Raw genomic sequence first — 72,089 nt, forward strand, 5'->3', positions numbered from 1 at the left:
TATTGAAAGCATTTTGACTCAGACAAAAATTATAGTGATATAAGCAAGGGACTCACAAGGAGCTGCAGGGAGCATCTTACCTTCCCCTGCCCAACTATTTAATCTTTCCCTTCCCTGATAGCACCCATAGCCAGTCCTTTTTTTCTACTTCCTTCTCACCTTCCTAACTGCCACTCAATCTTCATCTTTTCCCTCCCCCTGGCAGCCTCCACTGAGTGGCATGGTGCCAGTTGGTGGGCTGGTCAAAGTTGGGTGATGCCAGCCACCAAGCTGGGCCCTATCGGTGAGGGCCAGGTTTCATGCACCCTTGTGCCTTCCACTCTGAACTTGCAGAGAATATCAGGTTTTCCTTTTTACACCATTTCCCCTCCTCCTGGCAGTCCCTGTATCCTTACTCTTCCCTACCCCATTCTCTCCTTCTCACCCACCTCTTTTCATCTGAACCCCATCTTCTGCTATATTTATTATTTATTTGCTTCATTTATACCATATATACCACAACAAGAACTCAAAGCAACTTATAGCATTCTCCTCTCCTTCAGTTTATCTTCTGTGAGGTAGGTAAGGTTAAGAGTGTGTGACTGGACCAAGGCCCCCAGTAAGCTTCCATTAGAGAGCAGTGATTCAGATCAGGATCTCTCAGAACTTATTTCAAAACTCTAGCCACTAGATCACACTGACTTTTGTGTGGTGGTTTAGCCTAAGAGTTTGGTCAGACATGCAGGTTACCATCAGTGTTCCCTCTAAGCTGAGTTAGCATGAGCTAGCTCACAGATTTTTTTCTGTCTTAGCTCAGGAAGGAAGGATGATCCCAGAGCACATTAATTTAAGCTAGCTCACAACTTTAATGCCTGTAGCTCACAAAGTAGTATTTTTGCTCACAAGACTCTGCAGCTTAGAAGGAACACTGGTTGCTATGGTAATATCTCAGCTTTAAATAAACAGCTTGAGTTAGGGGCAGTTTATGCCCATCAGACAGTGCCATGTAAGCCAGTATCGTAGTGCCGCAGGCCCATGGTTGGTTGTCCACATTACTAATGTGCCACAACCATGGACCATGGTGAGATTGTTGGGGGGGGGGGGGTTCCAAATTCCCACTGTGTGTGCACAGAAGCAGACAAGTGCACATATGCTCCTGGCTGTGTTCTATGGGGGTGCTGAAGCACACATCAAAGTAGGGTTGGGTAAAAAAGGAAATGTCAGGAACAGAATGGAATGATCACACCACTCATGTGTTTCCATGGTGCACCTGGCTGATTGGAAAACTGCCATGGAATTGCTTTGCTGAGGTACCCACTGGAATTTGCCAGTGGTTATTTAAACTGTGGGGGAGTCATTTTAGCATCAGGTAAAGATGAGTGGGGTACAGAAGCCAGATGTGCCTGTTTGATCACACTCATTTAATCTGAATGGGAGGATTAGCTATGTTGGGCCAAACTATTCATTTGACTGCACTCTAAGAGTAGCAAGCTGCTAGGCATGGTAGTAAGTTGCCTGGTGGTTGCTACTCAGCCTTACCTGGTAGTCGTTGCAGGGCTTCCTCAAAAGCCAAAACAGACCTGAAAAGTGCTCTGCCACCCACCTGATATTAAGATTCAGTTTGGTGTAATGGTTAAGTGTGCGGACTCTTATCTGGAAGAACCGGGTTTGATTCCCCACTCCTCCACTTGCACCTGCTGGAATGGCCTTGGGTTAGCCATAGCTCTGGCAGAGGTTGTCCTTGAAAGGGCAGCTGCTGTGAGAGCCCTCTCCAGCCCCACCCACCTCACAGGGTGTCTGTTGTGGGGGAGGAAGGTAAAGGAGATTGTGAGCCGTTCTGAGACTCTTCGGAGTGGAGGGCGGGATATAAATCCAATATCTTCTTCTTCATCTTCTTAACAGAAACCAAGGATTGAATTCAGCAATAGCTACTGAGGACATTAATTTCTTAAAGTTACAGGTACAGCTTATATTATTTGGGAGTTTAATAATCAATATATTTTTTAAAAATTAGATTTCATATTTTTCTGTAAGCCTGGGGCTTTCTGAGGTCTGTAGAAAGATCTGTCTTGTCTATTCATGGCTCCAGTCTCTGGATTTAAGTATTCAGAGATCTGAACATGTGATACCCATTTCAGTTTAATATAGAAAAGAGCAGCAGTATGAAAATTATAGCCCAGACAACTAATTTTTGATCCAGGAACATTCTGTAATGAGCCTACGATTTCTGAATGGTTCTATTAGATATATTTGACCTCAGATCACTGCATCTTTCCCATGTGACAAAGAGAATAGTCATGTCTTAACAGCTTTCATTGTCTCCTAGATGGGATGCAAGGGTCAGTAGATGGCTTTATTCCAGTGTCCATCCAGCCAGAAGATGTGATTGCCCCCCCAGGCGGAATAACGAGGCAGACACAAGGTTGGGTTAAAGGGCCACTTTATTAACTTAACGGCAAGGGCAAACATGGGGACAGGTCAAGCCAGGGGTCAACCGCGACCACCTCCTTGACCCGAAACTGGGCGAGCCCCCAAAGCCCCGGGTGTGAGCCAACCAAAACGGCTCAGACCCGGCCGGCCCGGCAACTTGATCACCGCTCACCTGAGCTCCGCCATCCCCACAGACAGCAGCCTGGGATGCAGACACTCAGCATTTGCCGGGATCCTCGGACTCCCTGGAGCCAACCTTGGGCCGTACAGCTTGCGGTTCCCCAGGAGAGTCATGCGCCAAATGGCGCGATGCTACGGGAGCTCACCAATCCCCAAAACATAATGCCAACCACAAACTGCCAGTGACCAATCTACATAAACAGCACCGCCGTTCCAAATGCCAACACCAACATCAGCAGTACAGGGTAGGCAAAAACACCCCCGAACCAGGCCAATCATTCGAGGGCGAAAAATTCCTACCCGGCCCCGGAAACAGGCGACCAGCCTGTGCCTGTACTGCTTGAAGGGCGGGCGGGCGGGCTGAGAGCGAATTTCCACTGCGTACTCAGGGGCGGAGGCAGCCTTTTAAGGCTGCCCCAGCCCCCTCCCTCAGGAAGATCTCACTGCCTCTCCACCGCGCGGGGAGGCAATGGGCGGCCCCCGGCCTCAGCAGTCGATGGACTGCTCGGCCGGGAAGGGGCCGAATTGCCCCCCCAGGCGGAATAACGAGGCAGACACAAGGTTGGGTTAAAGGGCCACTTTATTAACTTAACGGCAAGGGCAAACATGGGGACAGGTCAAGCCAGGGGTCAACCGCGACCACCTCCTTGACCCGAAACTGGGCGAGCCCCCAAAGCCCCGGGTGTGAGCCAACCAAAACGGCTCAGACCCAGCCGGCCCGGCAACTTGATCACCGCTCACCTGAGCTCCGCCATCCCCACAGACAGCAGCCTGGGATGCAGACACTCAGCATTTGCCGGGATCCTCGGACTCCCTGGAGCCAACCTTGGGCCGTACAGCTTGCGGTTCCCCAGGAGAGTCATGCGCCAAATGGCGCGATGCTACGGGAGCTCACCAATCCCCAAAACATAATGCCAACCACAAACTGCCAAGGACAGAGCCAAGCCTCAGCTTAGGCCGCTGTACCCCAACTACAAAACTCGAACCAGCCCTTGCCGCAAGTCAGTCAAAAACAACTGATTGCCCTTTTCTGACAGGTGTACCCCGTCATCCCGGTACAGTTCGGGCACACTCGAAAGAATCAAAGGATGGGGCACATAATCTCCCAGCCCCCCAAACAGGGCCTTACGCAAGGCCCGGTTGGCCTTTATTCTGGCCCGCTCCAAACCCTCAGGGTCCCATGCTGACCGCCAAACACGGCGCGGCAACATGGCCGACCACAAAATAAGGACCTCTGGCCAACGCTTTTTAATCAAAGCTAGGTCCGACTGGGCCTGAATCGAAAGGGCCTTGCCCTTGACCAAACCCAAGTCGTTCTCTCCAAGATGAATAACAAGAATCTGCGGAGGAGGGCCGACTAGCTCCCTGAACAACAGAGGCAGGAGCCCAGGCCACCTCAGTCCACGGCGGCCTTGCCAAGTGATCACCGCTCTGTCGCTCAGGCCCAGTTGTGAACCAATCGGAGTCCGACGGGCCTGGTGAGCCGCCCAAAAGACAATGCTGTGGCCACAAATCAGGATCCTCCTCCTTGAATCGCCAGCCACAGCCCCTGGAAGAAAAAACTATTAGAATTGAACGAGAATTAACACTTGACACATCACAGTTACTAAACTAAGGAGTAGCAAACGCCGGCCTTATGACCTGAGAGGTCTTATATAAGTACGATAAGCCCCTGACTTCCACCGACCGACTCGGCGAATATCTTCACTCCCATATCCAAGCGCCGTGGCTGTAGAAGCAGCGCCGATCCTGAAGGAGTGGGTACCAAATTTTTGATCACCGAGGCCCAGCAACTGCAAGGCACGGCTGGTGACAGCCCAAAATTGGTACTTTGTCAAGGGGGCCTCGTCCGCATGGCGAAAGAGCGGCCCATCAGATACGCCCCGCCATTCCATGTAATGTTTAAGCGCTGTAACTGGACATAACTCACTTTCAGCGCAGGTTCCAATCCTGACAGTACAGCCATGCTGCCTCTGATCCGTTTTTGAACGGCGGACCTTAAACTCCACCCGGTCACTGAACAAAGTGACATCCCTAAACTGCAGGGCCCTAGCGGAAACATCACTACGGGAAAGTGTAACTAGCTCGGATACCCTAAAGGCTCCAAAAAAGGCCGTCAATGAGGCGCTATGGAAAAGGGCCTCCTCATACGCTGACCCACAAACCCGGGCCCAAGAAGCGCGAAGCCCCCGCAAGATCAAAGGTGAAATAGGCTGCCTCCCGTCAACCCGAGGCCCCACTTCCCGAGACCAACCCTCAAACATTTTTTGGATGCGAAAATCCTTAGTGGCATCGCAATACCCCCCGGCCTTACTCATGAAAGCCAGGGCAGCCATCTGGCCTTTTATAGACCTAACCGACAAACCCCGCTGCTTTTGGTGCACGCAGAATTGCAACAACTGCTCGACCGGAACGGGCCACGCATCCGGTAAACCGGCCCCTTTCCTGAATGACCCAAACTGGCTGGCCGCCCGGTCATATGACCTCTTCGTGCTGGGCGCTATGGCCATATGAATCGCCCGGCTCACTTCCTTCCTCCAATCAGCCATAACTCCGCCGGGATGCGCTGGGGCAACAGGTCGGCCTCCGGGGCTAACTGACGGAAACGGTCCATCTGTTGGCGAGACAGAGCGTCCGCCACCCCGTTACAAATGCCAGGAACGTGCTTAGCTAGAAACAAAATATTTAATTTCAAACAACGTAAGGTGAAAACCCTAACTAGCCGCATAACAGCTGGGGACTTAGAGGTCAACCTATTGACAACATGAATGACAGCGAGGTTGTCACACCAGAAATGCACCGAGCAATTGGCCAGAGCTTCGCCCCAAAGAAATACAGCAACGACAATCGGGAAAAACTCCAAGAACGTTAAGTTCCGACACAACTCCGTGCCCAACCAATCCTGCGGCCATTGCTCGGCACACCAGTGCCCCCTAAAATATACCCCGAAACCAATAGAACCGGCAGCATCAGAAACTATCTGCAACTCGGCTTCCAGCTGCATATCCCTCCGCCAAAAGGAAATGCCGTTGAAATCCTGTAAAAATGTTACCCAAACCTGAAGGTCTTCCCGCATATTCCTAGTGACACGGGCAAAGTGGTGCGGCAAGCGAAGGTTAACCATGCCCTCACAAAATTGCCGTAAAAAGGCCCTGCCCGGGGCCACCACTTTACAGGCAAAATTCAAGTGGCCTACGAGCTGCTGTAGCTCCAACAAGGTGACCTTGCGCTTAACCAAAACCGCTCGGATCCGTGTCAAAAGGCTCACTCGCTTGTCCTCAGGTAGCCTGGAAAACTGGCGTACCGTATCAAGCTCAATGCCCAGAAAAGTCAACACCGTGGTAGGACCCTCGGTTTTTTCAGGAGCCAACGGAACCCCCAATTCCGTAGCCAAGTCCTCAAAAGCCGTTAACAAAAACAGGCACTGCCCTGAATCCGCGGGGCCCACAAAGAGAAAATCGTCCAAATAATGAACAGTGTCCCGAATTCCCGTCTTAAACCGTAAGGCCCACTCCAAAAAGGAACTAAAACGTTCAAACGCAGAACAAGAAATTGAGCACCCCATAGGAAGAGCCCTGTCCACATAATAACATCCATCAAACGCAAAACCTAGTAATTCAAAATCCCTCGGGTGCACTGGGAGGAGGCGAAAGGCCGATTTTATATCGCACTTTGCCAACTCAGCACCCAGCCCGCACCGCCGAACTATCTGAACCGCTCGGTCAAAAGAAGTATATTTTACCGAACACAGCTCAGGTGGGATAGCATCATTCACAGATCGACCCCTAGGGTAAGAAAGATGGTGAATCAACCGGTATTCACCTGCTGCTTTCTTAGGTACCACTCCCAAGGGGGACACCCGCAAGTTCGGCAGGGGAGGAGACTCGAACGGACCTAATACACGGCCCTCAGCACACTCTTTACCAATCTTTTTCCTAACAACACTTTCCAACCCCTTGACTGAACGCAAATTGGAAGCGAAAAAAGAAATACGAGGGCCCTCGTATGGAATTCGAAAGCCAACTGAAAACCCTTCCGCCAGGTAACGAGCGTCATCCCTATGGGGATAAAATTCCAGCCACCGCCTAAGAGCCCTCAGACGAATGGGACTGGGGCCCTTTTGGAGGGTGTTGCCCGGTTCCGCCACCGGTCCGCTTATTGGGCCATCTCTGTTTAGATCGGGTGCAGGCCGAGAAGGCGTGGGGGCCCGCACAAATCGGGCACTCATGTCGATATTTGCAGGCCTTCCTGGAGCAGGAACCTTGGGAGGTAAACTCCCAGCAAAGCAGCCGTGGCTGAACCGACTGCCCCGCGGCTGCGCGGGCCCCAGGAAAGGTCGTTACTGCTGACTTTTGCACCAAATGACCACTGTCAGATCGCTCCCCAACATTCGGTTTCGCGGGTGCCATGAGCTGCAGCCAAAGCTGCTGGTTAATCTGATTCCACTGAAGGAAAGGGTTAACCGCCGCGCGCATGCGGAACTGCTCATCATACTGAAGCCAAGCCCCGCCAGCAAAATCATTGTACGCCCGATATATTATATCGCAGTACTGAAAAAGTGGCGCTGCTCTCCACGGTTGGGCCCTGGCAATAACGCCCGCATAAATAAGAAACCCGGGCAGCCAATTTGCCCACGTTCTATCTACCTTACGACGCTTGAGCTTCTCCTTGTCTTTCTCGTCAAGCTCGTCTTTTGATTTCTTCTCCAATTCCCTATACAACAAGCTGAATACATCCACGTATTCACCTTTAAGGATTTTTTCCCTGGTCGCCGCAGTTAAATGGTCGCCCAGAGGCATGGCAGGATCCCCAAAGGGCAAAGCATGAAAATCCAAAGAACCGTATGAAACAGGCGGGTGAGATGGGAACCCCCAGATAGCACCATGATGCCCGGACAACGGTGAAGACACCGCCGGGACCTGCTGCCATCCCCATGGCAACACACTTAATGCAGGGCCCTGACTACCGGTTCCAAGACCGCCCCCATAGCCATCATTTCCAGGCGCTAGCCCCCAAGGAAAACAAGGACTCTGAGAGGCCGGCCCTGCCGAGGAAGTACCAGCCTGCGACATAAGAGTGGGAGCGACCTGCTGCCCAAAATGTGGCACTGTCGCATAATTGGCACCTGAAACCTGGGGTATGCCCGCCGGCTTGGAAGTTGAAGCTACGTTGGGCCCCCATGGGCCCCAAGGCCAGGCCAATCCCTGCTGGGGCACGGGAGACTTACCTTCACTCAAAGGAGGCACAACCACCACAGCATCTGGCTCCTCGCTCTGCTGCTCTTCCCGAGGCGCACCCTCCTTCGACTCACCACTGCTTCCTCCAGCTTCCTGCAACACAGAAAGCCGAGCCAGCACCTCCTTCTGAAAGGAAATGGTGGCCGCTCTACCGGATCCCAACAAACCGGTGGTCCTCCGGGAAGGGCCAGCCAGACCCCGGGCCTCCTCCAATGCCGTAAGTTGAGCCATAATGGCCTGCCTTTTCTGCGCCTCGTCCCCCTCGTCCTGCGGGGGCGCTTCTGGGAGCGGCCTCTTAGCTGGCTTTTTAGCAGGCTGCTTCCCTTTCCTGTTGCCCTGCCCCTTCTTAGGACCCATTTTTTTTTTTTGGAAGAGGAGGGGCAAGCCAACTACCCCTAGAAAGAGGGGGGGGTGAAACAGTACCCACAGATGCCCGCGCACCAGCTACACACTGCGCTCCCTAACCCACTCTGTATGGCCTGCAAAGGCCTGGCAACAAGGAAAACAGGGGGGGGGGGGCGTTAGCAACAGCAACCTTAGGCCAACACAGCCTCCACGGCGCTAGCGCGAGCTGTGTCGTTGTCTGAGAGTCAGGCCAGAGAGAGGGGGGGGGTGGGCGCCAAAGACGCTACCGCGCCGCACCAAGAATAGCCCACCGGCCTACACGAGGCCTACCGCGGCCCCGACAGCTGAAAGAGCCACCCCCAGCCGTTTAAGGCGACGCGCGCCCGCAACCAGCCTCCACGGTCCGACCGCGCCTAAACAGGCGCGGGAAGCAGGGAAATGGCCTGAGCACCAGGTAAAACAAAAGGGGGGGGCGTCAAACCGCTCCTCCGAAGACGCCCACTCCTCCGATCACCCAGCAGAGATGCCGACCGCCGGGAGCCGCTGCGTCACACCGCCGATCAGCTGTTTCCCCGGGAAACTCTTTCAAGGCGCGTGACGCACGCCGAAGACGCCTCGCTCCAAACGGCCTACAGTCAGCCGGTAGGTGACTGCGCCGTCTGAGAGCGAATTTCCACTGCGTACTCAGGGGCGGAGGCAGCCTTTTAAGGCTGCCCCAGCCCCCTCCCTCAGGAAGATCTCACTGCCTCTCCACCGCGCGGGGAGGCAATGGGCGGCCCCCGGCCTCAGCAGTCGATGGACTGCTCGGCCGGGAAGGGGCCGAAATGTTCTCACCTAGCTGACAGTAGAAGGGCTGAAGCAAAGAAAAAGAAAGAATCAGTGCACACACACTCACACATGTACACACACCAAGGAAAAGAGGAGGCCCATTACCTTCATGATACCACATATTTCCTTCACTGCAGCTCAGATTGTGCCCTGTGGATGAACTAGGCCTTCCTTCACCTTTTGGTGTGAGTCTGCAAGTGTGAAGATATGTGTGGAGATTCAATTTGCCATATACTGCCACGGTTAAAGTATAAGCTTTGTGGCTGATTTTGAAAGAGCAGGCAGTTCCCTAGAATACCAAACACTAAGCTGCAACAGCTTTCTTTAACTTAACATCTTTTTCATGTTAAAAAAGTACCTTCTGTTTTCAGTGATTTTTTGGTCAGCTCTTGCTGAAAACACCATTGTTTCTGTTTTGCTTCTCCACACCATTTCTTTCTTCTCCTTTGCCCTCACCATCCTCTGCCAACATACTTCTGTTTCATGATCCCATTGGTTGTGGCAAGTCATGTGCTTTTTTTGTCAATGACTTCACAGAAACTCACGAGAAAAATCACCTGGATGACCAAAGCCAAATGGATTTGTCATCTGTGAAATCAGGGGACCATGAACAAGTGTAAGGACAAGGCAGAAGAGAAAGGTGACAGTTCCAAGAATCAGCAACAACAACTGGGGAGGATCAAGAGGGCAGCAAAAGTAGTGAAGCCATGTGGAGTTTAGCAGAGAAAGTATTTTTTTTCCCCTCCAGTAATCTGTCTGAGTCAAATCTGCTACTTAAGACTGATGAAAAATAAAGAATATTTGGCACAACTCTATCTTGGGGGGAAAAATCTTGGCTGGACTGAGTTCTGAAAAACCAATCTGTCCAACAGAACCAAATTGCTCTTGAGAAGCAGCATTCCTGGGTGTTGCTGCTCAAAAAAGAGCCCTTGTGGTCTCCCATCCAAATACTATCCAGGGCTAACCCTGCTTAGCTTCTAAAATCCAAAGCGACTGGGCTCACCTGGACCATTTAACATTATTAAAAGAATTATGCTAATTCTTCTTTACTAGTTTCTCCCTGAAATCCTTCTACCTGTTTTTCCCCTCTTTTTAGCAATTTGCCATCTGTTTTGAATTAATTTCATTTTGATCAAAGGATAAATTACTGAGGACCAGAAGGCAAGTTCTACATAATTTCAGAATTGCATTCCGCTGATGCTCAGAGACAAGTAATGTCTCCCCAAACCTTCCTGCCCTCTTGCTGGAGCACCCCCTGTGGTGTGTAACATTTTTTTTAAAAAAATCTCCACACGGGCTGAAGTTTCAAAAGGTTAAATGAAGGTATTACAGGAAATAACAAAGAGAAACTGAACTCTTCTTTTGAAAGAAAAAAAATTGAATAAGGGGAATCACTGACTATATGTTTAAAAAGTGAATTTAAGATAAAAAAATTCATTCCCTGTAACATTATTTCCATTTTACTTTTACAACAACACTATAGCGTAGATTAAACCAAAAGGCAGTGGTTGACCCTAGGTCAGCAAGCAAATTTCATAGATGGAAGAGGATTAGAACTTGAATCTGCCTGGTCTGAGGTCAACTCCATAACCTCTACACCATCCTCTCCATTTTTGATCTCCTTGTTGAGGAATCCCCAGCCAGCTTCTGATGAAACTTAGGATTTCCTTGGATGCAGCTTAATAGCAGCTACTGTAAGCAAAACACCATTTGAGATGCCAGACAAATTTTAAGTATATAGGATATTATCCTAAATACAATGTGGTTTTATCAGTGAATTGTTGTTCTCAAGAAGAGCACATTCAGAGTGACTCCATTCATTCAACAGGCTCAGCAACATCAAATACTGCCACACAAACCCTTTTGTCAAAAGAAGCTTGTGATAGAAATTTAATCTTTAATGGAAGGTATGCTTGGAGATTATCCTTTCTATCTTTTAATCATGATAGATGATGGAAGACTCCTCCACATGTACTTATCCGCCTTTGCTTGCTATTTACTTTCTTTTTGATTCAGTTTTAAATGGCAGAGACTAGACAATAAAAGCTTTATACAACTCTATAAATTTATTATGAGCATGTCACCCAGTTACAATCCATGCAGAAGAGGAGGTCTATTCAAAGTGCATTCAGTTTAATTGAATTTCATCCAGGGTGACTACTTGATCACAGTTCCACCACATATGAAATTCATGAAAGTCAAATAAAGTGTTTTGATTATTTTATAAATAGGAAATCAAGGTGCTCCTTTTACAGTGCAATCCTATGCAGAGTTTCTTTAGTCTAAATATGGGCATAGACTAGAGCCACCCTGCATAGTGGATAGCACATTCAGTTACTCCAATCCAGTAAACTTTCAGCAACTATAAACTGTGTATGTGTATAACTTTAAAAAAAGATAAGGAAATAAGTAAGCAGAATTTTGCCTATCTGTAAGGGATTTTTGTAAGATGACTTCTGACATATTTCCTTTTCTGTTGGATTTCCAATTTATTGCCTTAAGAGAAAACAACCATCCTTGAACCAGAGCAAAGTGGGTTACATCAACATATGGCCCATCAAATATATGAATTTGCCATTCATTACACCTTTTTTCTGCCCTCTCCTTGTACCCCACTCTTTTATTTACCAAACAGCATAGATAAAATTGAAGGCATGAGCCTATCAGAGTTACAGGGATCAGAGAAATGGAATAGAGGAAAAGGATCTGAGAAGTTAAATGGAAAGCAGAACAAAACTTTGCACATAATTAAAGTCCTTATTCCAAACTTTATTAATTCATTTGATGGAACTTCTTGACTGAGATAGTAATAGTTACCATGTTTTCTACTGGTGAAAGGAAGTACCTTTCACCAGTAGAAAACATGGTAACTATTACCTTTCACCAGAGAGAGGAAGGGAAGAACTCTACCAAAACTCACAAGAATGTTTGCCTCATGTCAAAAGTCAACAAATAGATTGGAGCAAAAGGAGAAACCATAAGTATTTGAATGGCTGCCAAATTTAGCCCAAAATGTAAATTTGAGGCAGATTTGGAGATTTCTGCTAGGGAGAAACAGCTGGGGAATCTGACATGGGAATCTTAAGACATAATCAAAGCAAGTGGATTTTTTCCCCTTGACAAACTCAAGTGAAGCAAATTTGTAGTGCAAAGACAGATACTCCATGTTCCCAGAGCTCTTAATTGGCTATCATTCTGCATTTTAAAGGCACCTTCAATTACCTTTTGCTTAGACTGTAAAGCAGTTTTTATTGTCCTATTTGGATTTCACCAGTTAGGCAGTCAACCCTGAGGAGCCCTAGGAACTTAAAAGTGTAATACTGGTTTCAGTGGGCTTGATTGGAGTAATTCTACATAGGATAACCCTGTTAACTTCCAAGTACTACCTGTTAACTCCTCAGTGCTCAAATCTGCAGGTGCCAGCAGCATTCAAGGCTATTCACACGCTTCAGCCTCAGTGACCAGTAATCTCCTTCTGACCCATCCCTACCTTCACACAACAAGTGCCACACCTTTCCCCAGGAAGCTATTTTCAGTTATTGCTAGCATTTGATTAATATCCTAGAGTGTCTAAACATTTGTGCAATGCATTTCTCCCTAGAATGTATAGAAGCAGCCTAAATTCGTTGGAGTCAATAGTTCATAAGACATTTGGGGTGGGAGGGCATGACTGAAAACTGGTTTGGAGAATAAATGGCTGAAAATGAATATTTCTGAATTGGCAGTAAGAATCCAAAGGGGGGGGCTGTGGCTTAGTTTTTTAATCCTCAGCATCTCTAGTTGAAAGGATCAGGTATTAGGCAATGTGAAAGACTTTGACCTGAGATTTTGGAAAGCCATTGCCAGTTCATTTTTTTTTAAATGCTTCCACAAAATGGTTGATGCTATTCCCAAGAAGGCTTGAGCCTCAGCACTTTTCACTGTGCAAGCCAAACATTAATCATTTTGCCCATTAATTCCCTTTAACAGTAAATTGACATGAAGAAGAATTCACATCATAAACCTTACAACAACCCTGTAAATTAGGCCAATAGTTTCCCATTTTGCAGAGTGTATTTGTATTCTACACTGTCTGCTGCTGTCAATTCTTCTCACCCAGAAAGAGAAAGTGATGGTATTTTTAATGGGAGTCAGAGATAGTTTTGCACATTTTACAACAGCAAGGCTGCTTACAGACAGGCAGTTTGAGGTGACTCAGAGACGCCTCAGAAGTCAACTAGAAAAACTCATCCAAATGAGCACATCTGCAGCCCACCCCTATCCCATACTCAACCCATCCCCCAGCATCCTCAGAGTGGCTCAAAAAGCTACCACTTTCAAAGTGGTAGCAAATTTCTGAGCCACAAGCCAATCACCTCTTCAGCATCTGGATGCGGAAGCATGCAAGCAAGGCACCTTGGTGGTATGAACCTGCCAAGTCGCCCCAAGCAGCTTCCTTCCTTTTTTGTTTATATATATATATATATATATATATATATAAATTTCAAGTGCATAGGTGCATGGGCACATGAGTGCACATGTGCATAACTAAAAAAATGAATGGAAAAAAAAGAAGCCCAAACCAAGCTCCAGGGGATGGTGCACAAGAGCCGTCCGATTGCACCAAGTCATCCCACAGACGGGATGGGAATGACTTGTGGGGGAGTGTGTGGATGGTTTAGGATGCTTCTTTCTGAGTCGGCCCAATTTGGGACACCTCCCATGCACCCCGAATTGCCCATCTGTTAGCAGGCCAAGATTGCTTGGCTAGTGAGAACCAGGATCTCCAACACAAACCAAGACCAATTTTCCACTACCCCTATGCTGCTCTGACATTCTTCTTTTCAGCACAGCATCCTTCCGATTTCCCACTACGTGCCCCGGGGCTTCAGCAAAGATCGGCGTTTTTCCGCAGCAAAGAAAAACTGGTTTTTAGCGGTTTCTTTTTGCCACACAAAAACGCCGATGCAATCTGAAGCCCTAGTGCAGATAGTGGGAAATCAGAAGGACGCTGCACTGAAAGCAGGAACGTCAGAGCGGCATAGGGTGAGTGCGAAATCAGTCCAAGTATCTGTTCTGCTCTCTTTCCTGCAATGGTGAGCCTTGGAGCCTAATCTCTAGAAGTACCTGCTTGGGCTTAAGCCTTGCTGGATGTAATGCCCTTTTACTCTGAAGCTCTTCTCATTTGGAATCTAGGATTTCTGGCCGTAGGAAGGGGAAGGGATGTCTAGTGAAGCTTCTTGTGATGGGAAGATGGGATCACCTCTCTAAGGCTAGGGGTGAGATGGATGAGGAGCATTTTTGCATAAAAAAGCAAAGGATCACCAAGAGTCAATCTTGTTCACCATTCCATTCAAGAGTGGTTGGCAAGGAAAGATGTGTCTGGACAGACCAGAAGCTGACTTCAGAAGTGACAATCATCCACAGTTGCTTGTTCTCAGTATTTTAAATACCTGGACTTGTTGCCTCTTGCTTGAGTGCCTTTGTCCAGGAGGGGCAAATTAGATAGAATTGATTTTTTTTTAAAAAAGCAGAAGTGTTATTACAGCTTTCCCTCCCCAGTAACTCAGGAATAGACCCTTCCTGTAATGAGGCATTAATTATCTGTCCTATCCACTTTGTCAACCGTTTTGAGGCAGACTTAATTAGTCAAAAGGGGCAAGAGTTGAGATCACAGGTGATAGGCCTCACCTCTTCAAGGAGTCTGGCCTCATCCTCAAGGTGCACAGGATGAAAGATCCATAAGAACATGACAAGCAGAAGCCTCTGGAACATCCATCATTTGAACTGTAATTAATGTAGAGTCCAGGTTGGATCAATGTGATCAATTTTGTAGTCAAAGTGCTTAGCAAATTGGTCACAGTGAGTTGCTGAGGGATCCACAGTCTTCCCCTGGGCACAGCATATAACACTTTCCTCACCACTTGGAATTAGACTTGTGCATGAAAATTTATTTTTTTTCTTATTAATTCCAAAAGCAGTTGTTTCATTATTGTTTCATTTACTATTGTTTTATTTTCATAAATTTCCCATTGTTTTCCATGGAAGACCCCTCCCTGAACCTGTATTTTCATGATTTCCCATCCAAATAGAGTAAAACTCAGGGGTGGGGGGGTTATAGTGTTCCCTGAGAACACCAAGTTGTCAAATTTCAAACTGATAGGATAAACCCCCCACCATTTTGAGGGAATAAAGGCACAGTATTTAACACTGAAATCTATGGGGGAACAGACAGGGGAGATTCCAAACAGTGTCACAGATAACGCTGCAGCATTTAAACTTGAAGAAGTAGCATGAGAAAGAGGCAAACAGACAAGCATATTTCATGGCACAAAGAGGAAAAGGCATCACAGCCATGGAGAAGCCTCCAAAATGGGCTCTAACATATTTATCAGATTTGGGGTGTGTGTATTGAACACTTCCACCATTGTTCTAGCCAGTGTCCCTACCGTTTTATTGCTCTAAGTTTTAAGTAAATCAAAGGACCAAATGAACCCTTACCAATGGAACAGAATGTTGAGGTTCAATAATGTCCACCACTTAGGATGTCTCTTGATTCCAGACATCAACCAAGTCTTCTACAGGACTTCCAGATATGTCACACAGATGTACCCCTAGAGTCATCAGGAAGCCACCTGGATCCATAGTTCTTTTTGCCTAGACAATTTAAAGTGATTGCTCATGCCTGCAAGCAGCTCTGGATCTCTCATAGACTAACCAGGAGTTGATCTGTCTGGGACAACACAGTTACTGAGATCATGTTTATCTCACTCAAAGTTTGAAGAAATAGTAGCTGGATATTGATAGACACAGTGCAGGATGGCCTCCACTTGAAGAGAACGGACTGTCTGCATTGCCGCATGGCCAACACAGCAGTGGTACACTAGCAACTGATTGAAAAGGAAGAGTTATGTACCATCTAGTATCCTTCAGAATTGCAGGATGTAATAGTCTGAATCTCTGCTGACTAACAGAGAACCTCCCGGGATCTTTCCCACCAATCTGAAACACTCATTTACACTGTCTGTAGCACCCCTATTCCTGGGAAGAGAGAAGTGATAGATACACATCACCAACTGACTCACATCATATGCAGAGCTTCTGCCCAGTCTACAATTCTGTTCTTCTATAGTTCACACCTCCAGCAACCTACAAGCAGTCAGAAGAAAGGGAGAATTAAGAAATGACAGGGAACTGGGAAATGAATGTGATATTTGATGCTTTGAGTCTTTGATTTTATATTGTCTATAAAAATGATACTGTTTGTGAATAAGAGGAGAATACATCTCAGGGATGTAATCACATGCATTGCATACCCATTGTTTGTGTGTTTGAATGAGTAAGGCTGTACCTATTTACAAGGGCCAAGTTGACTCAAGGTGGTCTCCTTTGTCCTACATAAGATCAGGGCTTTTTTTGAGCAGGAATGCACAGGAACGCAGTTCCGGCTGGCTTGGTGTCAGGGGGAGTGGCCTAATATGCAAATGAATTCCTGCTGGGCTTTTTCTACAAAAAAGCCCTGTGTGGAACAATGGTGACATCAGGGGGTGTGGCCTAATATGTAAATGAGTTCCTGCTGGGCATTTTCTACAAGAAAAACCCTGCATAAGATTAACAGGTTTTCTACATGATCATGACTATTATGATTGTTGCAATCTCAGGCTATATTATATATTTTGTGAACAGGGAATAGTCTGAACTCAAAGGAGAGATTTTTGCTGGTTTATCTGAGCTGAACTGCTCCTATACAAGACTTGGGAACTCGGCATGGTGGCAGGGCTCAAGCTATTTTTCTCTGTGCCACTATGGCAGCACGCAGATCAAGGCTGACTTGGTAATTCACCACTCTGTACAGCAGTGCTAGCATTGCATGTGGCTGGAGGTGGGTGCTGCAGCTAAGAATACACCAGACAGAAGAAGAGGAAGAGGAGGAAGAAGATCATAGATTTATACCCCGCCCTTCTATCTGAATCAGAGTCTCAGAGTGGCTTACAATCTCCTTTATCTTCTTCCCCCACAACAGACACCCTGTGATGTGGTGGGGCTGAGAGAACTCTTATAGCAGCTGCCCTTTCAAGGACAACATTTGTGAGAAGCTATGGCTGAACCAATGCCATTCTAGCAGCTGCAAGAGGAGGAGTGGGGAATCAAACCCAGTTCTCCCAGATAAGAGTCTGCACACTTAACCACTACACTATACTGGCTGTCTACATTACATTAGATAATGCAAGGTGCCAATAGGGTTTAATCTGGTCACATAGGCTGATAACAGCCGGCCGGAGATAGAGTGCCCCAGAGCTTCCGGATGGCGCTTGAAAAAGGGGCAGGCCGTGGGTGCCCAGGGAGCATCTGGAATGCTCACACATCCCATTTGCGGCTCCCCGGGTGCTCTTTAGGTGCTCCCTAGCCTTCCAGACAGCTGGGAGCCAACCCAGTGAAAAGGCACCACTTTTGCTGTGGTGCCTTTTTGAGGTGGGTGGAGCGGCCTCGAGGATGGGGTGAGTACACGATCGGGACGGCTGCCAGATGTTGCCGTCTGGAAGGAGGTTTTTTGGTCGACTTCAGAGGCGTCTCTGAGTTGACCCAAAGTGCCGGTTTGTAATCAGCCATAAAGCTTAAAGAGGTAGTGGTTTGCCCGCTTTTGAAGAAGCCATCTCTGGACCCATTGGTCCTAGCCAATTATCGCCCAGTCTCAAATTTACCGTTTCTGGGCAAGTTAATTGAGAAAGCAGTGGCGGGGCCATTTCAGGCTTTCTTGGATGACACATCTGTCCTTGATCCCTTCCAGTCTGGCTTCCGTCCTGGTTATGCGGTGGAGACTGCTGTGGTTGCCCTCACAGATGACCTTAGAATGCTATTGTAATGCTATGGTTTTAAACTGTATTTATTAGTTTTATTGATTTTATTGTATGTGACTGTTTTTTTATCTGAATGTGATCTGCCCTGAGCCCATCTGGGAAAGGGCGGAATACAAGTGAACCAAATAAACAAATAAATAGAAGGCACCAAGGTGGGTCAGTGCTGCTACTACTTCTAGATCTTTCTGCAGCATTTGACACGGTCGACTATGATCTAATGATCCACTGCAGCATTTGACACGGTCGACTATGATCTAATGATCCGCCTTCCTCCATGGTCAGGGACAAAGGGTGGTGATCGGCAAGAAGACCTCCCTGCGTCACTCATTAGAGTGTGGTGTGCCGCAGGGAGCTATTCTCTTGCTGATGATGTTTAACATCTATATGCGCCCTCTTGCCCGGATTGCCAGAGGTTTTGGGCTGGGTTGTCACCAGTATGCAGATGACACCCAGCTCTATCTGCAGATGGACGGCCACCTAGACTCTGCCCCAGATCATCTAACCAGGGCACTGGAAGCAGTGGCCAATTGGCTGCAATTGAAGCTTAATCCAACTAAGATGGAGGCTTTATCCCTGGATTGGGGGGGACCAAGATCGGGGATCCGGCTTCCCATCCTGGATGGCGCATCTCTTGTGCCAATCCAGAAGGTGAGAAGCTTGGGTGTGATACTGGATGTCACCCTCTCTATAGAGGCCCAGGTCACAGCTGTTGCACAATCTGTCTTTTATCATCTCTGGCAGGCTAAACAACTAGCACCCTATCTGGTCCCTCAGGACTTGGCTACAGTGATCCATGCAACAGTCATTTCCAGGCTAGACTACTGTAACTATGCAGGCTTACCCTTGAGGCTGATCTGGAAGCTACAGCTGGTGCAGAATGCAGCAGAACGATTGCTGTCTGAATAGCATGTACAGGGGAGCAGTCGGCTGATGCTGCACAGTTTGCACTGGCTACCAATTGAGTACTGGATCTGCTTTAAAGTTTTAGTATTGACATTCAAAACCTTGCGCAACTTGGGACCAGCATACCTGCAGGACCTTCTCTCCCCATATGAACCCCAAAGGTCGCTACAATTGGCCGGCCAACATCTTCTGACCATCCCTGGCACAAAGAACATCCAGCTTGCCTTGACCAGGGCCAGGGCTTTTTCAGCCCTGGCCCCGACCTGGTAGAATGAGCTCCTGGTGGAGTTTTGGGCCCTCCAGGATCTGTTACCATTCCGGAAAGCCTGTAAGACGGAGCTGTTCCATTGGGCCTATGGCTGAGGCAGATGGGCATCCTATCATTTAAACGGGCCCCCCCTGCATCGACTGCATTGTACTGATTCTTTGAAACCAAGATAGCCCGGATTTGAACATTTAGGTTGGGACAAGCAAGCCAAATTGATCAGTTAATACCATCTTTGCCGCCCTACCTAATTGTATGTTATGGCATAATTGTTTTGATTTTAAACTGTTTTAACTGTTTTAATTGTTTTAAATTGATTTGATTGCTTTAATGTATTGGAAGCCGCCCTGAGCCCATTATGGGAAAGGGCGGCCTATAAATCTGCAAAAATAAATAAATAAATGAAAATAAATAAAGTTGTAAATCTAGCTTCAGCTAAATCCCTTATTATTCAGAGGGGTTTGTTTAGGGCAATTGTACTGTTCAGAGACTGCCTACTGCTGTTCCAGGATCTGTTGAACTGCCCATTCCACCTTCAGTGCCCAACAACCACCTATAAACATCCATAAGCTTTTTTTTTTTTTGAGGGTGCCATTCAAGCACAGTAAATGCATATGATTCATAATCAATGCAGTGCATCTTAAGTGACAGTAGTAAATCCCTTACCAGAATGAACCAGTCTAATACTGGGTTCTCTGCATTTGCCACAATGGGGAGGGGGAAATCCACCATCAAATCAATGGCTCTCATTAGAAAGCTGTCTTTTAGCTTAATGACGTTAATTTAATCTGTTTAGAAATCCTTATTAACCATTAGTCAATTAAAGTCATGACAGTTATATAGATTAGATAAACCTGTGCTGCTATCTGAGCGAGCTGGAGATAGATTAAGTGATTATCATGCAAGATTCCATTAGCTACAAAGAAAGGAGCTTGAGCACATTGTGTCCTTCTGAGTTTAAAAGGCAAAGTGATTTCACAAGCAGGGTCAACAATGCACCTAATTCTTTATGGTCAGCATCTGAGCAGAGCTAAAACAACAATTACTTTGCATGTTCATTTACATGGACATTGAGAAGTCACTTGATTTTTAGCTGGTTTTCACCATTTGTTGCAAATGTACTTGTGTTGCTTCATTGCTTTTTGTTGCCACATTCGTTATTCCTTCTTTGTCCACTTTTCTCATTCTAGTCCATGCTGTTCTTTAATCCAGTTGGAGAAGGGATCCATTGCAAGTGCCATAGCATTACTGATAAGATCACATGGATCCCAACAGCCAGGAATAGTTCCAAGTTTTGGGAAGTCTTGGGCAGAGAGTGCCCAGGAGTCCCTTCTCTTCCTTTGACCACAACCAGAACCTCTACTCATGTCTTCCTTCCAGCCCACCCACATCCCTACTTGCCTGTGCATCCTTCTCATTGACCATTTGTCTTTTCCCTGATGGGGCTGCATAGCGTTTGGAACACTACCGCTCTGCCCATCGGGAGCACTGTAATTACACAGCCCTTAATATGTCCTTCCCTAGCAACATGTGATGGTGGCAATGGGGACTCTGCAGTAGTGGGGCCTGCCAGAGACCTTAGTGGCTACCCAACCTCATGGCATACTAATGCCCATCCTGGCTACAGCCAGTTGGACTAAACAGCATAATGGACAAATGAGGCCAAGGGCAACAAAGGCAAATCAAAGGAACAATAAATGTTACTTACCCAGCAACAGCATCATGAAGAACAAAAGGCATTGAATAGTATCAAAACACTTTACTATTTGTCAAGTGAAGGGTTGATTGATTGGTTGGAAGCTTATCTAAGTTCATTAAATATGCTCCTTTTGAAGTCAAAATGAGAGAATATTCATCTCCACTCTAAACAGTATGCAGTTTCAAGGAGGATTTCTTTAAATGGCTCTTGCAGGAAACTGAAAGGCAAAGATTTACTGGTGTGTTACATTAAATAAACTAATTACTCTAGCTCTGAGCACTCTGATGTAAATAGGTCAATAGTCTAAAATTGCAATTGGCAACAGGGTTTGCAAGAGAGATTTGGAACATTAGAAGAACATTTGCTGTCTACCTGCTTTGCTCATGGTTTGCAGAGCTAGGAGGTGCAGCTGCTGGTTGTGCATGATCATAGTCTACTGTCTTGCTGGGGTTACATATGGTCCAGGGCCATTATGAGCAGCAGTGTTCCAAATGTTTAAGCTGCTTTTGAGCCTGTAAAGTTGCCAATATTAACTAGCTGGTGGCATTCATTCAAGTCCATGCATGAACAAAACTTACTGGATCGAACTATAGGTTCCCTGGGGAAGCACATGCATGAATACCTGATGTGACATATTTGCAGTCTATTTTAGAACATTCAATTAACATGAACATGGAGAGCAACCCCACCCTCCAGCCCCAGGACATACGAAGACTGGACCACCGGGGAAGCTGCCTTTGCATCTTATTGATCCATCTTGCTGGGTCCTCCATTTTTCTCTGTGACTGTTGCTAGGCAACAGCTTGGTTCTGTCAGTCAAAGGTGTGGGGGTGCAGAGGCCCTTACCAGGCCTATTTTGGCATTTGAGGGAGAAGTCATTGGGGTCAGTCCTGACTAGGGTTGCCAGCTCCAGGTTGGTAGGAAATTCCTGGAGATTTTGTGGTGGAGTCTAAGGAAGCCAGAGGTTTTTGTTGGGGGGGGGGGGTGGGAGCCATCCACCAAAACAGTTATTTTCTCAAAGAAGAGAGTGTTATGTTATCTGGAGTTCAATTGTGATACCAAGAGATCTTCAGGCTCCACCTGGAAGCTGGCTATCCTAGGCCGGGCAATGCCCTCTGGGTGACTTGATACCACCTGACCGGCATGACTTAACTAGGCCTGGCTCCTTGTTACTGTTCAGCAGCAGCCCCCTGACAGCCACTGTGGCATAGCAGTTAGCGCTTCAGAGCAGGGTCTGATAGACCCATGTTCTTGCAGTAGAAGCTGACTGGGTGATTTTGGACCAGTTAGACTCTCATCCTTCACAGAGAAACTTCACAGGGTTGTTGTGCAGATCAAAAGGGGAGAGGAGATGGATGTAAGCTGCTTTGATCCCCACTGTGCAGAAAGACTGTCCTTTTCCTAGGTAGAGGCTTCAGGGAAGAGGGAGGAGGTGGAAAGCTGAAGTCAGAAGAGCAGACAAAGATAGGCTGATGGTTGGCTGAGAAGGTTGCCAACTCCAGGTTAGGAAATTTCTGAAGATTTGAAGGGTGGAGCCTAGAGAGGATGGGATTTGAGAAGACAGGTACAATGCCATAGACTCCACCCTGAAATCCAGACATTTCCTTCTGGGGAACTACTTTTGACAATCTCCAGGTGAGGACTGGAGATCACTCAGAATTATAACTGCTCTCCAAATGGGAGAGATCAGCTCCCCTGGAAAAAATGGCTGCTTTGCAGGGTGGACTCAGTTTCATTATATCCCTCTGTTTCATTATTCCTTCCTGCTTTGGTCCACACTGTGGAGACACTGTACTTTTCCTAAGCAAAGGATGCAGGGAGGGCAGAGGAGAAGGAAAGCTGAAGTCGGATCAATTCCTTTATAGAAAACAGCCACTTTTAGGCGCATATTCTATGATATACCATAACACAACCAGACCAGATTAAAAAAAAAAATCCAAATCTTGCCACAAGCACATGCTGAATGCCACAAGGTCAGATATGACAGGAAAAGGCAGCAACAACACCCTGTAGACAAAAGGAATGCTGAACTTCAGCATCTACATGATTGTCGGCATAGTATGATGTTACAGCAAATTGACCCTGAGTGCCCACGGTTGGGGCACTTGCCCAAAGGCTCTTTCTAGAGTCCATTGTGTTTATTTTCACAATGAGCCTTATTCCTAGTTTCAAATAACATTTTTTTAAAGCATTCCAGGATGCTGCTTGGGATTTGGGATCAAATTTGAGATTTGAACAGAAGAACATCCATGACTGTCTCCTGATTCCAATGTAAGTTGAATTATAGAATCAAAGGGCTGGAAGGAACCTCCAGGTTTGTCTAATCTAACCGCCTGCACAATGCAGGAAATTCACAAGTACCCCCCACACCCTCAGTGACCCCTGCTCCAAGCCCAGAAGATTGCGGGGGGGGGGGGACTCAAAAACTGACTTATTTTCACAGCAAGGCTTATTTTCTCAGATCAGTATGTACAAACAAAGCTGCAACAAACTGTGCATGCTTTAATTCCAGAGTGTGCATTACAAATTCTGCAAGTTAAACTGGAATGGTGAAGAAATGCAACAGAGTAAAATTCTGGAACAATAAAGAAATGGAACAGGAAGAGTCTCTGTTCTCAAGTGGCAGGGCTATTTCCATGCAGATGTAAGAGGTAGCCAGATTCCCATTTTACATGGGACTTCTTTGCTTGTAAATCTGATGCTACATCTTCATGGCTCTACTCTTCCCACTCGTATCAACAAGCCTCATTTAAAAAACAAAATATCGTTCATTTGTATGCCTGTGATCATCTTCATGCATTAATTGGTTATTTTACAATGACCATTCTATAAAGACACTCCTTGGAAAATGTCACTCATCTTTTTGAGAAACTTCATAGCATCATCTGTCAAGTGGTTCAAAGTATTTATTCCCTTTTCAAAAATACCCCTACCACATTCAGCATATGCCTCTCAAAGCATTAATTTTCCACCTCTTCAGGTCAAAGATGTAGAGGGCCCATTAAATTAAGGATGTTGGAGAAGATGCAGACATGTTTAATTAGTAACAGCCAGCTTGCTTATAGTTGGTGAAAGCTACTTGAATGCCCTCCAAGTTAATGAGACTAAAAGCTATGATTCTATTGCACTTAGTGATGCAACTCAGAAATTCAAAACCTTTCGACCCCAGTTCTATTAACTGGTGTCCCACTGCTAGCTGGCATTGGAATGGTGGTCAGTGCTGCCATGTCCTTCACTTTGCTGTGGGAGTCATGGGGGGAAAAAACTTCTTGGGGATGAAGACGAAAGTTGCTGATTTGATCTTAATCAGTGCATCAAGAAAAAGGCACATATAAAGAGGAAGGGAATGCAGAGTTTCAAATTTCTACATCCAATGTTAATTGCAACAGAATCATAGTACAGAGCCTCATTTAGACAGAGTGTATTCTTTCACCCATCATAAGTCGACTGCCAGCACTGAGATCTGAAACGGGGAGGGGCACTGAATCTGGCAAGTTTTCCTTCTGGGATCAGTTTGCAATCTGGATAGGGAATTAGAAACCAGACCTTTCAGGAAAAGGCCTGAGATTATAAGAATACAACAGCAGCCCTGCCAATTGGCAGCCCTGCTTCCAACAGTGTTATCCAGGATACCCACAAATTGTGGCGATTCCATTCAGTTATCGTGACTGAAGGTGTACTGATACACACACACACACACCTATATAATTTTCATTTTTGTGCATGGTTGGAAAGATCATTTTTGTCATGTTTATTTTCTTTAGCAAATTCCATGTCTCTGCTTCTTCTATGGCACTTTGACAACATATCTGCAAAGCTGATACACAGTAAATTCCAAAAACAATTCTGTTGAATTCTGCTAATAAACACAATGTTGCAGTTCATTAATTGCCATGAGTGTCCAAAACTGAGGACAGAAAAACCGCACTGGTTGCTTATTTCTTTCTGGGTTCAATGCAGGATGCTTCTTATTGCCTACGAAGTTCTCCATGATCTGAGACCATCATAATATGATAGGTAGTATCTTTAGGCAATGGACATAACACTTGAAATGCCCTTCCCAAGGTGGTCTGGAAAGACCCTATGCTTCTGTCCTTCAGGGGGTAAAATAATTTGGATCTGTACAATGTTGTATTCGAGTTATTCCTTAGTAAGGGTATTTGAAATGGCATTTTTATGATGCTACATTTTAGACATAGGCTTGGATCCATTGGTGCAGAAGAATTTCCTCTATCAGAAAGACACTTTCATTTGTATGGGAGGGGTGGGTGATTTTTGCTAATTTTTCTTATCTATCCTCTGTTCCTGGAGGTCCACAATTTTGGGAGTGGCACAGAAAACTGCAGTGGGAAGTGGAAGCTGTTAACAGGCCCAGCGCATGGGAGAAGGCCAAGTAGGCGTCCGCCTCAAGCACCACTTGGCCTAGGCACACCATGAGGTGCCCCCTCTCCCCGTGCCTGCCGCCGTCCCCTCCCCGTGGCTGCCTACCTGCTGCCGTTTGCCTCCTTGCACCCTCCATCATCCCCTGCCGGCTGCCGTGTCATCCCCTTCCGCCCCCCACGCTTGCTGCCATCCCCTGCCTTCTGCTGCCATCCCCTCCCTGCGGCCGACATTCGCCTCCTTGCCCCCTGCTGCCATCCCCTGCCTGCTGCTGCCATCCCCTCCCTGCCCTCATATCCCCTCTCCATCATCCCCTCCTTGCAGCTGCCGTTCACCTCCTCACTCCCACCCCCCTGCCGCTCTCCCCTGCCTGCTGCCGCCGTCTCCTTTTTGCCCTCGTGCCTGCCGCAGTCCCCTCCCTGCAGCCGCTGTTCGCCTCCCCACCCTGCCCCCTGCCTGCTGCTGCCATCCCCTCCCCACAGCCGCCATTCACCTCCCCACCCTCTGCCACCGTCCCCTGCCTGCTGTAGTGCAGTCCCCTCCCCATCCCTCCTGTGCCCACAGCCAGCTCTGCAGTCAGAGAGGTGGCGCATGGCAGTGATGTCATCATGATGTCATGGGGCACACACGTGCATAGCACATGTGAAAAAATCACTAGAAGGGGGCGCAGGTAAGAAAATTGGCCTAGGGGCTCAGGCACCCCTAGCCCCGGGTGTGGCTGTTAAGTTGCCTCCCCCAAGCATGACCTACTTTGAACTAGTTAGAATTCAAGCCTTACATATTTTAAATGTACTAATAATTAAACACCTTGAATAAGAATCAGAAATTGTCTAAATCTTTTAATTCATAAATAAATACAGTGAGGATGGCCACAATTTAAAGTTTGGAGAAACTATACAAGAAAGTTGAACTTTTTGAGCAAACCAGAATTGTTATGAAATCCAATAACGTTTCTCATTTTGGCTTAGCCACTGGTTCCCCTCCGCTGCTGTGCTACTGCATTTCATACATTGTGTTCAGGACTAGTCCTTCTTGACTGTCTTGTACCCATTTGGGCTTAAGTTCTATTGTTGTAAAAGAAAGTGACAAGGTAGTCACTATCCATTCCAGACCATTGCCCTGTCCCTGCACTCCATCATTTCATCAGGCTTGCAAATCCCCAGGTCCCAGCAGGGGATACCCCAGGAAGATGCAGTGTACATATGGGAGAATCCATTTATACTGTCTTTGTCCATTATAGTGACCTGTTAGATAGGGCCTACTGAGGCTGTGGGCCATTTTTTCCCTCATTAGTGTCCTCATGAGGCCCAAACTTGCCAGCTTCTTTAGCCAGAGCTGGTGAAATGTCTGGATTTGCTTCAAACAGGGTAGCCTGAAAGGTTTTTGGCTTTCTTTTAAACTTCTCCCTCCTTAACAGAGTTTGACTATCTGTTGACATGCCTTGATCCGAACAACAGCCCTGTGAGGCAGGTTAGGCTGGAAGTCTGTGACTGGTCCGAAATCACCTAGTCAGCTTCCACAGCAAGAAATACAGAAATTGTTTTCCATATCTCAAACATCTATAGATCTGTGATGTGAGAAGCTGCATGTCACCTGAATCTGCTAGTTTATAATCTCCTTGGGAAGAAAAAAGGCATATTAATAAATTCACCAGAAATAGGCAACCTCTGATTCGGAAGAACTCACAGCTGAACTGTGAGTCAGAGAAGAATTTTTCTTTGATATGTACAAGGGAGAAGAGGGAGTAAATCAAATTAAAAGTTGCCATTTCTAAATTGATTTCTCCCTTTTCTTTAATAAAAAAAAGGCTAGATAATGATTTGAACATATCCTGGGCATATCTAGAATCTGGTGATTTGCTTATGACTGCTCTTGCTTGAGCCACTTAGTTTAGAATAAGTAAAGTGAAAGAAAGGAAACAGCCATTTTCTGCACTAGATACCAAGTGTATCAGAAGAATGTTTGTGTCAAGAAAAATGTGCTTACAAGAACAACCCCTCAATTTTCCCTGTGCATGTACAAAGAATTCTGCTTTACAAGGCAGGTCGACAGATAGTCAAACTCTGTTAAGGAGGGAGAAGTTTAAAAGAAAGCCAAAAACCTTTACAACACCCCCCCCAAAAAACCAAACCAAAACAACAACAACAACAACAGAGAGACTGTTTCAAAAATGTCAGGACATCTGCCCTTGCAAGAACAACAATACAAGGCTGTCTATACAGCTGTCTTCCTTTGCATCATTGCCATGTTTGCAATGTTGAATAAAAGGCTGCCTACCTGCAGAGTTGATTTGCACTGAATGAGCTGTTGTCTGATGCCTTTTGCAAGAAAGGCCTTATAGGAGAGTGGCTGGGATCCAAATGGTGATAAGGACCTGTCAACTTCCAGAGCTGGAATTGGATGGAATGTTACCTTCAGAGGAAAGGGAGAGGGGAGCATACTTTCAGGGGCCCTCAGAGTAGCAGCTTGAGAGGATGCCCCACCCTTGGAATCTGTGGAATCTTACTGTGAGTGTGGGATCAGCTTCCATCTCAAGAACCCTAGAATTACCCCTTGGACTCCATGAACAGAGATGGTGATGAATGTGAATAAAAGATCCCATGGGACAACTACTTGGTCTCCATAGGCTTTCCTCCCCATAGCAGTGCTTCTGAGGAGTGTGGTCACAACCTCACTTGTGTGCCCAGAAATGTAGCATGGGCAGGGTGAATGTAAAAAGCAATAGTTATCACTTGCAAACTGTTGTTTCTTTTTGAGCAGCTCCTTGTTGGCCATGTCAAGTTAACCTTCAAGGCCCTGTGTTGTCAGGGACCAACATACCTGCAGGACCTCCTCTCCCCGTATGTCCCCTAGCGAGTGTTATGCTCATAAGACACCATCTTCTGGTCATTCCAAGCCCAAAAGACACCCACTTAACCTTAGCCAGAGCCAGGGCTTTTTCAGACATGGCTCCAGGCTGGTGAAACATGCCTTCACATAAGTTCAGGGCCCAGCAGGACATATTTCAATTCCACAGTGCCTGCAAAATGGAGCTGTTCTACCAGGCCTTTGGCTGAGGCAGTGTCTTATTACATCAGCCTCCCCTGCTCTATCTCGCCTATGCTATGGACTATGCCAACTAAGCCTATGCCAGCTAAGTTGAGCCCACATATTTGCAGGACCATAGCCATGGTAGGGCAGGGTGTGGACATACCCCGCAACTTACCATCCGTACCCCACAATTTCACCTTCCTGATAATCCTTGTTGTTGTTGCCTAATTTTCTTAATTTTAACATTGATTTAAATTGTGCCACACCTTATCAGCACTCTGCCATGCCTCCCAACCTGTTGCTGGGCTGTTTACATACATTCCTTGTACTCTGGGAGTGAGTGCTATTGTGTTCAGTGAGATTTCCTCTCAACTGAATGTGCATTGTGATTTCAGCACAATCCACCATTGGATTTGACATCACAAACTTGGTATAGCCTCAACTTCCAATTCCTTCTGTAACTTCTTTTCTCATCATGCCTAAGCCTAGGGTAAAATTTTAGAACTACACTTCCCAGAAATCTTAGTATGGCTAGCTGCTCAGCAACCAGCATAAACCAGCTAGAGAGATGAAGGGGGACAGTAAGGCAAAAGGTATGAAGTTTTGAACATAGATGTCCTCCTCCTTTCTGCATGTCCACCTTTCAGCCCATTTGTTGGGAGAAGCTGCCTCCAGAGGGACCCTGTTCACCACTGAAATTTTCTTTCTCTGTAAAATGGAGCCAATCCAATGCAATCTGGATGACTCATTTACAGTTAAGAGGGAACTCAAATAACCTGTTCAATGGCCACAGGAACTAAAGGGGCTAAGATGGCTGCTTCAGTCTCTCTCCAAGTATTAGATGTATACTTTTCCTTTAAAGGAGCTCAAGATTCCGATGGTTCTCCGCCCCTCTCCACACACTTTTAAAAAATTGCCATAGCAACATAGCGAGCTGGGTTAGGCTATGCAGTAGGACTGGGCCCAGCCAGGTCACATAAGAATAATGAACATCAACCGGATTCAGGTGGGTAGTCATGCTGGCCCAAAGCAGTGCTGACAGGCAGCACAGCAGAATTCTTGCTCACCCACCTGCTGCCCTAGCACCTGCCCCCTAACTTATTTAAATGACCCTGAAGAAAAAAAAAATCCTGGCTATGCTCCTGCCTGTTTGATGTGTGGGTTTCCCGCATACATTTATACCACACTTCAGGGATGCTGCTGAATTTGTACATTTTAGCTCACCAGTGTTTGTTAAATTGGTTCTGGTATTTTTTGTGGTATATGGACTCCTCTCTCTCTCTCTCTCTCTCTCTCTCTCTCTCTCTCTCTCTTTCGTTAATTTGCTGTAGCCCACCCTGAGCCCACTTGTGGTGAAGGATGGGATAGAAATACAAAGAAATAAACAAACAAACAAGTTCTAGCTACCTGAATTTTTGCTCCTTCCTCTCATAGTAGCCACCTTTGCCTCATTCCTTTCTGGAAAGGAAGAAGCCTAGCTTCCTTCTCAAATATGAAAAGAAAGCAGATTATGTAACCTGCTCCTCCCTGAAACAGCACTTGCCATTTGGAGCTGCCTACCCTCCCATCCTTGTATTTTGGCAAAGTAGGAAAAACTGGTTCTTGGCAACCAAGCAACAATTTTTTGGGTTCTTTCAGATTAATCATGGAAAAGATTCTTTTTTTTTTTCCATCTGATTCTTTTTGCTGATTACATTGTGGATTGAACCTTGCATTCTAACTCCCTTCTTTGCAACACCTTTCCCAACTTCTGATTGGGATAATCTTCTCCATTCCTAACTATATCTGACAAAGGGAGCATTGACTTTGAAAAATAATACCCTGAAAATCTTGTTGATGAATAAGGTGCTGCTGGACTCAAGTTTAGCTCTTCTACTGCAGTCCAAAATGGTACCCTATACAACAGTCTTCAAAGTGGCAGTACAAATACTCTTTCAGGATTTGAAAACACAAAAGAAAACAACAAAAAAATCCTAAAACATTTATTTGACTTTGAAAAAAAAATGGTAATGCAGATAATTCAAAAAATTCAAGAAGAAATTCAGAGAAGACAAACTTTGAAAACACTCCTGAAATTAAAAGAGGAGCACAGAGTTGGATCATCCCATATCATTTTGTTGGCAATCACACCATTTTCCAGTGTAGGATCCTTCTACTGATGTCAGATACATTTGAGGCTGCGATTATACACACTAAATAATGCACTTTCGTGTTTTAACAATTTATTAATAACACCTGGTTACAATATTTACTTAACTTTTTCTTATACTAAACCATATGATATTTCACCCCCCCTCCCTCCAATATTGACTTCCCCGAAGTTATAAATTCCCAGTTAATTCTAAAGGTACCACTAATCTATCAAAATGTAATACTTTTGATTAATGCGAAAAAATTGTCCAATGACTTTTTACGTTCCATTCTTTCTCCATATATCCTTTGAATTTCTTCCACTCCTTTTTGAATAAGTCTAAGTCATAGTCTCTTAAAGTTTTAGTTAATTTGTCCATCTCACTCTATGATAAAACTTTCACAATCCAATCCCATTTCATAATGCACTTTCAGTCCACTTTTCAATTGGATTTTGCCAGTTCACACAGTAAAATCCAGTTGGAAAGTGCATTGAAAGTGCATTATTTAATGTGTGTGATTGCAGCCTTGTAGTACTGTAAGAGTGTCTTATATCAATGAAAGTGTCTTTGTGCTGGAGGAATATTCCTTTGCTGATGAACAAAATTGTAAGAGTCCAGTACGTAGTCCCTTTGCTCACTCCTAACTTCTACCGTCCAGTTGCATAAAATTTATTTACCACAGATTGTGAAACAACCTGATGAATCATATTGAAGAATTCATTTTATTTTTAGCCCAATGACTAATAAGGTGACTTGACAGCAGCAATTTGATTTAATACACTGAAGTGGCAAGACTGGCTAAGATTAATTTTCTTCTCCTCTTTTTTTCCCTGCTGTTTATAAAAGACAGTAATAATTATTTTATAATGCAGAGTGATCCTTCACTGAATGTTTCAAAAGTTACTTTCAATTAGATCTTGTGAATCCAGATACCGTTAGCTCAGGGCCTATTGCTCATTTACCACTGGGAACCAGAGAGAAGATTCCAGCATATACCATAGGTGAGCAGTTTCCCCAGCATCCTGATCTCTGTAAAAAGTCTACTGTAAATAAAGGTATTATTGTGTGCCAGGGTTCATTTGAAGCACCTCCCAATATTGCACCCACAAAAGACCTGCATGTTCAGAGCATTAAAAAGCCACTACCTGCCCACCCTCAGTAGTATTCTGCATCCATCCTTAGCAGTGACCTGGGATAACCTTGCAAAACATCGGTATAGAAAGCATTTAATTATACACTGAATATCAGGCTCAGAAATGTGTTCAGGAGCAAGGACATTTCTGAGCTTAACTGATTTGCATTCCTTTCTAAACAAAGCAAATTTGTTTCAAAATATGATTTGCTCCAAATAGATCGTCTCCAACCTTCCAGCCTTCACCCCCACAAATCTGGCAAAAGTAAACACATATTTTTGAAAAAAAAAAACAAACAAACAGAAATCTGAATATTATGAGCTGCAAACCAGCAAAGCATGACTGGAAGATACAGCCAGCCTGCGCAACTCATGGCTCACCAAGATGCGTTTTTAAAAATGAGGTGTAAGAATTCAAATAAAATTAAAATCTAGCAGTGCTGTGTTTTTCTCCTCCTTCATTCCATTTTTACTAGAAGAACTTCTAAAATAAGTTCCAGAACTGGAGCATGGACAGATTACCTAAGCTTTCAGTCCCTCTGGTTAATTTGAATCAGTTCTCCATATGATGTATACAAGAGCAGCATTAAAGCACTACAAGGGAATTGCCTTCATTATCGCCTGTTGTAAAACTGCATAAGATTTTGTGTGGCATTTTGTTTGTTTGTTCATGGGCTCCTGTACACGAGTAAAAAAAAATCTTACTGAAAGGCTCTAGTTATGGAAGAGAGTAGAACAAATTTGAGCTGCTTTGGGTCCCCATTGGAGAGAAAGGTGGGGTAAAAATGAAGTAAATAAATAAATCCCTCTGTACAATCACATTCATTGCCATTTTGCAGTATTTTTTCAGTGCTTACATATATTTTTTTTAGGTGGATATGCATTCAATCTATAACGGTGGCAAACTGTACATCCAGAGTGGACTATGAAAAATGTGGACTTAAAAATATTAAAATAACATTCTTTATGTATCTGGTTCTTTGGGATGGGGAGACAATTCAGAACTCCCAAGTTTTGTTTGTTATTAATTCCACAAGAGACTGTTTTGTTATTGAGTTGTTTCATAAAGTTTTGTTTAATTATTGTTCCTTTTATTATTGTTGTTTTAGGTTCATACTTTTTTAGTCTCCCGCACTTTGAAGTCTGCACCTTCATGGTTTTCTATCTAAGCTGGACAAAACTCCAGTAGTATTCCCCAAGGACTCTCACATTGCCAAACTTTAGATGAGTAAAATTAGCACTCACATTTAACATTAAAGTCTGTGTGGGAGAACTGAGAGGAGAGATTCCAAACAGTGTCATAGGCAGAACTGCAGCCACTTAGCTCGAAGAACAGTAGCTCAAGGAACAAGCAGACTTAAAAGGAAAGGACATTTAGCAGCCCGAGGAGGGTAAGGCACTTAGGCACATAGGCAGCAGGATTTGTTTGGGGTAGATTTGCTTGGATGAGACATAAAGTTTGGAGAGTGCAGACTGCAAGACAAAATTTGGTTAAGCAGGCAGGCACTGGGAGGAGAAAAGAAGACAAAGTCCCACCCCATACCCTTCAGGATCTCATACATATATGTAACCCTAGTGGCTACAGCGTGCAATCAATCCAGAAAACCTAGAGTCTCTGCCCACCTTCAAGGAGACACTGTGTTAGAAAAATCTTTGCCTTGTAAAAGTGAAACCAATAGAGGCAGAGACTGCAATAACAAAAGAAACCAGGACAGAACAAAACAAAAATAGTGTGTTGTGGTTTGTTTGCTTGTTTGCTTTAATTACAAGCTTTTTAGATAGAGATTTTTTTTTGTTTTCATATCAACTATGATAATTGCAGATATCTTATTTTTTGTAATTATTGAAATTAAAAATGAAAGAATTGTACAAGTCTACAAGTTGGGATAAGAAAAATTCTGGAGGCATCCCTATTTCCATAGAATGAATGTGTTTCAATAGTATGCATGGTTTCTGTTTTGCAAACAGGTTGTTTCCATTATTATCCTTTTGATGATTTTTGGTTCAACATTTAAATTATCTCATGATTCTATATGACTGAGTGTAAATCCTCAGAGAGTGCCTGCTTGAAGTTCCTGTCACATGTAGGTCATGGTCTTTTATACCTGCACTTTCCAAATGCTGATCCGCCTAGTTTTATTGATTTTCACTAATTTTTATATGGGTTTGATCATTCTTACAGTTGAAAACTACTGCTAAGTGTATTGTGACCCATCTATAATTCTGAATAATAATGTTTTAATTATTGTAAGCCACGCTGGACACCTCAGTAGAAAATCAGGATTAAAGGACACTAAAGAAATCAATCAACAAATATGAGTACTCAGAGAGTGTTGTTGTTAGAGAACACCAATACATCCTAAGGAGAGATCAAGCAGTTATATTCAGAAATAGTAACATGAATCAAGGGTTCCTCGTTCAGCTGTTCCTGCATATTGACATTAAGAGATATCAACTATGTTTTTGAATCTGCTGCACTACTATCAATCACACAGAAATAGAGTCTGAGGCATACATCAACATGGAGCCTTAAAAATAAGATTGGTTTCATGCCTGAGAACTCTACTATTGGAAAGGATCTGAATTCCTTTTGGGAGCCACATCCCAAATGGTATGCTGGGTAATAAAACTAAAGCATCAGCAATATCTGATTATGTTAGCATTGATCTCAGCGAGGTGACACAAATGTTATTTGGTCTACGTGAGGTCATTGTATTCATTCATTTACAGAACTAGAGTTGTAATTGTTGGTAGGGTGGACCGACTGTCTGCCGAACGATAAATCTTCTCTGCGTTGATTCTCCAAGAAATGACAGTATATTGCTCCCATCTGCCATATGACCAGACTAATCTCACTCCAGCTCAGCACCTCCATTAAAACAATCATTTTCAAGGAGGACTGACACATTTGTATCCATTGCTCTCCTTATTTGCAACATGCAGAGCCCATAATTTTTATGAGTAATGATCCATGAGTTACAATAAACTCTGTCCCAGTGACAAACGGTATTATCCTGTAGATTCCATGTGGTTGAATTGCACTAGTGCATTACATTATGGCAGAGTTTGGCAGCTGGGTACAGGTGAGCCCTTTGAATGTGCAACTTTTTAATGAGAACATATTGGTTGCATAGCAATGCCAAAAGCTGGATGCATGAATATAACGAATGTGCTGAGAAAACATAATTTAATGACATATATATACTTTTCACTTATAGCCTGTTTTAGTGGTATGCTAGGCTTTGGGTAATTGTCATATACAGGAGCCATTTTGTAGAAAAATAGGTGGCAGAGCTCATTAGCATAACTCATTAGCATATGCCACACACACCCCTCAGCCAAAAGCAACCTGATGCAAGAAAGGAGGGCCCTGGGCAAGTGAGGCCTGCTTGGGCTGGCTAGAGATCCAGCCAGCCCAAGCAGGCCTCACTCATCTGGGGCTCTCCTGCCCCACCCCAGTCAAAAGGCCAGCAAGCTTCCCGCCACCCAGAATCACATAAGAAGTGGAGAGAGTGTGATGCAGGCTTCTCCAGGGGTTAATGAAGGCTGCTGGGGGCATGGCAAAGTCCCTGATGGCTGGGTAGCTGTCCACTCTCCTAATCCAGGGATTGTTATGCAGCTGCACTTGCTATTTAATGAACCAGGTAGGTGGGGAGGAGGAGTGGGGCCATCAGAAAGATGCAGGAGTTGTGCTCCTGTGAGCTCCTGCTGAATTCAAGGCCTGAGAAATGTAAGTAAACACACACTCATTCCTTTGCCGTGGCACAGCTCATTTGTAGAACATGTCCACAGCAAAATCAATTGATGTATATTCTGAATTGGTTCTTCTAATCTTTCTACATTTTTGGCCAAATTTAATTTCAGAACCAATTCTATATATTATTAATATCAGCAGTGGACCTGACTAGGAAGGTCTGGGTTGTAAAAAGGCATTTGTATTCTACTAAATTATACTCCTGTGTTAAGCAGAAAACAGACTTGATTCGTAGAGCTGGAAGAGATATCACACAGTATTATTGCCCATGGGGTTCAAATTTATACTTTTGGCAATTAACTTGCAGAATCTGTTTGGACCAAAGATCAGAGTGGGATAAAATAAATAAGTGTGATTTCAGGCAAGCCTGCTGCCCACTGCTGGAAAGCGGGAGGAACATTGACCCAACTCTGTATAGGCTAATGCAGGGGTGTCGAACTCATTTGTTACGAGGGCCAGATCTGGCATAAATGAGACTGTTGGGCCTGGCCATGTCTGGTTGGGCCGAGCCATGTTGGGCTGGGCCACGTGTGTACCTATTTAAGATTAGATAGCAGAGATACAAATTTTATAAAGAACACAAACACAAACATATATATTTTAAAAAATGTAAAACATGCTTAAAATGTCAGCACTCATTGGTCTTAAAGATGCTTTATTTGTATTTATTCCATGGGAGCCAGGGAACTGGGCAAAGGAAGCTTTGGCTCTTTCCTTCCTTCCCCAGAGGACTGGGGGTAGGGAGGAGCCTCAGCCAATAGTAGGTAGAGAGGCTTGACTCAGTAGCTCCACTGTGCAATTGAGAGAGCCTGGCAAAGCAAGCTATTCCTCCCCCCTTCCTCCCCAAGGGAGGAGCCTCAGTCAGTGGAGAAAATCGAGATTTTGCTCTGTAGCTCCTGTGCAATTGAGCAAGCCTTGCAAAGCAAGCAGTGATGCAGAAGGAAGCAAGTGAGAGGGAGAAGGAAGCAAATGAAAGCAAGTTGCTCGGGGGCCCGATAGCAGCCCTCCGGGGTCTGATTCGGCCCCCGAACAGTATGTTTGACACCCCTGTGCTAATGGGCCTGAACTTGCTGAGACTGAAAGAGAAAAAGATTCTGGGGTCATGGTGCAGAGATAGTTGCCAAATATCAATTTTTCTCCCTCTCCCAAAAGACTGGAACTCAAGGGCATCCAATAAAGCTGATGGGAAGTAGATACAGAACAGACAAAAGAAGAAAGTATTGGATTAATATCCCGCCCTTTACTCTGAATCTCAGAGTCTCAGCGGCTCACAATCTCCTTAACCTTCCTCTCCTACAACAAGCACTCCATGAGGTAAGTGGGGCTGATAGAGCTTTCACAGAAGCTGCCCTTTTTTTCTTTTTTACTTTTTCCACACATGCATGGCTCGATGACATCACCGGAAGTGACATCATCAGGTCGTGAATGTGCCCTCCCCTCCTATTCTCAGCTTTCTCTTACTTTAAAGCTGGAGAGGGCTGGGACCCCACCCCACCTCACAAGGCTTGCACAGCCTCGGCAAGGATGGGGAGACAGTGGACGAGCTCAGAGCCACTGGCTCTGAGTGTGCTCGCTCCCTGCTCCTTCCCAACCTCGCTGAAGGTAGAAGACAGCGCGTTCGCTGCCACGCCGCCTCCCATGACTGCTGCGGGGGCATGGCCGCAGCAAGGTCGGGGTGGAGAGTTTCGGCAAGGTGGGGGGGTGAGGAGCGAGTGCACTCAGAGTTGGCAGTTCTGGGCATGGCCACTTTCTTCTCAACCTTGTGGAGGCTTTGAAGCCTCTGCAAGGTCAGGAATTTAGTGGCACCGGACGTGGCAGGAGAGGGCCTCTGGTGCCCCAGGTGGCCACCTAGTTGGCCTACTTCCACATGTCAGTCCTGGATATTAGACAGATTCAAGGAAGATTAGTCCATTGGTGTGTCTACTGGCCATGGTGACCAAGGGAACCTCAACATTTAGAGGCACTAATTCTCTGAAACTAATGATACTGAAACATGAAACTAATGCTTCTTGGGTAAAGACTATTTTCCACAGCAACTAACTCATATGCCCATCATATTTGATTAACATGGAAGTAAGTAGTTGCCATTAGGTTTCAAGCAGGAACATTCAGGTTCTCTTTCACTTTGGGCACACCGAAGGAAGGACACCTGCCTGCCTTGGTTTGCAGATGCTCCTCCAGGGGCACATGGGGCTTTCCTATCGACAGCAGCCTTCTCCTCCTGTTGCCGCTGCTGTGGCTGCCCAGGCTGACAGGCTGGATGGATGTATGGTGGGGGCTGGGGCAGAAGGAAGTGCACATGTCCAGCAGAGAAAGCCCAGAGGCATGGTGGTGGTTTGGCCATGTAGGCAGCAGTGGGTTCATCCCTCACTTCACCCCCTCCTCCTCATGGTAGCTCTGCATGTGAAGGTAGGGGGTGGTAACCAGAGGCCAAGCCAGGGGGAGGCCCCAGAAATGGCCATCCTGAGAGATCCACCACTGCACAGGTCCGCCCAAGCCCTCCCTCCTCCAGAGCACTGCCAGACCTCCACCTAACCCCTCCACCAGCTGCCTTGCCATGGGGTTAGATTAGATTAGATTAGATAATTTTATTTATATCCCGCCCTCCCCGCCGGGGCAGGCTCAGGGCGGCTAACAGTAACAGTAACATTCCATTGTATAAAAACAAGGTTACATTCAACATTAAAATTCTAATAGATTTAAAATTAATTACAGTTATAAAAGTGCTAATGCTATTGCTATTTGTTCTTTATTATGATGGCGGTATCATTAGTACTTAATTTTCTACATCATCGAAAGCCAGTCGGAAGAGGAAAGTCTTGCACTGCATAGGATCATGCTCCTCCTCAGCAACCAGAGGGAAGAGCTTTGGCCCCCTGACCTTGCACTACTGGGCTTCAGTATTGGAGGAAGACTTGCCAGCAGAGGGAGGGGTTCTGATGCATTCCAGAGGGAGGGCATCTCTTGTGGGTGGCTCTGTGCATCTTGTGCATGCCCTTGATCAAGAGCCTCCCTCAGAGCCATATGGCCATGTAGGCGCCCTAGGCAGCTGCCTACCTGGCCTACATGATAGTGCCAGCCCTGCATGAAGCTAATACCGAGAATTTATACTTGAAAGATTTGTGATGGAATTTGTATCTGCCTAAACTCCGCCCCGAAAACTTCCTCATTATAAGAATTTCCAGTTTGATTTCCACATATCTGATGAAATGAGCTATTATTCATGAAAGGTCATGGAAATAAATGTTGGTAGTCTTTAAGGTGTTGTCGGACTTTTTAAATGTTACTTTAGGCCAGTTACCCTTTTGCTGTCTCCTAACCTAAACTACCTCAAAGGGCTGTTGTGAGGATTAAATTGAGAGCACAGACTCAATATATGCCACCTTGACCTCCTTGTGGGGAAGGGAGGGATAAAAGTGTGCTGAATAAATAAATAGTAACACTAACCACATAGGGAGTCAGGGTGGAATTTCCCATGCTACTTACACCCATTACAGGCTATTTGTTAGCTGCAACACACACTTTAAAGTTAAAGTAACATCTGGATCATGCAGGTCAGCCTGAAATAAAGTGCAGTATAATCCTTATCTTTATGCCTTGTTTCTTCATTCTGGGGTATGGAAAGAAACGCTATTTCTGATATTTCACCATCATTGGAATCTGCATTCTTTATCTACCAAAATGAGGCGGGGGGAGGTCTTTTGTATGAGAATGAAAGATAAGAAAAAATATTTTGTTCAGGTTTGAACCAATAAAGCATAAAGTTGTGAGATCAATATGTTATAGGCATTGTCTTCCTCACAGGAAATATGTCAATGTCATTATTCACAGGAGGGATAGAATTCATGGAGATCATCACATCCCTGCTAAGTGGAGAGAGAAATCTGCTATAGCCTTTCCAAGCAAGTGGGAAGGAATATAGTGAGAATCCACCGGGAGGCCTGACTCACTTTGGCAGTCCAGAATGATGGCTGAGAACCTTCATAGGCAGATTTCATTGCCTGCACAGTGCTTCTATTGAAGTCAGTGGGGATTCTGTGCAACTGTCACACCAACCCCCACACAACAGATTGTCGGACCAGGATGTAGCTCCTTGTGTGCTGCTATTGTTTCCTTTTGAAAGGTCTACATTTCCTCTCCCACCCCCACATATCTGACTATCACTCTGTGCACAGTTAAGGAGAAACAAGCTACTCCTCTGCTGTGCACATAATGATAACATATTCAAAAATGCAAATATCAAGGGTTTTTGTTTCAAAAATTGTTATAACTCTAAGACACCCACACTGTGTCTAGGCATGCAAGGAAGGGATGGCACGTACCTACCATGCTTGTCTTTATATTTTTATCTTTGATCCAATACAAATTTCAGAATAAGGATTGGATTCGAACTGATTTGACGTATGTGACCCTTCAGAAAAAAATGGATCATTTTAGTAAATGTATAATTGTAGCACATTGATGTATTTTTCTTGTCTATCACTGCGAGTTTCCACACCTTGGTGAAAGGTCTGCTTGCATGACACCACTCTTGTTTCTGAATTCCCACTCTTTTTTCTGAATTCCCACTCTTGTTTCTGAATTCTTGTTTCTGCTTGCATGGCACCACTCTTGTTTCTGAATTCTGGGCTGAACATCATGAAGAGTTAGGGTACCCTGTGTGAAATACAAAATTTGGACTGTGTTAGTTTAACAGGCTTCAGCTAACATTTGGGTCAAAAGCCATGCAGTTTGCAAAAGCAGAAGCTGAAAATGTATTCTCTGTGTCACTAACAACACAAGCTGACTGTTTGTTTTTGACTTCCTGTCAAAGGAATTAAGCAGAACATCTCACAATTAATAAAGTGTCACTGGCAGTTTAAGAAATAAATTCATGTAACCTATAATGTACAGGACCTCTCTGGATGTGGACAAGGGCTGAATGAATCAGACAACGAATGAGACTATGAGTGTGGACTGAAGACCCAGAGCAAAAGACCCAGGATGACAGGAATAAAGAGACCTCCAGCTGGAAGGTCCCCAGATGACCTCTACCCTGGTGATTCAAAAGGATTGTCATCAGCTCCCTACTAGGGAAAAAAGGAAGTCCCAGAGGCCATGGGTAAAGACATGTATTAGAAAATGGAGCAGATTCCAGGCTTGCATGAGCTTGTCATGATGTCAGAATTATGCCTATTTGCATGTCCCCACTCCCTATGCCTCTTTGCCAGTTGCCAGCATTGGCAACCCCAATATCTATTGTTAGATCATTTCTAAATCTATTAAAGGCCATATTTTCTTTTTAGGTCTTTGTTCTTTACCCTTTCCCAAGGTTTTTTTTTTTTTCGGGGGGGTCTCTGGTCTCCCTAATTATTTATTGTGTTCAGTGGAGAGACGACCAGCCTTTTTCAGGACTGCAGAACCATCCCCCAAGACCAGTAACTTCTCCCCTATATTTTTAGCCATATCCACAATACCTCTTTTGCATGAATAAACTACATTCTTAGGTCACATGTCATTGGAAATTATTTTTTGTCATTGGAAATGATTTTGATTAGACAAAGGCGGGAAACAAATGGGTGCATCCAACCAGCTTTTCAGCTGGTGAAAAAGGAAAGAGGTATCCATTCAACCAATAAAAAGTCTACACTGGGAACCATGGGATCTGTATAAAGCCATATGAGCCAGGGATGGCAGTCGGGGTGTGTGTGTGTGTGAAATTGAGTGAGATTGTGTTAAAAACCTGACTGGATCCAACCCAAAAGAAATGAATGTATGAACTCTGGGGCACTTTCCCTCTCTCGTATGATCCTGTTGAGCAGGGTTTTTTGTTTTGTTTTTTTGTAGCAGGAACTTCTTTGCATATTTGGCCACACACCCTTGATGTAGCCAATCCTCCAAGAGCTTACAGGGCTGTTAGTACAGGGCCTACTGTTAGCTCCAGGAGGATTGGCTACATCTGGGTTTGTGACCTAATATGAAAAGAAGTTCCTGCTACAAAAAAAAGCCCTGCTGTTGAATATGTTTCTGCCTGTACATATAGTTCTTAGCAAATATTTGACAAAGGCAGCCTTGACTCTCAAAAGTTTATACTCTGGAAATCTTGTTGGTCTTCAAGGTGCTACCAGACTGGAAGCTTGCTCTTCTACTGCAGACCAACATGGTTACCCACCTGAAGCAAATAAGAAGGTAAACTTGATTCTAGACTGGACTGCTCCTGGTGGAAGACACAATGCCTGGGCCATATAAACCACATATTTTAAGATAGATGTGATATGGAACTTTTCTGTGTGCTGGATTGTATGAAGTACTGTTTTAAAAAATGGCCCTGTATCACTGAAAGTAGGTGGGGCCCCACTGGCGGTTTGAAGAGCCACTATCCAGAAATTAATGAGAAACAAATGCCCCATTAATTGTTGACCTGAAACCATATGGATTTGGGCAACTATCTCTGTTGAATATTTGCAAAACAGCAGATTACTCTTTTCAGTCTTCCTCAACTAGAACTTTGAGAAACCAGAAGTGACATGATATGGGGGTAATACTCTAGGATTTGCAAAAAGTCTATGGTTAAATTATAGAGTTTTGAGTGAATTTGAGTATTGCCTTCATGATATCACTTTCATTTTTTTTTTTTTTTGCTTAGAAGTGATGTCACATGCTAGCATGATGCTAGCACATTGCCTCTTGGGCCTCCATTTCCCCCACTGGCCTTTGAAGCATTGGCAGGAAGAGAAGGAATTGCTGTGAAGGGGAAAAAATCTACCAGGTCCCAAAATTTAGGAAGTTCTGAACATGAGACAATAGCAGCTACTCCATGACTGCTAATGTAATGGGGAATGCCACCTATAATGAAAATAAAATTCCATTTGAAACAGATAAGCAGGTTGGTGCTGTTGCTATGAGCATCTTCTTTCCATTACACCTGGCTCCTAATCTGACCCCTAGTAACGTAGCTACACTGATTCATGCAACTGTAGCTTCCATACTGGATGACAGTAATGTGATTTGTATGGGGTGAACTTGAAGACATCTTGAATACTTCAGTTAGTAAAGAGCTTGGCAACAAGACTCCTGCCTGGGGTCAGCTGATTGAAATATGTAATACCAGTGCTGTGTTAACTACATCGGTTGCCTATCTGCTTCTGAGTTAAAGCCATGTGTTTCCCCATTTGGAGAATGTGGAGAGCAGATTTCAGAAGCTTCTCTGTAGGTTCTCTGCCTATCCGCTTCATCTCCAGGTATATTCCCATATGCTAGGCACTCTCCTCTGACAGCCTTCTCCTGGTGGTACCCTCACTCAGAATAGTTCCTTTGTCAAGCAGGGCCGTCCCTGCCACTTGGCAAATTAGGCCTATGGCGCTGGCCCCATGTGACTCAGTGACATTATCGGTGCCAGGGGGGCGAGCACCAGAAGTTAGCTTTGCCTAGGGTGCCAGGCAGTCTAGGGCCAGCCCTGTTGGCAATAGTTTGGTTATGGGTATTCTTATTTATTTATTTATTTATTTATTTATTTATTTATTTATTTATTCCGTAACTTATATCCCACCCTTCCCACAAGTGGCTCAGGGCGGCTTACAACAAACAATAAAACAATAAAATCGGAACAAAGTTATTACATTTAAAATCAAGCATTTAAAACCTAAAAACCTTAAAATTTTACATTGAAACTATACAGTATAATCACAAAAAATTTAGAAAGCTACATTTGTTCAATCAGGCGTAGGCTAACCGGAAGAGGGTCGTCTTACAGGCCCTGAGGAGCTGAGTAAGATCCCGCAGGGCCCTCACCTCTTCCGGTAGCTGGTTCCACCACATAGGGGCCATTGTGGAAAAGGCCCTGTCTCTAGTTGTTTTGAGACGCACTTCCTTGGGCCCGGGGATGGTGAGAAGATTTTGAGTCCCAGACCTCAGTACTCTCTGGGGAACGTGTGGGGAGAGACGGTCCCTCAGGTAGGCAGGTCGCAGACCATATAGGGCTTTAAAGGTAATGACCAGCACCTTGTACCGGACTCGGTATATTATTGGAAGCCAGTGCAGAGCCCGAAGACCCGGCCGGATGTGCCCCCATCTTGGGAGGCCCAATAACAGCTGGGTCGCGGCATTCTGCACCAGCTGCAATTTCCAGGTCCGGCACAGGGGCAGCCCCATGTAGAGGACATTGCAGTAATCTAACCTCGAGGTGACCGTAGCATGGATCACCGTTGCTAGGTCGTTGAGCAAATGTTCAGGGTACTTTCACTTGCCACAATCAGGAAGGTATACAAGATGGCACTTGGTGGAGAGTAAGCCGTTTTGGCTGTGTTTAGCACTGCGTAGTGACTTTTTAACTGTTTTTAATTGTGTATTGGCATTAACTGGTTAGATGTCTGTTTTCCAGGTATGCTGTTTTGTCATCGTTTTGAGGTTTTGGAGATAATACAGGATATAAATATCTTAGATATATAAATGAAATGAACATTATTAATGAGGTAAATTCAGTTTTCAAATGTATTGTTTGTGAGGATTGCAACAACTTTACTACCTAAGTTGCTGATTCTGAAAATGAGTCCTAGGACACGATTCATTTTTAAAAAAAGAAATCATAGCACTGATTTTTTCATCTTTTTGGACTGTCTTATTCTTTTCTGAATCTTAACTAAATTAGATATTCTAGTAACTTTCTCTAAATTTAATCATAGTAGTTAGTGACTTTCCCCCAACTGAGTCTTTCAGACTTGATGACTTAAAGGGGAAGGGGGGAGGAAGAACTTTTTAAAAGCTCAGGTGTTGTTTGATGGGCCATAATTTCTTCCCTTTTTCTCTTGCCTCTAATAGAATGATTCCCACCAGAAAAGGAATATGCCTGCTTTGTGAATTTACCAGCTTTTTCCACTTCTCCCTGTATGATGATTATCTTTTAGCAGGATCTGCTCTATACATATATCAATGCAAACAAGTGTGTAAATGACATCCACACTTGCTTGCTTTGATGCATAGCTGTTTATAAATGATGATGTGGCAGCTATTTAAAAAATGCTTGATCATTGCCTTGTATTTTGTAATGCTTTGTGGGGGGTAACAAAGGAAGCATAGCAGTCATAAACCTCCTATATTAGCAGGCTCAGAAATAAATCCTTATTCTCCCCAAACTCCTCTTATGTCGTTTATCATGCAATCTAAGCTCATATAAATAAGAAGCTATCTTGATATTGGTTTCAGAAAAAAATATACCGGTAGCTTTCTTTCACCCTTGTATGATTAGCTAATTTCAAGTTCATTGAACTGGGGTACAGTTTTGTACCCACCAACAAAGTTCATTTAGGGAGCCAGTCTGGTGTAGTGGTTAAGTGTTTGGACTCTTATCTGGGAGAACCGGGTTTGATTCCTCACTCCTCGCCTTGCAGCTGCTGGAATGGCCTTGGGTCAGCCATAGCTCTCATAGAGGTTGTCTCCTTGAAAGGGCAGCTGCTGTGAGAGCTCTCTTAGCCCCACCCACCTCACAGGGTGTCTGTTGTGGGGGAAGAAGATAAAGGAGATTGTAAACCGCTCTGAGGCTCTGATTCAGAGAGAAGGGCGGGGTATAAATCTGCAGTCTTCTCTTCTTCTTTCTACTTGGTTATGGTTGGTCCATGTTGCTTCTTGTGGCCAAGGGAAATAAGGAGTGGAAGCAGCTATATAAGCTGACTCCTGCCTTTTGCAGGCTTCTGCCATAAACTGGCTCACCTAACCTCCCCACAGAATAACGTATGCTTATCTGGTAGGGGATGAACAAGATTTGGGGGTGGGGTGGGGGGGTTCCTCCCAACTGGCATGGAAAGGAACCTTTTCTGCCTAGTAGATATTGTTACAAGATGGTCGTGGATATCAGATTTGTCCTTTGGACTGATTAGACCATAACTGTGAATGTCAGAAACAATATGGGATGCTAAATATAGGACTAATTCAAGAGAACCAGAGAAATCTTGCCACTGTGGTGCATGTTCTGGTAACATTTATATTAGATTACTGCAATGCACTCTACATGGGGCTGCCCTTGAAGGCTGTCTGGAAGCTACAGTCGGTACAGAATGCTATGGCCAGAATATTGGCTGGAGTTGGTCATAGTAACTGTATCACTCCAGTCTTGTTCCACTCCAGTCTTGGGCTATTTATTATTTGCCATCAGATGGCTATAATGTTCTGTAACTTGCTTTTAATTGGTTTTATTTTGCTGTGGTTTTATATATGTTGTACATTGCCCAAAGCCCTGCAGCAGCAGGGATTGGGCAGTTTATAAATACAATAAATAATAATTCAAGGGGCTATTGACCTTTATTGATCTATGGACCTTTAAAGAGCTATATAGCTTGGGACCAACATGCCTTAAAGACCACCTTCTCCCATGTGACCCTACCTGCACACTCAGGTAATCTTCAGAGCCTAAGTTTTGATTGTTTCAATTGCTTCAGTTACCCCTGCCTTCTGAAGCTAGATGGATAGCAACCCAAGAAAGGGCCTTTTCAGTTATGGCACCAAAACTGTAGAACTCCCTCCCCTGGAAGATTAATCTGTATATCTTTATCAGTGTCTTTTTTCTCATCTTGCATTCCCCCAATAGCAGTTACTGGCCCTCCTTTCAGCATTTTATATGTGCTTTAATTAAATTGTTTTAATTAATTTTGTTTCAGTTGCTTGATTTTTTTAAAAAAATGTTCATTGCCTTACGGACCCTGATTGGATGGAATGGCAGCATAAAATGATTTAAATAAATAAATGAAATTTACAGATAAAGGGCTAATACCAAACCATCCCATCACTGTTTTGATAGCCATAGGGGTAGAAGAGGACACACCTGGTGCTGAGTAATATTAACCAAATTTTTAGTTGTTTGAGCAGCACAAGTAGGAGAGGAGATGATAATTTGCATCATTTGGCACTAGTGGTACTGTTAAAACCAACAAAGTTTTATTCAAGGTATAAGCTTTTGTGTGCAAGCACACTTATTCAGATATCTGAAGAAGGGTGCTTGCACATGAAAGCTTATACCTTAAATAAAATTTTGTTGGCCTTAAAGGTGCCACTGGACTCAAATTTGGTTTTGCTGTTTCAGAACAACATGGCTACCCACCTGAATCTATCTTTTGGGAATGTGTGTGTGTGAAAGAGAGCTGTGGGTGCACTTCCTTTGTTTGTGTTGTGTGGTTAGGCTGCCAGGCTGCTGTGGGGTTCTCTTTGAGGAGCCCCTGTCAAAACTCTGGGGATGTTTGCCTTTCTGTCCTTCAGAACCTGTTTTTGAAGACTTGGGGTGGGGGCTGCAAACATAGGGGGGATGCTTCACTTGCTTCCAGTGTCCGGCTGCAGGAGAGGGGGGGTCTGCTCAGGTAATGTTTCCCTATGAGTTTGGTGTCATGGGTTTGTTCCTGAGCTGTTCCATAGATGCTTGTAACTGCAGCTATCTTTTCCAGAGAGTCCACTGGGGAACACTTTTTTGGGAGTCTGCAACTGGAACCCCAGAAATGTAATTCACTTCCAACTTAAGTTGGTGAGGTTCCCTGTGTGTTTGGTGTGTATAGTTTGCAGGGGGTCCATTCTATAATTTTTGACCTGCACCTGACATTTCCTGCAAAACCACTTTCCTTGGGGCATCTTCTTTGGAGACCCCTAAGTCCAATCTGCACATAACTTGGGGAACATGCAGAGGAGTGCCAGGGGAATGTCTCCTGAAAGTTTGATGTCTCTAACTTGTGCAGGATCTGTTCTATATGCTCTTAAATCTCCTGAACCAGAATCTGTCATTTCCCCAGAAAGCACTTTCTTGAAGGCACCTTTTTTTGGATGGGGGAGCGTCATTCAGACTCCATAAATCCAGTCTTAACCAAACTTGAGGCCAGGTAGAGGAAGTCAGTTAGAGATCCACTGTGAGTTTGATGTCCCAAGCATGCTGGTGGGGGCGGGGGGTGATATTCTATCATATAATGAACTTCACAAACCAAACTGGTTTGTTTGGTGTGTAAATGTTCATGATGGTTCATGAACCAGGCTCTCCACAAACTATGAACTGAAACAAACCACATTTTCCTGGTTCATGCCCATGTCTAGAAGCAATTAATCAACAAGAGATCAGCAATCACTGGTGCAAATAGTCAATGTTCATTTTCATCTTTGATAAATTTTAAACTATTTAGCTAGGAGTTGCAGAGTACTAGGAGTATCTGGTTCATTTATACAAGTACTACAGTTAAATGTTGGCCTCATGAACAATGTCATAGTTAAATTATCATCTTGAAATGATTATCCTTTATAATGTACTGAGTTGCGAGATGGGCTGAAGGCAACATGCTTTATTCAGTGGTACATTACAAGAGAGAGAGCACGCGGGCCGGGTCCAGCTTATATAAATTTCCTAGAACTGCCCCCCAGTCTGACCAGTCCAATCCTGGTCAGTCAACTTCCCGCCACAGATCTTGATGGGCGGGGCGTCTGGCGAGCTACATCCGGGGACCCGTGGGTCGCCTCTGTAGCGATTGCCATGCGGTACATCAGCTTGTGTTTCAAGACATAACACTCCTCTTCCCCTAGTTCAGGACACATAGTCTTGTAAGTAAGCAGGGGCCTTGCATTCCCTGGTCGACCTCCTTGGGGTTACTTGTGGAATAGGAGCAGTCACCAGGGCTGCTGGGGCCTCGGCTGCTGTGGCGGACAGGGCGGTGGTTTCCCCGCTCAGGAGTAATGCCGGCCTATGGTTGTCTGCGCCCTGCTGCTCTACTGGTGTCCCTACTCTTGGGGTTTCGCCACCGCTCTGGTGTGGCCCTTCTGCCCGATCGGTTGGAGCGGTCGGCAGGGGCGGGTGGCTCTCAGCGGTGGTGCGGCTGTTGGTTCCTCCTCATTCCGTACTGCAGCCAGCTTTTCCGGCAAGATGCGGCGGCGCATCTGATCTATATGCCTCCGCAGAACGTGGCCCCCCTCCGTTGAGACGTCGTAGTGGCGGGACCCCGTCACATGCAGCTCCCAACCAGCTACCCACTCAGGGCCACTCGCGTAGTTCCTTGCGTATACCAGATCCCCCGGAAAGAACCCCCTAGCCGCTTCCCTAATCATGGGAGAGCTGCGGAGATCAGTGGCCCGGTCAGGATGCAACCGGTCCAGCCTTGTGATCAGCTTCCTTCCCATTAACAACTCTGCTGGGCTCACCCCTGTGACTGGGTTGGGAGTGATTCTATTGTCAAATAGGAAGGTGGCCAGGCGGTGGTCCCAGTCCCCCTGTACTATGCGTCCCAGGGCCTCTTTAGTGGTGCATACCATCCGCTCTGCTTGGCTGTTGGTGGCTGGATGGAAGGGGGCAGACTGTATGTGTTTTATTAGGTATCTCTGCAAGAACTCCCGGAATTCCCGGGAGGTGAATGCTGTCCCATTATCCGAGACGATGGTGTCAGGAATCCCATGTGTGCAAAGGACCCTGCGCAACGCTTGGACCACCGCTGCCGTTGAGGTGGAGGCTACCGGGATAACTTCTAACCACTTGGTGTAAGCGTCCACCAGAATGAAGAAGGTTTGGCCCTGAAATGGCCCCGTGAAGTCAATGTGTAACCTAGACCATGGCCTCCTATTGGCTTCCCAGCAGTGGACCGGGGCACTGGGCGGTTCGGGCCGGGACTCCTGGCAGGCTTGGCACCTTTGAACCCACCCCTCAATCTCTTCGTCCATTCCCGGCCACCATACATAACTGCGCGCTAGGGCCTTCATCCGTACAATCCCGGGATGAGTCTCATGTAGGGCCTCCAGCACTTGTTTCTGCAATGGAGGGGGAACTACCACCCTGCTTCCCCAGAGAAAACACCCCTTGTGCGAGGAGAGTTCTTCCCTGCGAGATGTGAATGCCTTGAATTCTTCAGCCTGTTTTCCCTCGGGCCATCCCCTCCCCACCCAGTCGAGAACCCGCGCGAGTATTTTATCCCGCCCCATGGCCTTCGCTACCTCGGCGGCGTGTAGGGGTCTCTCCGTTAGTGTTTCAATGAGCATCACATGGTGGGCTGGGGCCGGGGCTGGATCCATGGAGGGCAGTGGAAGGCGACTGAGGGCATCCGCGTGACCCATCGCCTTGCCTGAGCGGTGGACCAGGGCATATGAGTAGGAGTTCAGGAACTGATTCCACCGCAGGACGCGCTGCGACAGAATCTGTGGCGTCTGGCGATCTGGGGTGAGGAGTCCCAGGAGCGGCTTGTGATCCTTGGCAATCGTAAAGCACCTACTGTACAGGTAGTCATTAAATTTATGCACCCCCGCCACGATTGCCAAGGCCTCCTTTCCCTATGAAGAAAGGTTGAAACGCTTGGGACTCTTTAGCTTGGAGAAACGTCGACTGCGAGGTGACATGATAGAGGTTTACAAGATAATGCATGGGATGGAGAAAGTAGAGAAAGAGGTACTTTTCTCCCTTTCTCACAATACAAGAACTCGTGGGCATTCGATGAAATTGCTGAGCAGACAGGTTAAAGCGGATAAAAGGAGTACTTCTTCACCCAAAGGGTGATTAACATGTGGAATTCACTGCCACAGGAGGTGGTGGCAGCCACAAGTATAGCCACCTTCAAAAGGGGTTTAGATAAAAATATGGAGCACAGGTCCATCAGTGGCTATTAGCCACAGTGTGTGTATATATATAAAAAATTTTGCCACTGTGTGACACAGAGTGTTGGACTGGATGGGCCGTTGGCCTGATCCAACATGGCTTCTCTTATGTTCTTATGTTCCTTATCAATCTGGGCATAGTTGCGCTCTGCGGGGGTCAGGGTTCTGGAGTAATATGCTATTGGGACCTCCCACCCGTCCGGGAGTTGGTGACCCAAAACGGTGCCCACCCCATATGGTGACGCATCGCACACTAAAACCACAGGCAAAGCTTCATCAAAATGGTGGAGCACGTTATTGGATACTAGGAGCTCCTTGACTGCCTGAAAAGCGGCTGCCTGCTTCTTTCCCCAGACCCACAGGGCGTTTTTATCTAAGAGCCTATGGAGGGGTTCTGCTAAGGCCGCTTTGTGGGGCAAGAACGAATGGTAAAAATTTAATAACCCCAAGAAACTTTGTAGTTCCGCCCTGCACGTGGGGGCCGGGGCCTCCACAATGGCCTTGGTTTTGTCGGCCGTCGGGTGGATCCCTGCAGCGTCCACCACAAACCCCAAGAACTCCACCCTCGGCAACCCGAGGGAGCATTTTTCCCACTTGACTTTCAGTCCGGCCGCCTAGAACCGGCAGAGGACCTCTCACAGCCAGTTGCTGAACTCCTCCGCGTCTGGTGCGGCGATCAGAACATCGTTGAAAAACGGTTGCACCCCAGGGATCCCTTTGAGGAGTGAATCCATCAGGCTTGGAGCCACACTCACCCCAAATTGTAACTGCCACACCCTGAAAACCCCCCTGTGGGTCACTATGGTCTGGGCTTCAGCCGTCTCGGTGCCAATGGGAGCTGCTGGTACGCCTGGGCCAAGTCCAGCTTCCCAAAAATTTTTGATCCCGCTAGTGCTGCCAAAACGTGACTGACTACTGGGACGGGGTAGGGGTTATCTTGTAGTGCCTTGTTTATGGTGCACTTGTAGTCGGCGCATAAATTTGGCTTCACCGGGGTTACTATCAGCTTTTGCATCTGGTGGAATGTACACAACCAATATAATGACCGCACTAAATTCCCGTGGCAAATAAAAAGGTCTAATCTTTACAGTCATATATTCTACTTCAGCAGAACAATGGCTTGTTATGATCTTTGAGTTCGTACTCCAATCTTCTCTCACATACATACAGACTCCTCCTCCTTTGCTCTTCCCGACAGTCTTGTTCCTATCCAAGGACAAACAGATTTAAGGACAGTTTCTATCCAAGTGCTGTGGTTAGGTTAAATGCAGGGTTATGAAGGATTATCTGTTTTAGATGTATTTAATGGTTTAAATGGTCTAATGGTTTTAGATGTATTTAAATGGTTTATGAATATGTGTGTTTGATGTGTTGGTATGTTTGTGGAAGAGCACCTCATTTTGTTGCTCTCTTTTTGTTGAGAACAATGACAATAAATTCATCTATCTATCTATCTATCTATCTATCTATCTATCTATCTATCTATCTATCTATCTATCTATCTATCAATCATCTACTATCGGGGTATCCCATGTGGCATAGGAAACCAGTTCGAGCACTCCCTGGGCTGTGAGGCGGTCCAGCACTGCTTCGATTTTGGGCTTCAGAGCGAACAGAACCTGGCTGGCCTTTAGCTGTATCGGCCGCACGTTGGGGTTGAGGGGTAAGGATATGGCAGGACCCTTGTAGCACCCTAGGGCCCCATCAAACACCTCCGGAAATTCCCTGCACACATGCTCAATCCCTTGCTCCCCCAGCTGCTGCACCCCCATGATCTGAATTCCCAACGGACGAAACCAGGCCAGGCCCAGCAGTGTGGTGAGCTGGCGTTTGACCACCAGTATATCCAGTTTCCCCCTAAAGCTTTTAAACTCCACCCTCACCGTGGCCCATCCCAGGATCTGTATGGGGTTCTTTTGGAAGTCCCCTAGTATGAAACCAGCCGGTCGCAGCCTAGGCCGGCCACGTGGGCACAGTTTTCTTAGGGACTCCTCCGAAATTATGGAGATGGAGGAGACCGAGTCCAGTTCCATCAGGCAGGGGTTTCCCTCGATCCTGATCGATACCTTGACCTTGTCAGGGGTATTGCTGGGCAAGTTCATTACCTGCAGGCTGGTCGAGTAGTCCTCGGTCGAGTCTTGGTTGGTGGACTGGCATCTGCGGCCGGCCTTGGCCCTGCAAGCCTGCGCAATGTGGCCCATTTTCCCGCAGTTCTTGCAGTCCACGTTGCGATAGGGGCAGTCCCAGCGCTCTTGCGGGTCTCCGCAGCTTACGCACTTGGTGCTGGTTGGTTTCTCTGTCGCTCATGGCCGCTGGGTCACTCTCGGTCCTGTCCCTGGTGGGCGGCATAGCTGGTGCGTCTCCTCCTCTGGGTGGTTTTGCGCCGTGTCCTCCTGGTGGACGGCTTCTGCCCTCGGTTTGGGAAAAGCTTTAGTGGCTCTCTCGAATGCTGTGGCCTCGTTGAAGGCGCCCTGGAGGGTGAGCTCTTCCTTTGCGAAGAGCTTCTGCTGTAGTCTTTCATCCCTCAGGCCCCAGGCGAAACGGTCCCTCAGGGCCTCCTCTAGCTTGTCGAAGCTACAGTTTCCCGCTATTTGGCGGAGAGCGGCCAGATATTCGGCTGCCGTCTCTCCCCTCTCCTGGTCCCTCTTGTGGAAGAGGAATCGGCGGGTGATAATTGAGGGTTGGCGCAAGGAATGCCCCCGTGAGGAGTCAGATTATCTCCTCATACGTCTTCTCTGTGAGTCTCGCGGGGGCCGAGAGACCCTTGGCGATCTCGAATGTGGCATCTCCGCAGACACTCAGGAGCACATCTCTTTTCCGACTGTCGTCCGTTATCATGTTTGCTCAAAGGTAGCAATCGACCCGCTCTTTGTAGGTCTCCCACCTCTTTGGTTTAGCGGAGTTGAACTCTTCGAGGCGACCCGTCGCTCCACTTGGGTTAGCCATGGTGGCTGCGGCGGCGGTTGCTTCTGTCTCCCTGGACGGTGTGCCTTCTTTGTCTCCGGCCAGCTCCGCGAAGGTCCCCTTCGGGAGTACCTGGCTAGGATCCCACCTTCATCGCCACTGTAATGTACTGAGTTGCGAGACAGGTTGAAGGCAACATGCTTTATTCAGTGGTACATTACAAGAGAGAGAGCACGCGGGCCGGGTCCCACTTATATACATTTCCCGGAACTGCCCCCCAGTCTGACCAGTCCAATCCTGGTCAGTCAACTTCCCGCCACAGATCTTCATGGGCGGGGTGTCTGGTGAGCTACATCCGGGGATCTGTGGGTCGCCTCTGTAGCGATTGCCATGCGGTACATCAGCTTGTGTTTCAAGACATAACTTTCTTTATTATCTATTCTGAAATACAGGGTTGAATTCAAGGGCCAGCATTCTGTGCAGACACAGACCTATAATTCTTTCTTCTCAATTAATCTTTAAGAATTTGTGCTGTTAATTAGTGTATTGATGTTTGAACAGACTAGGAATGCTTCTCAGATTCTTCTAAATCACAATATCTCCTGGAATCAGATAACTTTGTTTTGTTTTTGAAATGGAACTGATGAATTGGGAGTCTTCTATCCTTCTATTGGTTTTTAATTTCTGAATTTCATGCAAAATTTCTTTGTATCTTATTTCTTTGTATGGATTCCTTTGTATCTTTCTCCTCCTCCTCTACATTACTAATACACATCTGTGAATTGATAAAGCACTGCCAAAAATGCTAACCAGATGTGTATGCCAAGATCCCGCCTCCCTGGTGATCTACTAATGAGCTGCATGGGCACATCTACAAAATACCACACACAAGAGTCTCAAATTAATTTTCAAATTTCTATTAACTAAACTGGAATAATGAAGTGGAAGCCTATGGAAAACTAAGACCGATTTCGTACTCAGTTTACCCTGTGGTCACGTTCTTCTCTGCGCAGCGTCCGTCAGATTTCCCACTATCTGCGCCAGAGTTACAGGAAGCATCGCGGCTTTCACATAGCAAATGGAAACCACTAAAAACCAGTTTCCTTTTGCTGCGCGAAAGCCGTGACACTTCCTGTAACTCCGGCGCAGGTAGTGGGAAATCCAACAGATGCTGTGCAGAGAAGAGGAACGTGACTGTGGGGTAAGCTGAGTGCGAAATTGATCTGAAGCAGTAAAGGACAAAAACACATGTGTGTGTTTGTGGAGGGTTGTGCTCACTAAAACCTGGACTTCACAAACAGCAATTTTATTTTTTGGCAGGATGGATTGATATATACATTTACTTCATTTGCATGCACTTCTTTTATTAGAAAGCTCAGAACTACTTTATATTTGGATCCAGGTGATTTCCTATTATATACTAATGAGGAGATCTATGCTAACAGATCATTTGTTCCAGACCAATCAATGAACGAGTCCTTAATGTCTATGTCACATTCTTCAAGACCCAGACCATAATCCACTGCCCTCTTATTCTCTCCAGTTTCTCCTTCCTCTGCCTCTGACACCTCCCCATTGCATCTTCCTTCCCACCCTATAGTTAAAGTTTAGGATGTATAATGCTATGCTTATCTAGATACAACATGCCAAATGATGCAGGTGTTGCATTGTCTTTACCTTAATGTCATCAGTTGGAGTATTTGATCCTGAACTACAAAGTTATTTGGTACATATTGAAGGACTTAAATTTCTCAATCCATAGTTCTCTGTGATGCACAATGGCTCTGGGCTAGATGAGAGCCATTGTTTTCATGCTTCCTCTGTGTCGAAAGAGACTTCTATTTCTGGAGGAAAAGTCACCCAGACAAGATGTGTCTCATTCAAAGCTTGTACAATATAATTGAAGCTTGTGACTGTTATCAAAGGGCTCTGGAAGAATTTCAGCACAGTGATCCACACACTGTCCATTGGGATGGACACAACCTTTGCCACTCCCTGACTGATCTGCAGTGCATCACCAATCAATCATATTGGCTAAAGAAAACAATGTTCACTTTGTAAAAGCTGATTAGATAAACAGGGCAGTTTCTCACTGGCTTTCCTTTCAACCTGAAATGTGTCACTTGTAAACAGTGTTAATACAGGATATAAAAGCCATTTTCAAATCAAACGTATGTTCTCTTGCCAAGGTAAGTTTTACAAGTGAGCTGCAGTCATGAAAATGGCAAAAAGATGATTTAAACATCTCTTGTAAAAATGGCCATAAGGTCCAATTTTGTAATCTGATAATGACAATTCTTTTTCATCTCCCTTGTAGCTGTCCACAGTGACAAAAACCATAATATATGGAATGTTACTTGGCAATGGCTTTGAATTTTAATTTACATTTGACTTTACTGTGTTACGTTGTTATGGGAAATATCTATCTGTCTGTCTATCATCATCATCATATATTCATCTCTCTGCCTGCCTGCCTATATGTCTATCCATAAAGAAAATTCTTCCAGTTACAAAACATCCGTAAGAAATAAATGTAGTCAAAATGTTAACCCTTTTTCCTTAGTATATACTCCTTATTTAAGTCACTGTTCCAGCAATAAAATAATGTTAACCTACTGTATAAAACTCTATTGCCATTTTGTTGTTGCTTAGAGATAAATTTGTTGTATTTAGAGTGTGATTTGTAGACTTTTTATCTATCCATGTTGGACCCAGTGATGAATATTGAACTGACTCTATTCAAAAGCATTGCCTTTGAGGTTATGTCAGGTAATAAGACATTGACTAGGATGATGTAGTGATTAGAGTTATCAGGTAGGGATCTGGGAAGCCTAGGTTTGAAACCCCACTCTCCCATGGACAGACCCTTAGCTAGGAATTTTGCTGGGGGGGGGGTACACTTGGGCACTGCATGGGGCACCATTGGGGGGTTGATTTAATTAACTGAGCTAATTAAGTTAGCTCCATTAATTCAATTAAGGAAGCTATCATAGGCTTGAGGAATTGTCCAAAAAGGGAGTCTAAAAATTAAAGTACCTCACATGGCTTCATTAGCATTTGATACAGTTTCTACTAAACAAAGAAACAGAAACTTCAAAACCTGCTGTTGGACTGGGACCTGCAGCTGGGGATGAAGAACGGCAGCCTCACCAGGTCTTCCTGCTTTGCATCCAGCTTCTCAAAACCTCTCTCTCTTCCTTTTCAAAGGAAGCATCAGGAAGAGCTGACAAGAGCTGGCAACTCCCATGCCCTCACAGTCCATTTCCTTGGGCCCAGGCTAAGGAGCTCCTCTTCTCCCTCCCCTGTGCCTGCGTCTCATCCTCTCTCTCTTCCCCCTCCTTCCTGAAGGAGCTCTGCAGCACCCTCTGTGCCCTGCAAAGTGGCTGCAGGCTGTGTCAAGGACAAAGAGCTGAGGCAGAAGGCAGACTGTGAGTCAAAAGGCAGAAGCATGGCAGCTACCCTGCCAAAATTCATAATTAGAGGGTGGGTGGGGCTGCAGCAAAATTGATAGGGGGCACCTGTGGCCCTGCCCAGGGAGGCTCACCAGGTGACCTTGGAGTAGCCTCTGCTTCAGCCTAACCCTGCCTCACAGGTTTGCTATGAGGATAAAATAGAAAAGGGGGAACGTTGTAAGCTGTTTCAGGCCTACAACTATGACATCTATGACACTTATGATATCTATATCTCAATCTATAAAACATGCTGTATCATCCATGCAGCATATTTTGATTGCTCGTTGATTGTTTTATGGTTTTATTGTTGGATTTTTACTGTTTTACTGTTTTATCTTGTTCTTGTGATCCGCTCTGAGCCCATTATGGGTAAGGGTGGACTAGAAACCTACTAAAATAAATAAATAAATACATAAATGCCATTGGGGAGGAAAGCAACATTAAAGGTAAAGGTAGTCCCCTGTGCAAGCACTAGTCATTTCTGACTCTGGGGTGACATCATGGCAGACTTTTTATGGGATGGTTTGCCATTGCTTTCCCCATTCATCTACCCTTTCCCCCCAGCAAGCTGGGTGCTCATTTTACTGACCTCGGAAGGATGGAAGGCTGAGTCAACTTTGAGCCAGCTACCTGAACTCAGTTTCCACTGGGATCGAACTCAGCTTGTTAGCAGAGAGATCAGACTGCAGTACTGCAGCTTTTCCACTCTGCGCCATGGGGCTCCTTATAAATAAATACATAAATGACATTGGGGAGGAAAGCAACATATAAATATCTAAATGAATAAACAGTTGATAGCTCATTCACTCCTCCAAGTTACTGTTTTGTATGGGATGAGCATTTATTTATTGCCTATATCATTTCAGTTACCACTTGTCTCCCAAGGTGACTCACCCTAGTAACAAGACAGGAGGTCCTGCCATCAGGCTCAGAAGCTCAAAAGACCAGACATCTGAGGAAAGGGGAGTATCATAATCATTAATATTTATATTGGGGGTGGTGGTGATCTTCTTTGCTGTTGTGTATGGATAATTGCAAATTTCTCATCTCTGCTGAAAATCCCCATTTTGATCTTTTGCTTCTGACTTGTGTAAATCAAACCTGTGATTCTTTATCGTCATACCTTTTCCTGTTTCCTTGCTCTGTTAATCACATTTCCAACATTATTTATGTATTAATAGATTAGCAGTGTACATACAGCATGCATATCAATGCATATCAAAGTAGTAGGCTGTGCATATAAATTGTATATAAAAATTCCAACAATATGCATACATAATACAGACTCGTCTACAATACCAACAGACACGAAAGCATTGGCAAGAAGCTGAAAGAATGTGAAAGGAAACAAAGCATACCAGTGTGGTGAGGTAGATAGAGTGCTGGACCTTGACCTGAAAGACCCAGAATTGAATCCCTACTCTGCCATGGAAGTTTGTTGAGTGACCTTGGGCCAGTCATGTATTTTCTCAGTCCAACCTCCTTCACAGGGTTGTTGTGAGGGTAAAATGGAGGAGAGGAGAGTGACATAAGCTGCTTTGGATTCCCATTAGAGAAAAAAGTGGAGTGTAGGTGGGGAAAGTGGAATGTAAATAAAGTAATTATAAAGGAACAAACTCTCTTATGGCCCTTATTCCTCTAGCCAGTGTCAGAGGCCAGTATCCTTTCTCCTGACTTCTGAATGTTATTGGGGGGGGGGGCACATGATGGGGGCTGGGGGAATTGTGTCAACATGAGGATTTCCTGTTCCTTGTGAGTCCTTTTGGGTCCCTAGCTTGTTCTCTTCCATTCCTCATCCTATTCTACAGGATTTGAGAGAATGTGAAATTATTTTAATATTATCCCTTGTCTAATCTCATGTTTTCTCATCTAGTGGTCACATCCCCCATATCCCTCATTTTCACTAAGTGCTATGGATGCTCCCTCCTACTTGTTCTCCAAAATCTATTCTTCAGCCTGGCTCACACAATATGGGGTGACCCAAAACAATCACCTCCAGCTTGGCTTCTTCTTCTTCTTGTTGTAGTAGTAGCAGCAGTAGCATTTTTATACAGCCCACAGCTGAAGCACTCTGGGTGGCTCACAACAATACAAAACAGTAAAATACAATAAATAGAAATTAATATAGAACTTCAGAAAAGACTAAAAATATTAAACACAGTAAAAACAGCAAGAGCAGTTGACAATGCCACTTCACTAATCACATTGGCCTTTGCATGTCTGAAAAGATCTTTGAAAGTCTCTGTGTCTTAATCTGGGGCCTGCAGGACAGCAAGTCTGGTGTCAGATGGGTCCCAGCCAAGAGGAACCACCACCAAAAAGGTCCTTCCCCTAATTGCCATCTTCTGAGTCTCTCAAGGAGATGGTACCCAGAGAAAGGTCCCAGAGGTTGAGTGCAGTGTCTGGGTATATTGAGGCCAGGAGAGGCTCCCCGACAGATATTGTGGTTCCAAGCTATGCATGGCTTTCTAGGTTAAAGCCAGCACCTTGAACTGGAAGCATACAGGCATTCAAGGCAGGCGAGCCAGGATTGGTCTTATATGTTGAGACATTCGAGTCCCAGCTATTCATCTGGCTGCCACATTCTTTACTAGCTGCAACTTCTGATCTGTCTTCAAGGACAGCCCTACACTGAGTGCATTGCAGTAACCCAATCTGGAGATTACCAGAGCATAGATCACTGAAACAAGGCTTTCTAGGGGCACAATTGGGCCACCAGCCAAAACTGATAGAAAGCACTCCAAGCCACAAATGTCACCGGAGTCTCAAGTGACAAAGATATACCCCCAAGCTATGGACCTGCTCCTTCAGGGAGAGTGTGACCACATTTAGAACAGGTTAGGTTAGGTTACATTTACTCAATTTATATCCCACCCTCCCTGCCAAAGCAGGCTCAGGTTGGACACCCTCCCCCCATCCAGTTAGAGGAATTGCCTACCAACAGCACCTCAGTCTTATATGGGTTGAGCTTCAGTTTGCTAGCCCTCCTACAGTCCATTATCATGGTCAAGCACTGGTTTAGCACATCCACAGCCTCACCTGCTGAAGATGAAAAGGAGAAATAGAACTGCATGTCAACAGTGTACTGATGGCAATGCGCACCAAACTCCATATGATCCCACTCAGTGGTTTCAAATAGATGTTGAATAGCATGGGAGACAGAACAAACCCCTGTGGAGAATCCACAGGGCTGAACAGTATTCCTCAAGCACCACCTACTGGAGATGGCCCTTCAAGAAAGAATTGAACTATTGCAACACAGTGCCCCCTATTCCCACTGCAGCTAGCCATTCCAGAACGGAAACCATGGTTGATGGTATCAAAAGACGCCAAGAGGTCCAGAAGTATCAACAGGGTCTCACTCCCCCATCAAACTCCCAGCATAGGTCATCATACAGTGTGACCAAGGCTGTTTCCATGCCAAAGCCAGGCCTAAATTCTGATTGAAATAATGAGTTTAATCCAAGAGTTGGTTGGCAGCCAACCTCTCTAGAACACTGCCTAGAAAAAAAGAATATTTGGAACCGGCCTGTAGTTATTCAGATCTTCCAGGTCATTTTTTTAAGAAGTGGTCTCACCACTGCCTCTTTAAGGCCAGATAGAACCACTCCCTTTCTCAAGGAGGCATTAATAGCTTCTCAAATGACCAGTAGCATTTCAGGTTTATCTATAGCCAGGCCTCAGTTTCAGTGGGAGCTCACAGGAGCACAGCTCCTGAACCTTTCTGAGAGTTCCTCCTCCTCCTTCTGAGAGTTCCACCTCCTTGTCCATTGAATAGTATGTGCAGCTGCATAACAATCCCTGGCTGAGCTCCACCACCTATTTTTCTACAAAATGACCCCTGTCTATAGCAACTGTTTCCTCCCTGAAAGCATTCTTCTGAATGTCTTTGGGCTAGATTGTGATTTGAAGGTGCTGGAGTCCTCAGGTAAAGGTTACAGGTCACCTTCTCCTTTCCCATTTCTACAGGGCACAGCTGTAAATGCTGTCCTTGTTGACATCTGTAGATAAAAGAACTGAAAGGGAAATATATAAAAGAACCATAAAGGCTTTGTTGCTGTAGAAGCTGGCGACTCCCACTCAAATGCAGCAGATCATTTTTCTTAATTTCCATCAGTAATGGCCACAGATGTCTGAGGCTGACAGCAAAAAAAGATAAATTCTGAATTCCTTTAGATAGTCTGCCACTGACATACCTCTCTGGAGCTCCCCATGCTGTAGAAAAGAGAGAAGAATGAAAGAAACAAGTAGAATGATCATTGTACTCTGTCTTTTATAACCTTTTCAGTGTCTCCTTCCAGCTGTGATACTTGCAGCCTGGCTGAAGTAGGCTCTCTGTCTTTGTAGCTAATACAGGATTTAAATCCACAGATTCTGAAGCATGGAGGCAAAGACAGGCAACATATTGTGGAAGATGCTACTGCTACTAATTAGCAATGTTAAAAAGCTCTAATTTGAAGCACAATCCCTTACAGTGCAGTCCTAAGCAGAATTATATCCTTCTAACTCCAGTGAAGCCTATAGGTTTACAATGGTGTAACTCAGTTTAGGATTAGAGATGCTCATGTCCTGTTCTTCTGCCATGAACAGGGAACTGGTTTTTAATTGATCAGTTCAATAGTCTGTCAATTTTTCCCTCAATGCTGGACAGATGTCTTCACCATATTCCTTTCTAACCATACAGCACATTGCAACTGTCGATTATACAATCATGCATGTATGTTCTCATGTGGCCCAGTTGAGTTCTTGGTCCACTTATCAGGCAGTTGTTTAAATATATAATTAGATCAATCAGGAGGAGGAGGATGGATGGATTTATACCTCACCTTTCACTTGAAGTCTCAGAGCAGCTTACAATCGCCTTCCCTTTCTTTCCCTGCAACAGATATCCTGTGAGATAGGTGGGGCTGAGAGAGCTCTGAGAGAACAGCTCTTGAGAGAATTGTGACTGAATTCTCATCAGGTGCATGTGGAGGAGTGGAGAATCAAACCCAGTTCTCCCAGATTAGAGTTCATCACTCTTAACCACTACACGAAACTGGCTGTCCACAAATAAATGCCGTGTTTCAATAAAATCCTTCCCTTTAGGGTTCATCAAAGTAGTAGTCCCTAGTGACACTAATGACCATATTATCAATTTGAATATCATCACAGCTGGGCATGCACAGTTCTGTGTAAACTGTGAGGAAAAGCCCCCTTTCTTAACATCGTAGTTACCAGCCCGATTGCCAGGGCACCTGGAGAAGTAACTCACACACGTCTGGCCAGAGAGTGTGGGTAAATCTATCCAAGGGCAAAAGGGACTTATGCAGTACAAGCAGCCATAACACCACAAAAGGCACTCTAGACCGGTACAAGAGTGCCTACAAGCAACACGAACGTCTTCCCGTCGTTTCGTGCATCACCCATGGAGCGGAAGAGACTGTGCTGCCAGGAGCTACCCAGGTGAACGGTTATGAAGTTCTGACCATGGAATCCACCGTGGAGAGCAAACACCACACATAGCCATCTTCCCGCCAGGCTTGACTCCAGTTCATCCCAGCAGAAGGCTCACGTACACACCAGATGTCACCTTTGGCCTACAAGCAACCTACCCACCCCAGGAGTGGTTAATAGTCCAACTACAACTTTCTTTGTTTAACGGAACTCTAGACGAAGACTAGTGCCTAGAAGAAGACTAAAGAAGAGGAAGACCATCTTCAGCCAAAGCCAAGTTCCTTTGTACATGCTGGGTGTTAGCTAGGCCACAATTAGACTCTCTATTGTTACCCTTTCAGATAAGTTCCCTAATCTTAAAGAGTTCCCCACCCAGTAGTCACTTCTATTCTTCTTTCCAACTGTCACTTTGGAGCCACCCCCTGGTCCGTTTCAACCTGAAAGTTCTCTCAGGTACACTGGATCCAGGCAAGTCCATTGGTCAAGAGCAAGCACCCAATTAGGTGCCACCAATGAACTTTCTATTGGCTACTGCAGTAGTCCAGCCCTTATGGTCACTGCAGAGCCTCCCCTTTCTCCTCCCTCGTACCTCCCATCCCCTAAGGGCTCAAGAGAGTCCTTATAATCTGTGGACTAGCTACCCACAGGTGTGCTTCTATCAGTATCCCAACTTCCACTGCATAGATCCATCCTCGATTCCTGATCAGTTTCGGGTCCCTTCTCCCACTTCCTTGCTTGTTGCCATTGGAGCCTTCCTTGAAGACTATGATAGGTAAATATCACCCTGTTTGTCTACCCATGTGTTCCCCTATCTCTCTATCTATGTTTCCTAGGACTGAATGTGTGTTTTGATGAGCATTTTATCTTGTATGGAAGCCTATATTTTCCTAATAAATTATAATTGATTTTACTAAATTAGAGTCCCCATTATTTACGCATTACTTCTCTGGAAGTGTATCTTGTATACATAAGTAAAAAGATCCTGAGTGAACCAGGTGCTCACCTGACTAATTTCCCAACCTCGTTTTGAGGGCATTTCGGCTTACAAAACCCAATATAAACCAGTTTGGCAGGCTGTTCAGCACAAATCAAACTTCTCAGGTGATTGATTCAGAACTGACTGACCCCTTTGAACATGATGAGCTTGGCTGCTGAATGCATTTGTGGCAAAATTCATAAATTCATAGCATTCCTACTTAGGAGTGCACTCTTACAGTGTAATCCTATGCACATTTATCCCAGTTTAAGCCAATTTAAATCAGTGTGTTTACATTATAGTAACTTTGCATAGTATTGTATTGTTAATTGTCTTTAAGGCTCATTTCATGCATACTGATAGATTTTGCTGACTGACCATTACGTAAAAGAAGACCATTGTAAAATTCCCACAGATCTCTCTTTTATAAATAAAGAAACAAAAAAAGAGGCAATATTAATAAATGCACTTCAGATTTGTCCTCAACTCCTACTTTTCCCATTAATTTATTGGCACAATCCCTTAGCTCCTATACCCTAGTGAAGCCACACTTAAGGATGTTATTAGAAATCATGCATATTCCGGTCTTGTTTAGCCAGACTTCTATCTCTGTTCCTTCCTTTTGATTCTACCTGGAATGATTCTTGAATTTCTCGGTCAACCCCAAAAATTTTACTTCTGGCTTTAGTTCACCTTTGTGACTCAAATACTATTCTTCATTTTGTCTTCTCACACTGAATTTCCAACATAAAATGTTCACTTTCTCCAAACATGATTTGTCCACCAATAAACCAACATTACAGGTGATATTTATGAGTATGAGTTGCATATGCAGTGTGAATTTCATATAAAAATGTACAAAACTCTAGCCTAGACCTGAAACAACTGACAAAAATACACAACAATTGAACAGGCAACAAAATTAGAGAAATTTTCTCATCCCTCCTAATTACTCTGTGTCAAACCTTGTATTGTAAGCACCTGTCTTGCTCCATACACATTGATGATGCTACACAAACAACCATAACTAACAAATCAAAGTGGGCAACAAGAAAAATATTGGAGTAAGACTTCCTTTGGTACATTAATTCCAGGTCATTCATAAGAACCCAGGGGGTTTTTTTGTAGCAGGAACTCCTTTGCATATTAGGCCACACACCCCTGATATAGCCAATCCCCCAAGAGCTTACAGGACTCTTAGTTCAGGGCCTACTGTAAGCTCTTGGAGGATTGGCTACATCAGGTTGTGAAGCCTAATATGCACAGGAGTTCCTGCTACAAAAAAAGCACTATAAGAACCTAAGATCAGCCATGGTGAATCAAATCAAAGGTCATCTATTCCAGTCTCCTGTTTCATACAGTAGCCAACCGAATTCCCATAGAAGGCCAAAAAGCAGGGGACAGCTCTGAGGGGTTTACAGGAAAAACAAAATATGTGATTGATAAACACTTCTTTGTTGCCCAGGCAAACACAGTATCCCTGGCTAACTAAGGTTTCATAATGCATGCAGATCACGGGGAGTCATATTGTACCCCTATGCTTGAAGAAATCTATTAGATGTAAGCAGAAAAACTTTGTGGTAACGGGTTGCAGCCTCAGATTCACTAGGTGCAAACTGCAGAACCTCTGTCATTAGGAAAATTAGCCTCTGTAATTAGACTTTTGGTTGAGGACAGAAATGGGCACCATCTTGTGTGGCACTCCCTTCCCCCCTCCATCTTGTTCCCTCTCTACCTCACCTTCAATACAGTGACATAATTTTGGAACTTTGAAATTTCAGCACCATTGGATACTATTTATTGAGTTGTTGGAACTGCTTTAGTGCATTTTTTAAAAAAACTGTTGTTCATCACTCTAAGCCTTGTATACTCAGGAAAGGGCAGTCTATAAATTTAAATTATAAATAAATAAGTGCCTGTCAACAAAAATCAGACTTTTGGTTGATACAAAAATCAGAATTTTGGGTGATACAAACTCAGAATGGGCCTCAAATTCTCCTAATGTTTCTCCAGTAAGCAATATAGAAGAGAGAGAGGTACAAACTCAGTTTGAATGATCCATGGAGGAAATCAAGCAAAGAAAGAAGCAGGCACAAATTAATACTTAATAGCGACTGCTCTAATCTCTCAAAAACTGTCACTGGAATGCTGTCACCCTGCTAGATTTTAAATTAAACCTCTTTAAGTGGCTCACTCTTTTTGTCTAGTGAAACATTATTAGTTTCTGTCACCTAGTGACTAGAGTTCTATCTTAATGTAAAGCCAGTGTGTGTGGGGGGGGGGCGCATGACCTTTTCGGTTCTGCCCTGGCTAACTTCCTACTTACGCTGCAGTAAATTCTCAGCATCTCAATCAAGTTCAAGGTAGTTGCTTCTCCCAGCTAAATAGCTGAGCAGAGCTCAGAAAAGGGTAAAAAAACACTTACAGAAAATTTATGCTGTTTGAAGGGTAAGGGAGGCAGAGAGCAGTCTAATATTTTTAAAAATCAGCATGGTGCAATAGTTAGAGTGATTAATTGATTGGGAAGACCTGAGGTCAAATCACCAATTAGTTTTGAGGCTTGCTGGTGACTTTGGGCCAATCACTCTCTCTCAATGTAACTTAGGTCAGAGGGTTGGGTTGTGGTGAGGAATAAGAACATAGGAGAAACCATGTTGGATCAGACCAATGACCTATCCAGTCCAACACACTTTTTTTGGCCATTCATACAGTGGCCAAAAAAAACAGGTGCCATCAGGAGGTCCATCAGTGGGGCCAGGACACTACAAGCTCTCCCACTGTTGCCCCCCACCAAGGACCACGAATACAGAGCATTACTGCCCCAGGCAGAGAGTTCCATCAATACTCTGTGGCTAAAAGCCACTGACAGATCTCTGCTCCATATGTTTATCCAATCTCCTCCTGAAGCTATCTGTAATTGTAGCTGCCACCACCTCCTGTGGCAGTGAATTCCATAGAAAAGATAAGACCCATTTGTGCTGCCCTGAAATCCTTAGATGCAGGGAGATATTTAAATATGATAGGCAGGTATGAAATTTCCTGACCCAGATAGACCAGGCTAGCCTGATCTCAGATATTGGAAGCTAAGCAGGATTGGCCCTGACAAGTATTTGGATGGGTAACCTTCAAGGAATATCAGGGTCATGACATGGAGACAGGCAATGGCAAACCACCTCTGAATGACTCTTACCTTGAAAACCCTATGGGGTCAACATAAGCCAGCTGTGACTTGACAGTAGAAACAACAACTAAAGGTAGGAAATGCAGAGAAAACAGGAAGCAGATCGTCAGGCTCTGTAACTTTATCATATTGAAATTATAGAAATTATAGAATACTAACCAAATGGACTCTCCATACTAACCCACAGCCTTTTGTTATACTGTTATATTGTAGCTAGCATGCATATCAAAGGGGGGACGTTTGAAGTGCTAACTTTGTTTAGGTTGTAAAAGGAGCAAAGGAATGTGACCGTTAATAGATACCACTACTGGCCAGCATCTTCCCAGAGGCAAAGAGATAAGCAGAAGCTCTCGTGTGAAAGTTTGCACCTTCACTCCCTGTTGTTTTGAGAATAGTGTCTTTGTTTAGATATTGCTTTGATGTAGATTCCATAAGACTAAGAGACACCCATTCCCAGGTATTAGTCTCAACTTTTGTTTCCAGCTATGAGTTTCCAATAAAGTATTACATTGTCTCAATGAATACAGCCTTGAGTCTCCGCCTGACATTTTGAGACTAATCTTTAAAAAGAGGTTTATCTGAACCGGCCACTTTGAAGTCGAATGGCTGAAAAAGTTCTGGATAATGGAGAACCTCCAGGGGAACTGAAAACTCCCCCCTGGCACGTCCTTGGACATAGGCGCGCTGCGGGAATTGAATCCCCATCCTACATCCAAACCCTATTCATCAGTCCGCAACAGTGGAAGCCGAGGACCTCCACCGCACTGATGGATGCAGCCTCGGCCCAACATGAGACCCTCCTCACCAGGCCAGTGACGGGAGAGCTAGGGGAAGAAGTCAACGCGTCCCGTGTGAGCCTGCCCAACTCGGAGGACGAGGACGAAGGGGCCAGGGGCCCTGGAAAAGAAGATGAAGCTGCCCGTTTAGAAGAAAAAATCTTGGGGAAAGTGAAAACCCAGATGAAGGGGCTGGTGAGGGACTTCTGAAGTGAGATCCAGAGCAACACCCAGTCGATCGCCCGGGAAGTAGGGAGGCAGATCGACCACATGCAGTCCCTATGGGAGATGGAACGCCGGCAGCCACGGGGATCGGGGCCGCCTGCGCCACCACCACCACTGAATCCAAGCAGAGGCGGCAGTGGAGGAGCCCCAGCACCACCTCCGGGAGGTCCAGCACCTCGAGAAACAGGAAAACCCTGTGAACTCAATCTCAAGTTCGACGGAGACCCAGAAGAAGTAGAATACTTCACCATCCAGGCGACAAGCTATATGCACTACTGGGGGAACTCCTTCCCCGATGAACCAAGCCGGGTGGGTTATCTAAGATCAAAACTCACGGGAGCGGCCCGGAGATGGTACGTGAGTCTATACGAATCGAGAGGCCCGGAGTTGGGGAGTGTGCATGCCTTCTTACAAGCCATGCTGCGCCAGTACGAGGATCCCCTCCGAGAGGCTCGGGCCCTCAACGCACTGAAAGACCTGAAGCAAGGAACCCACTCGGTGAGAGAGTACACGGCAGAATTCCAGACCCACTGTGCCCGGGTGAGAGGATTGAACGAAGTGATAAAGATCGAAGCCTACCAGAGTGGCCTTAAATCTGCCCTCCTGGATCGAGCCCTCCACCAGGCATGGCCAAACACGCTGGTGGGGTGGGTGCAATTAGCAGGCGAAGTAAAAACCAACATGGATCGGGTGGCTCTACAGCAACAGCAAGAGGGGAGCAGAGGGGGACACGAGGCTCGGTCAGGGGCAAAGACTGGGCCCAAAAAACCTACCCCCCCCCCCCGAGCAGCTCTGCAAAGGGATCCATCACCCGCAGATGCTATCGGTTTGGTGACCCGGGGCACCTCGTCAGGGAATGCCCCGAGAGACCTCGAGCCTCCCCCCTCTGCACCGAAGACGGCGGGTCCCAAGGCGAAGAAGACACTGGGGAGACCAAAGGAGCCCAGTCAGGGCAACACCGCACTGTCAGCGGTGCTTGATGAGGATTTTACCAGGGAGAACGAGTCAGGAGATGAGGCAGAGCCATCGGAAAATGAGCACGACCTGCCCTAAGCAGTGCTGAAAGGCAGGTCGATGCCACACCGGCACCACTGAGGGTGAGAATATCCGAAGAACTATTTTTAGTTCCCTTGACTTTATTAAATCCTAATTCCAAATGTTTTATGCACTAATCGACTCCGGGTGTACTAGAGAGATCATCACCCCGAGGTTAGTCGAAGCACTAGGGTTAGCCAGGACACCCCTACCCCACCCGCTAAAATTCGAGCAGATGGATGGGACAATATTAAGGGGGGAACCATGCATAGAAGAAACCCAATTCTTTCCAATAGGGATCAAAGAGCACTGGGACATGGAAGTGTTTGTAATGGCCCCCTCATCGTCCTTCGATGTAGTAGTGAGGGTAGGGTAGCTGGTGAGGCATCAACCAAATATTCAGTGGGCCGAGCAAACCATAGATTTTGACAGCAAAAAATGCACCACCACCACCACTGGTCAGTAAAATGGGGCCCCTCGCCTCCCCCTCAGAATGAGAGACTATGCTTAACCATAGAAGAAGTACAGTCCATCCCACAGGAGTCTCGAGACTTACGTAAAGTGTTTAGCAAAAAGGAAGCAGACAAACTTAGCCCCCACAGAAGCACAGACTGTGCTATTGAGCTCATCCCGGGGCAAGAGTTACCCAAAGCGAAACTGTATTCAATGGGATGGGCAGAGAAAGCTGAATTGAGGAAGTTCTTGGACATCTCACAGAGGTCTGAGAGGAGCACAACAGCAGAGCAGCTGGAGAAGTTGCTGGGAATTTCTGAGTGTTGGAAGACTTCATTCTGAGCTTGTGGGGCTGCCTAAAATTCTGAGGTGTGATAGCAGGGGGACTGCTGTTTGTTTGGTCTTGTTTGCTCTTGTTGAGTGGGCTAAAGGAGAAAGAGATTGAGTGATTGCTGCTGATTGCTGAGGAGTGACTCTGCCCCACCCTCTTTGCATTTTAAGCTGCGCCTTGCCAAAGGCGTGAGCCTTTGGCATGAGCCAAAGGGCAAGAGCTAAAGGGCTCTTGGCCTGTGGCTCTTCGCCTGGGGGCTCCCTAAGGACCAGGAACCCAGATCCCTGATTTCCTTGTTCTTCCCATAAGGTAAGTTAAGGTAAGGTAAGTTGACCCTCCAGAAAGGGAGCCGCTTAAACAGACAGCATTTAAAGAGGACTGTATATTTTAATATATATCATGAAGATAGAATGCCAGCAGGGGGGTGGGGGCTTTTCAGTGTTTTGCACTGAGTGTCACATGTACGACTATCTGCAAGAACTCAATACAAGAACTCAATACAAGAACTCGTGGGCATTCGATGAAATTGCTGAGCAGACAGATTAAAACGGATAAAAGGAAGTACTTCTTCACCCAAAGGGTGATTAACATGTGGAATTCACTGCCACAGGAGGTGGTGGCGGCCACAAGCATGGCCACCTTCAAGAGGGGTTTAGATAAAAATATGGAGCAGAGGTCCATCAGTGGCTATTAGCCACAGTGTGTGTGTATATATAAATTTTTTTGCCACTGTGTGACACAGAGTGTTGGACTGGATGGGCCATTGGCCTGATCCAACATGGCTTCTCTTATGTTCTTATGTTCTTAAAAACTTAAACCGGGGGTTCATCCAGCCAGCCATGGCACCGCACGCAGCCCCAGTGCTATTCAGAAAAAAAGAAGGATGGGGGGCTTAGACTTTGCACAGATTTTCATGGAATAAATGCCATATACATGTCAAATGCCTACCCCATCCCTCTGATCAAAGACTTATTGAGCACAGTATCAGAGGGGTGCATCTTTACGAAACTAGATCTGAGGGACGCTTACTTCCGAGTCAGAATTAAGGAAGGAGAGGAATGGAAGACAGTGTTCAACACCCCCTTGGGACAATTCGAGTACTTAGTGATGCCGTTTGGGCTACAGGGGGCCCTGGGAGTGTTTATGAATTTCATTAACGAAGTACTGAGAGAATACCTGTACAAAGGGGTGGTGGTGTTCCTGGATGACATCATTATCTATTCGAAAGATCTGCCCTCTCACATAAAGTTGGTGAGGAAAGTGTTCAACACCCTACTAGAGCACAAACTCTATGCTAAGTTGTCAAAATGTGAATTTCACCAGAAGGAACTAGACTACTTGGGTTTCAGGGTGTCGGGAAAAGGCTTAGCCATGGACCCAGTAAAAATCCAAGCAGTATTGGGCTGGGAACCCCCGAGAACACATAGACAGCTCCAATCTTTCATCGGATTCGCAAATTTTTACTGGGGATTCATAGAGGGGTTCGCTAAAGTGATGTTACCGCTCACAGACTTACTAAAGACGAAGGGGCGGGGACCCGAGGCGAAAAAACCAAGTTCGAAACTTGCATGGTCCCCTGAATGTCAGAAAGCGTTTGAAAAATTAAAACAACTGTTTACCAGTGAGCCAATCTTAGCGCGCCCCAATGAACTGAAACCCTTTGTGGTGCAATGTGACGCCTCCGATGTAGCCGTCGGAGCCATACTGATGCAAAAGGACCCTGAAGGCAGATTAAAACCTTGCGCCTATATATCTAAAAAATTTTCCAATGAACAACGTAATTGCTCAGTTTGGGACAAAGAAGCATTCACAGTAATATTCGCCCTAAAGACCTGGCGGTCCTGGCTGAAAGGGGCAAGGGTACCATTTGAAATATGGACAGATCACAAAAACCTAGAGGCGCTTACCACGCGCCAAAAACTAACCGCCAAACAGATTAGGTGGGCGGGGGTTTTCGCCAAATTTGATTTCACATTACGACACATACCAGGCTCAAAAAACTTCTTAGCTGTTGCCCTCTCTCGGCTGCCGCAACACGAAAGCCAGAGGGAGGAGACCATAGACTCTCTCATCGCACCTTCCAATGTCACAGGAGGTGTGACCACTCGGTCAGGGAAAAAGACTGGGAAACCAGAACTGGGGGGGGGGGGGATAAACTAATCACAGAAGCAGAACAAGAAGGGGAGGAGTGGCCGGAAGGGCTAATAAAGGGAGAAGGAGGATTTTGGTATCGGGAAGGGAAATTGTACGTCTCCAAACGCCTCCGCCAGGAAGTACTGCAGCACTACCATAGCAGCAAATTAGCCGGGCATTTCGGCTATATAAAAACGCTACATCTGGTGAGCAGACAGTTCTGGTGGCCACAAATGAAAAAGGATATTTCAGAATTTGTGACATCTTGTCCAACTTGCATAATGGTCAAAAGGAGGGGAGGGAAAACACCCGGTTTACTTCGTCCCACCCCCACAGCAGAACGACCGTGGTCGGTGGTGTCCATGGACTTTATAGTAGAACTACCCGTGTCGCAGGAATGGACAGTGATCCTAGTGGTGGTTGACATGTTCTCAAAACAAGCCCACTTCATCCCGTGCAAGCAACTCCCCACTGCTAAAAAACTAGCACGGCTATTTTTCCAACACGTTGTGAAACTACACTCATTCCCAGACAAAGTCATTAGTGACCACAGCGCACAGTTCGTTGCCAACTTCTGCAGGAGTTTTGTAAATTAACAGGGATTGAGCAGGGACTGAGTTCCACCTACCACCTGCAAACGGACGGACAGACGGAACGTGTGAACTCTCTTCTCGAACAGTATCTCAGGTGCTTTATTAATTACCAACAAGACAATTGGGTGGAGCTATTGCCATTTGCAGAATATGGTTACAACAATAGCCTACATAGCTCGACAAAAAACACTCCCTTTCAGATTGTGAATGGATACGAAGGGAAACCCTTCCCCAATTTACCAGTCACCAACAACTCCAGTTCCCCCACATCGTGTCAGCAATGGTGGGAATCGCTAGCCAAAGGGTGGGAACTAATTCAAGAAAAACTGGAAGCAGCCAAACAGGATTACAAGGCACAATTCGACAAAAAACACTCGCCCGAATGGGAATTCAGAGTGGGGGATACTGTGTTCCTCTCAATTAAGAATCTACCTTTGCCACAGTAGTCCAGGAAGCTAGCGTACAAATATTTGGGACCTTTCAAAATAAAGAGAATAATAAATGCAGTGACTGTTGAATTAGAGCTAGCTAAAATGTTTAGTAAAATTCACCCTGTTTTCCATTGCAGTCTTCTGAAAAAAGATCCTGGAGCTACGTCTTGGCATCCACGCCCTACAACACCCACCCCTATTCAAATGAGGGGTCAGAGTCATCATGAAGTGCAAGAAATACTGGATGCCAAGCTCAAGCGGGGAATCTTGCATTTTTTTAGTTCGATGGAAATATTTTCCCCCCTCATGCGACGAGTGGGTTAAGTCAACTGATCTAAGGGCACCTCTTCTTCTAAAAAGATTTTACCTTCTGCACCCAGACAAACCCTGAGCTCGAGCTTAGGGGGGGGCAGTATGTCAGGCTCTGTAACTTTATCATACTGAAATTATAGAAATTATAGAAT

The sequence above is a fragment of the Heteronotia binoei genome, chromosome 11, assembly GCF_032191835.1.
Source record: "Heteronotia binoei isolate CCM8104 ecotype False Entrance Well chromosome 11, APGP_CSIRO_Hbin_v1, whole genome shotgun sequence".
NCBI classification, from domain to species: Eukaryota; Metazoa; Chordata; class Lepidosauria; order Squamata; family Gekkonidae; genus Heteronotia; species Heteronotia binoei.